Source organism: Alosa alosa, chromosome 10 (genome assembly GCF_017589495.1).
Source record: "Alosa alosa isolate M-15738 ecotype Scorff River chromosome 10, AALO_Geno_1.1, whole genome shotgun sequence".
NCBI classification, from domain to species: Eukaryota; Metazoa; Chordata; class Actinopteri; order Clupeiformes; family Clupeidae; genus Alosa; species Alosa alosa.
This window is the reverse complement of record NC_063198.1, coordinates 21759754-21831842: the sequence shown is the minus strand read 5'-3', so window position 1 is coordinate 21831842 and position 72089 is coordinate 21759754. Positions and strand designations below refer to the sequence as shown.

The following is a 72089-nucleotide window of genomic DNA, read 5'->3' as shown; positions in this document are numbered from 1 at the left end:
TGTACAAAAGGTAAAGAGATCAGTGATGTGTAAAGCATGGGATGGACCCAATTACACATGCTGACCTTAGACAAAATAGCAGAGAGAGGAACAGAGAAATAAACCCATATAAACAAAAGGGAAAAATATTAAATTGACAACAGTAAATGGTAGCTATCCTGAGGACAATCAAATTGCTTTAAATCCACATTGAAGCAACTTGTTCATAATGAAAAGCAATTAGAACCACTCCAATAATGGATCCAAACTTGTTGACCAAATACACACACACAAACACACACGAACATGCACACACACACACACACACACACACACACACACACACACACACACACACACACACACACACAAATACTGTTGACCAAAACTACATTCGGTTATCAGAGACCCCTGTCCCCATTTAGGTGGATTCTTGCTGTTGAACGTTTATCAACCGCTGCAGCTGCTCTGTTCGTTCCTCTTTCATCCTCTCCTGTAAATCAGCAGCAGAAATATCCACCAAAGTCCTCACCAAAACTCACACACAAATCAAAGGCCAGCTCACACACGCACGCACGCAGAGTCATAAATATAGCCAGCGCTGTGGGGGCTGTACGCATCCAGCTTTGAAAGAAACCATCGGCCCTCATACAGCAGAGCCTTCACATTCATACAGATGCATATATGCAGTTAATGTACAGTCAGTGCATACAGTCAGATGAGGTATATGCATATACATTGCTGTATTACACATAATAAAACCCATATTTCCATAACACTGATAATGCAATGATAATGTCCATAGAGTGGGTAAACATACATGATACATGGTATACATCAAATGCATCCATTTGATTATACAGTTATACATACATATATACATACATTTACAAAATACATTCACTCTGTACTGCATGGTACCTAAACATGTAAAATCCATGACAAATTGGTGATGATGAATGCCTTTCAATATCAGAAAGTGAATCTGTTCATAATGAAAGCTGTTAAACATCATGAAGAGATAGTAATGTTTAGTTGCAATGAAGGGAATTCAAATCCTCCTTTAATTAGATGAGGTGTAAGACAGCCTTTAATGAGTCTCCTATGCAGGTGTTGAGAGTGTGTCAATGCATTCAGCACTTACACACCACCACTCCTCGTGCAGAAGGCCTGTGCTCCACACATGGACCAAGCTGGACTGAGTCCTGCTCTCACATTCCCCGACTTAGAGAGCTGTTTGAAGTGTGCAATGCAGACGAGGTGCATGAGTGGCCGGAACTGAAACGGGTGGTGGTGCTGAGGATAGGATGTGTGTGTGTGTGTGTGTGTGTGTGTGTGTGTGTGGTGGCTTGGTCTCGCTTCGTAAGACCACAGCTGTCAGCCCCATAACCCAGAGCATCTGGCTCTCTGAAATACGTCAATCTGGGCTCCTTTTCAAGGACTGCAGAAAGAAGTGACACTCAACATGGCCCACATAGGAAAAGCAGAGCAGTGCAATAGAAGAAAGAGAGAGAGATGGAGAGAGAGAGAGAGAGAGAGAGAGAGAGAGAGATATGAAAAGACAGACAGACAGACTGACAGACAAAGACAGTGTGTGTAAATAGGAGAGTGAGAGATGAAAGAGTGAGAGATGAAAGAGTGAGAGAGTGCTTTTGACATATTTATGTTGAGAGAACCTGACCCTATAATAAGATTTGAACTAGATCAACAGTGCACTCCAAAATACAATTGGTAACTGTCAACAAACTTAAACTTAAAAGGGCTAACCTTTTAAAGGTCAAAGGTAGTGCCTGTTATGCTATTACAGTTACTCAGCAAAATCCTCCTTGAGCTAAGCAGCTTGTATGAAACAGAATTGAGAAACCCAGATGTAGCTGGCCTGAACCACAACTTGTGGGAGTATACTGTATGTGTGTAATGCACCTGAATTTGAATTACGAATTGAACGTCCGGAGGCCACAGGTCTTCACAGTTGACTAGCCACATTTGGATCATGTGTTCTCTGACTCATCAGACTCCATTTCTGGGGCTAAGTGCCAGACGTGTCGCTCCACTGCTCTCTTGATTTACTGCATCCCTCCCTCATCACTCTCCCCTCCCTCCATCTTTCCTTCTCTCTCTCTCAGTTCAACTCAATTCAAAAAGCTCTATTGGCATGACAATTCATAAAGAAAGTGTCGCCAAAGCATACAGTACAATATCCTTATTTTTCTTTCTCTCCACCGCACTAAATCTTTTTTTCCAATATCTCTCGCTCTAATCGCGCTTTCTCTAAACATGTCAATATAACTGAGTCAATCTCCATCTCTCTCTGTCTCCCTCTCTGTATCTCCCTCGTTCCACCCAATCTTCCTTCATCTCAAACACATGCATGTTCTCTTTCTCTCTCTCTCTTTTTCTCTCACAGCCTCCCTCTCATCCCCTCATTTTCTTGCCAATTACTCTATCAGCTCAACACAATGGGCTCTGATGACATCTCCATAATGGTGCCGTGGCTCAGACACTCTCGCGGGCAGAAAAGAACAACATCAGGAGCCTGAGGGAGGGAGAGAGAGAGGGAGGGAGAGAGAGAATGGTGCATGGTGTTTTGTCTCTGTTCTTCTTCTGCTTCCATGAAATCTGTGTGACTGCAGTCCACATGTGTGTTTAACGGTCCCTGAACTGGGGAGACAACTGTCCGTGTGACTCAGAGGAGGGCTCTGTTCACATAGTAAAAAGGTCTTCAGTTGCCCCTTGGCAGATGTGTGTCTGCTCTTGTGTGTGTGTGTTTGTTAGTATATTGGGATTTTTTTCATTACATTTGTGTTTTCTGTGTGTTTTCGGATCTGTCTGTGTGTGTGTGCTTGTAGGTGTTTGTCCACGCAAGTGTCTGGGATTTTTGATTTATCTGTGTTTCTGGGGTGCAGCTGTCCGAGTATATGTGTGCTCAGAAGTGTGAATTTTTTATTAAACTTGTGTATGGATGTGGGTCTGTGTGAGCACTTTCTGCTTGAATGCACACATTTTGAATGCACACATCTGTTTATGGGTTTTCGATTGTGTTTGTCTTAGAGTGAATTTTTGTTTATCTCTGGTCCTTCTGTAACTGGATCTATATGTGTGTTTTTTATTATATTGTGTGTGTGTGTGTGTGTGTGTACGTGTGTGTGTCTGACTGAGTGAATATCCCTTTGCGATGATCATCTCCAATTATAGCACTAGCATAGCACCGTATGGCTCTGAAATCTATGGCACACGGATGAATTCTCCACACATTAGCATAAAAGACTTCACTCACTCTCCCCTCTGAAGTCTGCAGCAGCAGGAAGAGTGCAGCAGCAGGGTGTGGTGCGATCAGCGGTTAATCATCACCATTAATCACCTCACTTCCACACACGCTTCTCTCTGACGCTTCTCGGTCAGGACCAAAGAGAAAAGCCCTCACGGGAACTTGACATAGGAAAAAAACCCTGCTGTAATGGCCGATAATTAAACCAGCTCTCGTTGAAGAGCCTGCTTAACCCACCGGGCTACAATTAAGCAATCGAGTTGCCAAAGAGGGAGAGCGTGAGGAAGAAGAGAGCGGATGGAAAAATGACACCCCACCACACCACACAATGGAGGGGATGATGTGGAGATCTGAAACACAATCAGTGCTAATTTTTACCCCCCATGCCACGGGCCCAACTGTGGAGCCAATCAGCTCTGATAGTCTGTCTCAACGTGCCACCCGTCTGCTCCTCCCTGGGCAGTCTGACACACAACCACACAGTGTCACACAGGCTGCACAGGCTTGTAGACAGGGTAGTGGGGCTGCGGATAGGCTACACAAGCCAGCAATATCTGGTGATGATACAGAGCATGATGCAGGGGCTACAATTCCATATATTGCAATATATTGTCATACTGTAAGCAAGTTGATATATTGTGATTTTTTAAATATAATTTATAATTTAATATAATTGAATTTTGGCCTCTCTATGACACGGGAAGTAGTCTAACTCTCAGAGTCAGTCAGTGGTAACATTACCAGTCAGCTAGGTTTGCTAATGCTAACATTAGCGATGCACCTATATACACTTCTTAAGGCGTATAATTGCTTCAGTGATATTCAGCTTTGGCATGGTTGTCTGTCTCTGATACAGTCTGAATGTGCATAATTAGCTGGTGGGTGTGATGTGATAGAGAGGAGGAAGGTCTGGAGACGTGTCCCTGTTTAAAGGAGGAAGGTTTGGAGATGTGTCCTTGTTTAAAGGAGGAAGGTCTGGAGACGTGTCCTTGTTTAAAGGAGGAAGGTTTGGAGATATGTCCTTGTTTAATGGAGGAAGGTCTGGAGATGTGTCCTTGTTTAAAGGAGAAAGGTTTGGAGATGTGTCCTTGTTTAAAGGAGGAAGGTCTGGAGGTGTGTCCTTGTTTAATAGAATAGAATAGAATAGAATAGAATAGAATAGAATAGAATAGAATGTACTTTATTGTCATGCCTGCATGAAAATGATCTTTGGTCTCACTGATAGGAATATCATAAAAACACATAGGAAACATAGAATAGACACATTCATTCCATTACACACAGACATATATCCATATATATCCATCTTCCCATCTTTCCCTAAACTCTCTCTCCATCCCTCTCTCTACCACCCCCACCCCCCTGCAAAATGTATCTGCCCCTTCTGGCCCATGTGCAGTCGTCGCCCTCTGCCCTCTCTCTCACTCCCTTTTCCACTATTTCACTCTTTCTTTTCCTCTCTCTCTCCTACTCTAGTGTCCAATTTCCCAACAGAGAAAATGACCATCATTGTTGTATTCGGCACCCACAACTCTTTACACATGTGAGTGGATAAGGGCAGCATGCATCTCCCTCCCTCCCTCTCTCTGTCGCTGTCTACCTGTCTGTGTATCGTCCACTCATCAGTCAGTGCAGTCCTCCTGACTGTCTGCATGGCTCTATTTGTCTCATGCTATTGATTCCTCTCTCTATAACTCAGTGAGTCAGGTAGACAGATAGTCTTTCTGTCTGACAATCTGTCTGTCTTTCTTTCAGTCAATCTATCTATCAATCTATATATCAATTTATATATCTATATCTATATATATCTATCTATCCTGTCTATTACATGTAATACTTTCATATCTATTCTTTTCAATGCATTGAGCTTGCTCCCTCCACCCCCGCACTTCACTCTTCCACACTCTGCCTATTTTCCTTTAGTGCTTTAGGAGCCCAAATTGAGCCTGCGATCACAATGGAATCTATGCTGCACCCACTCTCCCCTACCCCCGCTTGCATCTCCTCTCCATCCCTCGTAGAGAGCGCAGGCTGGCTGGCTGGGTGGGTGACTGGGTGGCTGGGTGGGGGGAGCTTCATACCACAGGCATACGTAATCTCTGGCCACGCTCAGTTCTCTTCTCCTTCTAAGCTCACTCCTTCCTTGATTACTTTCCCCTCCAAATCCAGATCAGTGTGTCTCTTTTTCTTTTGTTATGGTTGTTATTGTGTTGTTCTGTCAATCTTTCCCCCCACTTCCCTGTGTCCTCCAGCCACAGTCAGGCGGTGTTCTTGCAGATGATGTGTTGGTTAGTCTGAATGAGGGCTTTTCATTTGGATCCAGGTGCTGGCAGGCCAGTTCTCTGTGAGAGTCCCTGGACACACGCAGGAGGTTATAGTCCGAAGCCTGGGGGAGGTAAATTGGATCTCCCTCTCGCCGAGGAGATGGAAAAAATTAATCTGCGTTGTGGATAACAAGGCCATGGAGCACCCAGCGGGGGCGACGGTCTCCTAAGTGGCTGTGAGTGTGTAAGCGCTTTCAGATATAACCTCCGGAGTATATGCGGAGGTTTGTCAAACGGAGGTCCTACCCTTCGGAAGATTCAGATATGATGCTAACCTGCGGACCTTATACTGACCTAATACGGATGTATGTGTGAACGACATACACGCACATTACAGAATCTCCGTGTGGTTGTCGAGTGAGGGGTGGGGACTTGTAAAGTTCACAAGATGCAAGATATGACGCAGAATATATGCGGCCGCTGCCTGTCACAGCTGCTTTTTGTTTACAAAGCATACCTGTCAACATTTAGCTTTCCAAAAACGGGAGATTTTTTTTCGGGGGGATGGGGGTTGCGCAGTTGGCACCCGCTTCCTTATTTGGGTTTTGGGTTGCTAGGTTTTAGCCTATGACAAAACGGTTGAAATTGAAACTAAGTGATCGTGTATGTGTAGGGTGTATTTCATACACAATCTGGCAACCTGAATACATCAATGATTTTAAAATGAAGTTTGATGGCCATGCAAATTACGGAGTTTTCCGGGAGAAATAACAAAACGGGAGGGTGCTGGGAGATGACCTTGAAATACGGGAAAAACGGGAGTGTTGACAGGTATGTTACAAAGTGTTAGCCTGGGTGTTCCCATGCTGCCTTGCGCGCGATTTGATTCACGCTGCTAAGGCAGCCTGGAGACCATGGAGCAAATTTTCGCCTGAGATAGGGGACCAATCACAGAACAAGGGGGAAAGCAAGACGATGATGAGCTATGCACAGACGCATTTGATAGACATCCGTGGCACCCAATAAATGGATTTGGGCATTTTTTTCAAATATGAGAAAATTAACGTTTGGTTCCCAGACCACGTCTCATTGAGAAGTGGTGGCGCTAGCCAGGCTAACAAAGTATAGCCTATGCATTATGTAGGCTAAAGAAGAGAAATCTATTGTCCGTAGGCTAATACTTGAAGTAGGCTAGTCACGTAAGTGCCCACTTGAAATTGACCTACAGTATTTGTATGTGTGGTTCGACTAAATACATTTATCTGTTTTCAACGTTATGTACCAGAATTAATTGGCTATTGAACCCCAAATCTGGTTTGCGTTGGAGAGAGAGCATGCACAAACTTTATAGTAGGCTACCAGCCAATTCAGTAGGCTAACTCAAGTCTTCAAGGCCATCATACAAGGTTTTTAAGCAACAAACAAAATACTAACATCACAGTGAAGTTGTTCGTTTTTTCATGGTTTATTTTTTCCAAAAGCATCCTCTCATGTATCTATTGCATTTACGTAAGGAGCTTGGAACAAAGTTGCGTTTTCTTCGTTTTCATTTTCTCTAGCCATATTGCTCAACAAATATCCGCGAGCTCAGCTGTGAGGTCATGAGAAGGCTATCAATGAACAGAAAACCATGTTGGCTAACAATTTATTAAATACTCCTGTTATTGTCGTCAATGACGTCGCTGTAGGCTACTGCCTTTTCACTTCTGCTCTGTCTTTTGAATTCGTTTGGCCTCGCAATGCAGTTGTAGGCTACAACGTGCCGTTCCCTTCATGTGTTCTATCAAAATGTTGTATGCCCTCATGGACAGTAGCTCCGTGATATCTGCATCTTTCCAGGTCGGAGATTTTCTGGACAGCACTATGCCACTCCATCATAACACTGGCATTTAAGTCAGATCTAACCACATGGACGCATCTAAAGAAACGTCACCAACAGCCTCTCACTAGGTGTGAATTTTAACCGCATGTTCTATGCCTTGTTCAGACACAGCACATTTACATAATGTCCGGAGGAAATACTAGGGGGGGGAGTAGTAGAACAACCGGCTAAATTCGGACTTCCATATGACCGATTATGTCGTTCAGATATAGCCTACGGCCCCACCGTTTAACATCGGCAGAACCTCCGGTCTTACACTTATGTCTGAAAGCGCTTTGTGTGTGTGTGTGTGTGTGTCTGTCTGTCTGTGTGAGTAAGTGTGTGTGTGTGTGTGTGTGTATATATGTGCGTGTGTGTGTCTGTCTGACTGTGTGAGTAAGTGTGTGCGTGTGTGTGTCTGTCTGACTGTCTGTGTGAGTAAGTGTGTGTGTGTGTGTGTGTGTGTGTGTGTGTGTGTGTTTGTATGTGTGTGTCTTTGTGTGTGCATGCGTGTGTACATTGTGCATGTATATGTGTGCATCTGTGTGGTGGAGAGGAGAAAATTTGTCTATGCACATGCACAGTTGCACTGATGTACTAACTAAAGTATTTTTTATATTTCACTCACTGGGGTACTATGTAGACACTCAGCAACAGCATATTGTTAAGTCCACATGTCTCTTTTTATTCTTCTCCCAAACTACATGTCTCTCAGTGAACTCCTGCATGTAACTTCATACTACTGCACCCTAGAGGCGGCTCCATAAATGCAGGATACAACAGTGCTGTTTTTTCAAAGTGATGACAAGTGACAAGTTACAAGAGAAGATTATATAGAGTTTCAACAAGCAGTTTTGAGAATTTCAGTTTTTATCTGAGAAATGTATCAAAGCGACTGACAAAAACTGCAATAGACAGAAGATACAGTATGTGACCTGACAGGCAGGAATGTCAGATTCTATAAAGTTTTACTAATACAGTATATCTGGCTTTGCTCTGGCCAAGGGGTGTTTTACTGTATTTGTCATTTTCCCTTTGCACAGTGCTGTAAAAGCCTTTGTTTTCTTTGTACTCAATGTCTGTCAACAGTAAAACTTTGAAACATATCCACTTTCTGCAATCAAAATACTTGCTTTTGCGACATAGACTAAGCATTTTGAGCCAGATACACTCTTTTGCAGGCAACACACTATGTGGTGCAATTTGCACAAATTGTTTTGAGAAATGCACTAACTGTTATACAAATTTGAGAAAAGCACCAAAGCAACTGAGAAAAACTTCAGACTTATTCATCTACAAACACAGCAAAGCAATTACACACAGTGTGACGCAATGAACTGGGAGACACATTCTGAGTAACATCTAGCAAAGCAAGCATACTGTATACTGCAAATATGCATTTACAATTTCTGCAACATTACTAAGAGTGAGAGCCACTTATTATAATAATGATATATTAATTTGATTACAGGTCACTGCCAAAATTATCATTATCATGCATCACAGTGAATACTATGGAGTACTATTACTGTAGCTAAATGTTTTACAATGATCAGTTGTCAGTATACGCCCACCTTACATATCTTCAGTAATACAAATGCAAACCTAGGCAAAAGCGCATTTGGTATATAAGACCGCTGTACTCACCGGTACAGTTCTACTAAGTCAGTGACAAGACCACCATTACTTTGAAAATATATTGAAACCGAAGGAACTATTGAAACAGTATTAATAATTTCCTCTGTCACCAGCGAGCATTGCTGCCAGGGAGCATTGAAAAAGACCTCTTCAGTTTGTCATGATCTGAATAAGTATGAAAGGAATGTACTGTAAATCAAATAGAGGCGGATCACCACCAAGTGATACCTGCTTCAGCTGAGAACACAAAAGTGGAGAGCCAGTAAGAACATGATGAGAGTGCCACAGAATTAACTAGGATACTGTCTTTGTCTTTCTCTCCCTCTCTCTCTCTCTCTCTCTCTCTCTCTCTCACACACACACACACAGTACACTCATCAGTCTCACTCAACACATGCAGACACAAACAAACAGACACACAAACACAATGACACAGACACACTGACACGCACGCACGCACGCACATTTAAAGGTGTTGATGAGGAGTTGCATGTCAGCCAGCAGGAAATGGGAGAGTGTGCAGTTAGTGAGAACAAGAAGAAAGTGCTTCGTCAATCATTCAGTCATTGAGTCATGGGCCAACATACTCTGTCAACCACTGTCAACTCTTTCTCACTTAGAAAGTCACTCAGTTCATTGCTAGGCACACACCCACATGCACACATGCACACACAAACACACCCACACGCACGCACGCACGCATGCATGCATTCCCTAACCAGAAACCCTGGATGAACAGAGAAGTTTGCCTTCTCCTCAAGGCTAGAGATGCAGCCTTCAGGTCGGGAGACCAAGAGGCCAGCCAGATCCTACCTGGGGAAAGGAATATCTAGGGCCAAACACACCTACAAGAAAAGGATTGAAGAGCACGGCCTACATAAAATCACCTACAAATCCCCATGCAACTCTTCCCTACCCTCCTCTACTTCCTTCCCAGACGAGCTGAACCACTTCTATGCTCGATTTGACCGGGAAAACAAGGACAGACTCAGACTGAAGGCAATAGGCAGCAAACTCGCTCAGTATTTATACAATTGCATGAACTCCACCAACACTGTGGCAATACTACTAACATGAGGATACTGAAAACTAATGTGAGTCTGCACACGAGGGCATGTTAGGCAACCACACCCTCAACAAAATAAGAGTCTTTCATACATGCACACATGCACACACACACACACTGTGTCTCCATAATGTCATGCACTCAGCCTCAGGGCAGTTTAAACCCTCACCCACTTTCAGTGTGGAAGTGATAGGAAACTCTCATGTGCTGATTGAAGCCATGCAGGTAAGACAGGTAGATGTAGGGGATGGGGTCTGGCGGAAAACACTGCCTCAGGGAAACTCCTGCACACACACACACACACACACACACACACAGACACACATAGACACACACACACACATGCATGTACACCCCCTCCCTCCAACCAGCACATGAGCACATGACATGACAGTACATGCACACTGATAATCTCCTCTACACCACTTTAGGAGCCAGCAAAGAAAAAACAAGAGGAACAGAATGTGAGTTCTCACTAGTGTGAAAAAGAGAGAGAGGAAGCGAAAGAGAGAGAGGGAGAGAGAGAGAGAGAGAGAGGGAGAGAGAGAGAGAGAGAGGGAGAGAGAGAATGCTGGTTTAACAAAAGGCGTGTTGAAGAGGAAGTGAGATGAAGAAAGGCAAAGGAGAAAGGAGAGGTTTGAAGGTGCTAGAATAAATATATGTGACTGTTTAAAAGCAAACAAAGGCGGGGAACAGCTGCTTCCTTGTCATCGTAGGATCACCAGAGGCACATCTTGCATTCCTCACTCTCTGTCACATCTGGAGACAGGAACAGGTGTGACTTGTCTTCTGATCTCTCTCTCTCTCATCCTCTCTCACTCTGTCTTTCCTTCTTCCTTTTGCTTATGTACAAACAGGCCGCAATGATGTAAAAGCGCAAACTGCCTGTCGGAAGCTGAAAGTGGCAGATTGCGTTTGTCATGTCATGCATACCGGTATGCATTCATGGGAGGATCCAGGGGAAAGTGGGAGTTTAGCGTAAAAAGATGGGAGGGGAAGAGTAAAGAGCACCTAATTGTGTATTCCGCGGTATGTACAAAGACTGCTCCTGAAAGCGCACGTCTATTCTGCGCCTAAATACTTCCGCCTTGTAAAAGCAGGTGTTAATCCAAATTGCAGTTCAATGCACAACAGAATAGCTATTTAGAGCACCATTTTTTGTGGTGAAAGTATTTGTACTACCAAAAGCAACCTTAACTTTTGTTGGCCTTTCGAATGTCTTACTTTCACTTTCGCGTCATTCACTTAAACTTTCCTACTTGCTAGATTTGACCAATCATCCATAGCCTACGTGCACAAGTAGTTTGAGTAGAACTACTGATATTCATTATCTCTCTGCTTGTTTACATCTTATAAATGTATGGTATTATTTCATGATCGCTAAACATTTGATTCTTTTTAATGTTGTCATCAGTTAACTTCATTCAACTGCACTTGTATGTAGGCGCTGCCATTCAGTTGAGGACGTTAGTAAATTGCGTTTATGGGCGGAGAAAGGCAGAGAAAGGCACAGTTTACACTAAGCGTTGAACGATTGATAAATACGACGGAAACTTGGGTCCGACAGCGTTCGCAATCTGCGGTGTGTCCATGACGCTGATAACGCTACGTTCGCAAATGTACATCTGGCCCTATGTGTGCATAAGATAAATTGCTGATATCCTCATAGGGGCAGCCGTGGCCTACTGGTTAGCACTTCGGACTTGTAACCGGAGGGTTGCCAGTTCGAACCCCGACTAGTAGGAACGGCTGAAGTGGCACCTAACACCTAGTAGTAGGCACCTAACCTCTCACTGCTCCCTGAGCGCCGCTGTTGTTGCAGGCAACTCACTGCGCTGGGATTAGTGTGTGCTTCACCTCACTGTATGTTTCACTAATTCACGGATTGGGATAAATGCAGAGACCAAATTTCCCTCACAGGATCAAAAGAGTATATATACTTATACTTACACTTATACTTACTTATTAGGCATGGGCCAAATGATTCTATTCCGGGAATCAGTTCTTTCAGTTCACTTCACCTTCACAAATCGTTCGTTTGATTCGTTCTTTCAGTTCTTTCAGTTCCTTAAGTCAAAATATGCTTTAGAGCACCGTCTTGGTTGTCTTAAGTCAAATATCCTTTAAAACGCCGTCTCATTTGGTGTGTTACATCATTTATGTAAATATCAAGCTTAATATTAAGCACAAAAGTGCCTTTTTTCATAAATATACTGAATAGAATTCAGTAAGAATCATATGGCGTTTTTCCAAGTTCTAGCGCTGGCAGGCAGGCACGTAAGTAAAGCCAGGCCTATCGTTTGTTTACCCATAGCAACGCGGTTGCTACCTGCTGTAGTACTCTCATTCACGTTTTAGACTCAATCGCGATATACGGTCGAGGGAGATGAAGCTCTGTTCGTTTGTATCTTTTATTAGGTGACCATATTTTTGTATGTTAAAAAAGAACCAGTTCTCTTGTTTTGGGAATCAGTTCTCGTCGTTCACCTTCGGGATTCGTTCTTTCTGACCGAATCAGTCGCGAACTGCCCATGCCTACTACTTATCCTCATAATGAACCTTATCACATTCCCCTTCTTGCTTCGCTCTTTCTGCCACCTCCTAAATAATGAGAAAAAACTTTTCCGCCGTGTCTAGATTCTCTCACTGCCACCCAGACTCGCTAGAGCCTTGTTTATACCTCAGGCGCTGTACGTAATTGCCAGCAAAAGCCTCTGCCCAGGAGAGACTTGGCAAATCCCATGCAATTGCATGCTCAGGCAGCTCTCAGGAAAACAGGAAAAACGTAGAGACATACAAGTATGAGTACATAAATAGAGTACATTCTGAGGGGTGATATACAGTACCCTCCAGAATTATTGGCACCTCTGCTAAAGTTGATTAAAAACAGGTATACAAAATAATCTGTTGGTGATTTATTGTAATCTCACAATGAAAAAAATAGGAAAAATCCAACCTTGAAGGGAAGCAAATTTAGTTTGAGAAAAAGGAAAATCTCATAAAGAAATAAATATTTTTTAAAAAAACACATTACTCATAATTATTGGCACCCCTGCTTATAATACCTTCTTAAGTTCCCTTTGCCAATAGAACAGCTTGTAATATTCCTATGACACCCCATAAAGTTGGAGAATACAAAGCAAGAGATTTAAGACTGTTCGTCTTTACAAAATCTCCCCAGGTCGTCCACATTCCTAGGTCCACACTTGTGCATTCTCCTCTTTAACTCACCCCACTTTTTATTCTATGGAGTTTAGAACAGGGGACTGAGATGGCAATGGCTGAAGCTTGATTTTATGTTCAGTAAACCATATTTGTTTCGATCTGGACGATAGTTTTGGTTCATTGACCTGATGAATGATCCAATCATGACCAACTTTTAGTGTCTTGTCAGAGATTGACAGATTTTCATTTGAAAATGTTCAGGTTTTTCTTGTTGTTCAGGATACCATGCACCTTAATTAGATTCCCAGGGCCTTTGGGAATAAAAACAGTCCCACAATAGCACAGCGCCTCCACCATAATTCTCATTGGGTATGGGATTCTTTTCAGTATAGTCATTCTTCTATACATGCCAAACACACCCAACGTGTTTCTAGCCAAAGAGCGCAATTTTCATTTCATCTGACAATAGACCACACTTCAAGACAAAGTCACTGTACCATTTAGTAACTCCTGCCCTTTACATTGGTAATTAAATGACTGCACAGGCTGTTATCTATGTGAAGAAATTGCAAGGGTCCAGGAGAAGGACCTTGATACACTCCATGTAATGATCTATGCTCTATTTATGTATCTTTTCAATTCTGTTGACGTTATTAGTGCATTTTTATATAAATATGTATCAGTACATTTTCCTATAAATATGGTTTGTGGTAAATGCCAATGAACGTTGAACTTAAAGCACTAAAATGATGGAGGTTTTCCCAATTTAGTGGGTCTAGGGATTATTGACAACCTTGTGTGTGAACAGGTCAAAACTGAAACCATGTATCAACTAGGATACAGTTGAAAGTGGAAACAGCCACTGAAATTAGATTTGATTATATTTGATTAGGTTAGATTAGATTAGATTAGATTAGATTAGATTAGATTAGGTTAGATTCAACTTTATTGTCATTGTGCAGAGTACAAGTACAAAGACAACGAGAAGTGCAAAAAAGCAGAAAAGTGCAATGTGATATACAAAGTATAAACAGGTGGTCCATACAAGACAAGAAATAGGGGGGTGGGGGCTTAGTTGGTTGGTTGTCACCGAATCTCATAAATAATGTCAAAATGTAACAATAAACCAAGTAAATCTCTTGAATAATGTATCAATTAGTGCTGCATGAACATTAATGCATGTTAGCCCAGATTAAATGTAGGTGTAGCAACAAAGCCTCGGCAAGTCCCAATAATTGGGGTTGTTATGGGCAGGCATTCAAACTACACCTCAACCAAAAAAAACAAACAAAGGACTACTCATTCCGAGCATATCTCTACACTATTAAAATTATATGGAATCTTTATCTTTTCATGTGCAATGAATATGGCAGAGCATCAGGAACATTCCAGAATTAGGACGTACCCTGAGGGGTGCTGAAATTATGTAAACGTGATAACGACTCTGGATTTTATCACAAATATTGGACAATATGAATATTGTTTTGGCTGCTCTCGGGGGATGCTGTCAATTTTTGAGGACAAGGGTTGTTTTATGAGGGATGAAATCACCTGTCTCCACTTTCAGGTTAAGGGGAAGGATCAGCAGGTAACTCAGAGGCCTCAGCTGTCCTTACTCTGCTTCCACAAGTGTTATTTAAATACACAGACATGCACACACTTGTGACAGTTTGACACACACACACACACACACACAAAGATACAGAAGGACCAGCCCAGACAGATCCATAAAGAAAAACAAACCACACTGCAGACATCTCGTGCCTCTGTCCTGTGGATTGTCAAAACCTTTGCATAGCAACGTTCTCTGCTCATCTTAAGTGGAAAAAGCTCTTTTCTCATTCAGACTGCAGGCCTGGCAAGACTGACCTACTCCACTGCTGCAGGAAGAACTGAAGTGTTTTGTGAAGCACACAAAGGAGACAGGGAGGCAGTGAGGCTTGGGTCAGATGCAGGGGGTCTTTCAGTGGTTTTGTGTCTGACAGTGTGTTTATCAGGTGTCATCCAGAAAAAGGGATAACTCAACTGAATGTTCCACGGGTATGGCTAGACCTGGTTCCCCCTGTTACAGTTGGATGGCTTTGGATACAGATGGGGGGATTTGTGGAGGGATGCTGCTACAGATGTGCTCTGCATGCGCTGGTCTCCTGGCATTCCTGAACCGAATTTATTGGTCTACGGAGGGATGTATGCTAGAGCGAATTATACAGTGTGACAAAAATACCAAGGCAACAATGAATTTTAACAAGCTTTTATTTTTGCCTCAAAAATCTCTACAGGTCCCAGGCCTGCTCTGTTGTGTTTCCTATTCTGGCTGCCTATCTTCCCCATGTGATACTGACTATTATACAACCAACTCACCAGACATTTAGCACTGTACATCAGAACAATGTGATTCAGACAGAATTCTATATAATTATACCACAAACCTCTAGTTTGTCCCTGCCATGGAAATGTCTTTATCCTGTTTCAGATGTTAAAAAACACTTCTGACCTGTGTGCCAAACTGTTGCGATGAATCGGAAACAAATTTCAAATGAATCAGATGAAGGTGCCAATTTCTGGCGATGAGCGACAATTAAAAAGATAGTGACCGCTGGCTTGGTGTGTCAGAGCCTGAGCTGCCAGAGCTCCACACCGCGGTCCCGCTCGTCGGTGACTACCATTTGATGTCTGAAGCTTTGAGCTCAATTAATTACCACCTTTCCACCCGCTCAGGAATCCCCTGCGGCCCTGCTCATTTTTACACGTTTTTTTACAGATGAAAGACCCTGTGATGGGGATGTATGAATTGTGTGTGTGTGTGTGTGTGTGTGTGGGTGGGTGGCTGTGTGTATGTGTGTGTAAGGCCCTCCAGGAGCTCCCGAGCTGCAACAGTAGCTTTGTTGTCAACTAACTGTCGACTAACTGTCCAAGGACTCGGTAGATTCCTCTCTTCTCAGTTGCTCAGTCTTAGTTAAAGTAGACCTTCCCTCTGTGGTTTCAAAACATTAGTCACTATACTGCCCAGGCAGAGTCTATTTATAAAGCACAGATGAAGCACGTCTGCTGAGCAAAGTGATGTTTAAATGAATGAAATAAATAAAACACATAAATGAAGCAGAGAATTAGAGTAAACTAGGACACAAAAACATCTGAGAAAAAAGTACATTTCAGACTGCTATGTCAGAGTTGGCTAGTTACTTTATTGTCCCTGTAGAGAAACTGTATCTCAGTGAGTACAACATTGTAGTGTCCACAGTACCCCAGTGTGACACAGAGATCCTATACATTTAGTTGTTACCAGTTCCTATGGCGACTCAGGAAGGGACGAAGAATGAATCCTGACCACCACCCAAGAGTTATAAACGACTTGATTTGTCAACTTGATTGTAATTGACCATAAACTGTCAGGTCAGTTTTTCCGCAGTCATTATGCAGTAACTATAAAGGCACGGTCGCCATTTAACAGGGGTCTTGCACTGGGCAGGAGTGAATCTAACTGAAGATCTTCAGTGACCTATATCGTTGTGCTCCCCCTGACACAAGCATGTGCGTAATGAGAAAGCCAAATTCCATCTCTCATTATTCCCTCATACCGTAGCGGTTAGCTCTACACATAGGGGACAAAGAGAGCTGTGGGGGAGAGTGCGTGTGTTTCAGGACATCGCTTTTTGGCATGGAGCCTGTGCATTCTTCCCCACATTCTCTGTCCGCCTCAAAGGGCCTTGAATCCTCCTAACGACTGGACAGCCGACGGATGTTTGCTAACTCTGGCTCTGGTGATTTGTCGTCTGATTTTTATTTATTTTGTGGTCAGGATTGTGTAAATGCTCCAGTGAGGATCCTCATGGCCTTCCCTCCACCCTCACCCTCCTCTTCACCTCTCCTCACAGGTGACAGGATATACAAGTGGTTTATTTTGGCATCGGTTCCAGTGCTGTAGATCACCAGAGGAACATATAAACAGGCTAGCGGGGCAGTCCATCAAGGACCTGTGAGGTGTCCAGACGAGGGTTGGCGCGCATGATTGTTTGCTGTTGGCCATCTGGCTGGCTGGGATGAGTGTGCCTCTCCTCTTCCTCACTCTTCATCTCGCCCTTTTGCTGCCATCGCCGACACCGCTGATGATAACATAATCACTGCTCCTAATGGGATTAGTGTGAAATGTGCTCAGACAGATTAATCTCTCACCCATATACATATGTTCTCACACAGTCATATTCACATTCACATCAGCAGACAAGTGCTGTTATCACGTTCACCCCACCACACAAACACCACCACCACCTATTCTTTCTTTCTTTCTCTCTTATTCACACACACACACAGGCAGACAGACAGAGAGAGAGAGAGAGAAAGAGAGAGACACACACAGTCAAACACACACACCACACCCATACACACACACACACACACACACACACACACACTCACATCACCATGATTCACACACACACACAGTTTCACACTCATATGCTCTCTATTGCTCTCACTCTCATACAGGCTCTCATACGTGCCCACTGCACACAATGATTTGTGAACCGTCGGTGACTCAACACCGTGTGTAATCTCAGCTAATTTCATGGTTGTTTCCTTTCCGCTTTGATTCACGCTCACGACATTGTAACAATCTCGGCTGACAAAGAGAAACCAGAAAAAGACCTTCCAATCAGGATTAAAAGGTTTATAATGGTTGGGCTAGTTTATTTTTCCCCCTGGCTAAAGAATGCTCTCTACTCTGCTCTCCTCTTCTTTCCTGCTCTGGTATTTCCAGTTTCCACATGGCCTGACTCTGCTTCTTTCCAGGTTGTGTCATAGCGAATCAGCCCTGGCATTTTCCTTCCTTGGTTCCTCTCCCTTTCTCTCCATCTCCACAGGACTCTGCCCTTTACAAAAACACCCAGACACTTCCCTCTCTCTCTCTGCGCACCCTTCCCAAGCAGCACACTCGCTCAAGGATGGAAAAATCTAAATTATTTCCATAAAGTTCCATCACATTTATTTCTTGTAACTGTACTTTTTCAAGCAGGCGTCATTGTAAACGCTCCCAAATAATCATTTGATCACGACAGTCCAATAATTGCAGAATGGTTTGAATGATTCCCGCTGCCTGACATCAGCAGGAAGAGAGACGGGTCACAAGTTCACTCCGATGTCATTTGACAGACATTATATTGGGGGAGAACAAGAGCCATCCCTTCTAATTGAAAAGGCCTGGATGTGAAGGACTGGCCTGAATTAGTAAGATCATCATTGGTTTCAATTAAGACTTCCTTCCCCAATCAGAGGTTAACTCAGAACAGATTCTGACATGGCTCCTTTTGTCTCAGCGCCACTGGGGGGCCTTTTCAGCACGAGAGATTGACAGGCAAATCGAACGACATCAGACATCTGACATTTAGACGTTGGTGAATTTGCGACTCTGTCAGCCTCAATGAGGGCTTTGTCACACCAGGCGCCACTTCCATTCGCTCACTCAGCTGGGCATCCAATGCAGCTCTGCTGTGGCCGGCAATGGCACAAACCCACTCTCTATTGGCAGCACACGGCGCGCAAATGCCAACCTCCGGTATGATGACATAATTACTGCAGTGGCATTAAGGGCAACAACTGCAGCCATGCTCGGCCGTCATTCCGCGCCTTGCTCTTTGTGAATAATCACAATCACTGATGAGAAAGTGGGACGCTCCACAGAGCGTCTTGTTTGTGTGTCACAAGCGTTTTGCACAGTTGCTGCTGAATGTGCCCTGTGTGCACTACTGTGTGACTGTCAACAAGAGAGGAATCAAGAGAGGAATCAGTTTCGCTGGGTTCCCATACATTTGGTGTTGTATATACAAGCGCACACTCTTTCATGAAGCTTAGATAGCAGATAGCCATCTCTCTCCTAGAATGCACTGAGATTGTGCTGTGCTAGTGAATCACTGCCTCGAACGAGGTTTCCTCTGAATGAAACGTTTTAGTGAACTAACCGCACTGCGGGTTGACAGATATGTATACGTACATAACATTAAAAACCACACATGTGTAAAGAACACGCTGCCAATTTGTTGTGCAAACAAGTGCAGAACCTCAGCTACATAAGGGGATTTCCAAACACCTTGGCTGGTATGAGTTCTTCAGGAAGCGCTGGGTAGGAGTGAGGGGACCAGCAGGTCCAAACAGATACCTGCGCAGGGGAGGCGTGGAAAATGACAGCGGCAGAAAAAGAAAGTTTCCGTCATCCCTCGTGGCCTTTAGTTAATTCGGCCCCTGTAATGTGCCCCCAACCAGCCATGTAGGGCTCCCAGTATACCTGTGATGTTCCTGTCAGGCCGCTCCCTGGCTTTACGGCACCGCGCAGGAATGTGCCCCATAGAGCTGTCAAATTGGTAGAACTTTCCACCATCTAGAAATGTGTGTGTGTGTGTGTGTGTGTGTGTGTGTGTGCATATGTGGGGTATATTGAAAAGTGTGTGTGTGTGTATGGGGTGTGTGTGTGTGTTACAAAATAAAATAAGCAGAGGTGAAAATCAGAGCCGGACAGTAACGGAGTACATTTACTTGAGTACTTTTGAGGGATCTGTACTTTACTCGAGTATCATTTTTGGGGAGTACTCATGACTTTACTCAAGTACATTTGAGAGGCAAATATTGTACTCTTTACTCCGCTACATTTCTATCCATAACCATGAGTACCCGTTACTTCTTCTAAAAAAAAGGAAAGAAAAATCTCGGAAACCCTTAATTTGTTGTTTCACTTTCAAAAGTGATTGGATTGTGCAGGCGACACTGATTGGGACAGCCTATTAGCAATCACCTTCTGCTTTCCGCCAAAGTCAACTCCATGGTCAGATTTAGATAAGAGACGAAACCATGGACGAAACAATGGATGAAGATGCAGCAGGAATGTGCCAACCCGTGGCCCCACCTCGCCAGAGTATTTCAATTTTCTGAACAAGTTAATGATAGTTTTCGCTTCAAGTGTTTCAATTACAAAATAGTATTTTGTATTTTAAATACATGTATTAGAAATAGGCTACTGCCTATCCCTGGCAACATGGTAAAAAGATGAAAATAACTTGATTTTACTTTCAATTCCTTTTACATTCTCCAGGGTATTAACATTAACATTTTTCATAACTCCATGTAGGACATTTCTGTACATAAATGTAAGCACTGTGGCAGTAGTAATGCAATATTTAGAAAATGTAGGCTACTCTTGTTCTCTTGATACTCAAGTACTTTTAAAAACAAGTACTTCATGACTTTTACTTAAGTAGACATCTGACTGTTTACTTTTACTTGTACTTGAGTAAAATTTAGCAAAGGGTATCTGTACTTTTACTCAAGTAATGAAGCCGTGTACTCTGTCTGCCTCTGGTGAAAATGACATCAACCACTGCAGTGATATGCAAAACATCATCAGCCAATATGCAAAGGCAGTACAAATGTACAAACCTGCACAGCCCTTAAATGTCAGAGCACCAAAAATGTATGAACAGCCTATTGTGTCTCAGCCATGAAGTGCTGTGCAGTGCAATATTTCCAGAAACATCAGGTCCTTGATTCACCATTACAGTTGTCCAATTGCAAACAGACTGAACGTATGCATACAGATCTATGGTCTAGAAGTAGTACGATGCTTTAACACATTCTCATGTCAACTTTTTGTTTTTCAAACACTTAGAAATTTGCATGGAGAAAAGGTGTGCACTCTTTCTGAAGTTCATCTTTCGTGCTGAACATTTAGTCAAAACCATCTGTTTACAGTAATAATTCATCACTTTGCTCCCTCCAAATTAACAGCAGCCTGACCCAACACCACCCCGACCATGACTTCCCCCATTAAGTGGAGACACAACAGTAAGAGGCTGGTATTTTATCTGCTTGTGCCATCAGTGGAGGAAGGAAACTTGAGAGAGATTGGATGGATCCCTTAACAGGAATATGCGGTGGCCTCCTCAACAGATTGAGTGATGGAGAGTGTGTGTGTGTGTGTGTGTGTGTTTTATGTACACCAATGTCCAGATCGATGGATCCCTCTGTCGTTTCAATTGCTATGACAGAGTGACCCATGAAAAGGTGAAAACTGTGGGTGGCTCCCTTCTGTTCAATTACAAAAATAGAAACAAAACAAAACAAAATGAAAACACGCCCAAGGGGTACCGGAACTCTCACCTCCCAGACCAAACATTCAGCAATGGCAGTTCACTGTGTTTGAATAGTCATGGCAATCAGAGAACCACGATTGCATTATCACAAGCCTTTTCTGACTGTTTGTAGTCTGGCCAGCTTATCTCTGTGAGCTCAACCACAACATAGCCCACTCATGCATGAACTCTCTTCACACACACACGTACGTGCTCACAGAAAGCTTAAAGAATGTGAATTTTCTTATGAACTCTCCTTAGGGACAAGCAAACTATATGTTATTTTTGTGCCATATTGTGTACAGTAAGGAACAGTGCTTCAGAAACTGTTTTAACGTCTGGTTATTTATCAGGCCAGTGAACTCCCATCTATAGTCTTTATGGATGGAGACCTTAACCTCTGCTTCTCTGATAAATCATCATTCCTGTTGCGTATTTTTGGCACTCTCTTACGGGCACGCGCACACACACACACACAGACTCAGGGGATGAGAAAACGCTAAACAATGGCTTGGTGTACAGATTACAAACACACACACACACACACACACACACACACACACACACACACACACACACACACACATACACACACACACACACAAGCATCCATAAACCCCATTGTATGCTAATGAAACTTTTTGTTTTATCTTGCATTACTGAGGAAAAAATATCCCTATCTTGCAGTTTTACAGGGATATATGGATCAACCTGGGTGAGCTGTTATCCAAGGTTACATTTTCCTCACTTCGCTTTATCATAGGCCTATGCATGCACATGCAGGTAAAGTGTCACTGAAAATCCTGGACCTGTCAGGATACAAAGACACGGTTACAGCTGAAAGATGGATGTGATGCCAACTCTTCTACATTTTCACTGCCACCCAAGGACATGAATTTGATAGAACTATTTGATCTCTCTCTCTCTCTCTCTCTCTCTCTCTCTCTCTCTCTCTCTCTCTCTCTCACACACACACACACATTCAGAAACACACACATTCAGAAACACACAGAGACAGAGCAGAGACAGACAGACACACACACACACACACACCTGTCTCTGCTTCACATTTCACAGTGTATCACAGTGTATCTCTTCTTCTAGATAGTGTATCTATCTTCTAGTATTTATCAGAGAATGAGGGGGAAGAACTGGTGAATAGCTTTCCACTTGACACTTGTTATAACACACACACACACATACATTGTAGAAACATGGATAATTGCCCATCACGTTCTAACATGCAACAAAGTCTTCTTTGTTTGGATGAATTTACAGTTTCAGAGGTGGAGAAAAGAGAGACAGATACGTTTCATATTAGTTTATTTAATCACCTGACCTCTCCATGTGAAAACTCCCTTGTATGGTTGTTAACTGCTAACAAAAGGGCCAGTTCCAATAATGGTGACGCATTAACTCGTTGACTGAGGAAGGGAGTAGGCACGAGGCCAAGAAGACAATCAAGGAGGGGAGCAAAACGTCGTAGTCGTCGGTAGCCGTCCGGAGTGCTCAGGGGGAGAGGAGACGCTTGGATCATTTTGCTCTCACGGAAGGAGGGTTTATAATTCAGTAATTGACAGAGAGGGTTGGCCCAGACTTTCAATGAAGGTATGCCAGACTGGCAAGTTGCGCGCAACTTTTGTTAACCTGTTGGAGGAAGAGTTTGCATTCCAATCGGTCAGGATATGCAGGTGGCCGAACCGCGGCAAGAGTTTCGACGCAAATTCTTGGGATTTGTTGTCATAACATGTGTCAATTTTGATCGCAAAAGAGGCTTGAAATCGATGTAATGTAATATAGGTTAGTTTCGAGACTGATATGTCCGTGTTGGGCGAAATCCTTGAAATGAGGGACGAACTGCGCAGCATCTTTGTCAAAGAATTAATCGGACGACGTCCTAAAGAAATTCGGCAGTAGAACTGGTCTCTTCGCCTTGTTAGTACATTGTTAGTGAGCACGTCAAGATGCGCTGGACAACGATAGCCCTCCTGATCGCTGGAGTTTTCCTTCGGCCCTCAGAAACGCAAGACACCGTACCTGTCACAGGTGAGTGTAGGCTAAATGAAGAGATGGTCAGTTTAGTTACTCATTGCCCACATGGTTATTAAGGGAACTGTTCAAAAGCAAAATCACTTAATTTGAAGATCATTAACTAACTAGAGTTCAATACTGAAGTATGCAGAGGTGCAGGACTTCCAGAAGGTAAACCGTCAAGTAGGCTAAGGCACTAAAACTGTTTTGTCCAAAGTGTCCAAACCTGTACAGCCTGCGTACACACACACACACACACACACACACACACACAAATATGCACACACCGAAACTGTTTGTTATACTTATACAATATCTACCCTTGGCAAGGTTAAAGAACATTTGTGATCCACTGACTTGGTGTCATCAGATTTGAGACTAATGCATGCATAAAGAAAGGGCACAGCTGTGAACTGAATTAGAGGGATAGCCTAATCTCAAGTGTGTTTGTGGTGGTCTATGTATGTGTGAACTGATACAACCCAGCATCACAGTTAATCTGTCTTTCTCTGTGTGTGCATGTGTGTATGTGTGTGTGTGTGTGTCCAGGTCCAGCAAAAAGACAGTTTTTCTTCACTATTATTTCAATCACAGAATCCTCAATGGCTCGCTTGCCAAAAACTATTGGCTGTAAATCAAAGCCATTTTTGTTACTATTAAATGTTAATTTGGAAGGCAGATAAGAAAGGTTACACCAGATGCACATAAATATACATGGCTCTGAAGTCTTAATCAAAAAGCAAACATGTGGCTTGCAGGTACAGGGCAGCACTCTGTTTGAACTAAGTGCCGAGAGGCTGTGGTTGTCCAAATGAAAGCTCTCAAAAACACATCCAAATACAGTATCCGTGTCACAGGGGACTTTTTTCCCATTGGAATGCAGGGAAGGCACATTCTTTTGATCCTCCATGTATAAGTTGCCAACACTAATCCAGTCCTTCACCCTTCTTCTGTCATTTCGGTATCCCTCTCCCTTTCTCTCTCTCTCTCTCCCTCCCTCTGTTTTATCCGTCATTGAATTCCAATGGCTCTCCTCAATTTTATGCCTTCTGCACTATTTATTGTATTTCTTCATATTGCTATTTTCATCCACTACTTTTAGCTGTTAATATCACTAGGCTGTTTGACACTGGAGTGAGAGGGAAGCATTACATAACATTGCCTCTTTCTCTCACACACTTTCTGTGTCTTCTGGTCTTTCCTGCCTCTTCTGGTCTTTCCTGCCTCTCATTTGTTCTTGAGCACTTCATAAAACTTTAATGGCCACCGGCTCTTCTTTTCAAGTAGTCTTCACCCCAAGATGAAAGAATAAAAGCAATACACGGGCTCAAAGAGAGACAAAAGAATGGAGAGGCAATGCCATTATGTTCACAAGCATGCTAAGAGCATTCATCATAAGATTCTAATTATTGAGTATTGATTTAGTGGGGGAATGTGTGTGTGTGTGTGTGTGTGTGGTGCATGTGAGCATACCTCGGCAGGTGTGGGCTAGCACCATTGTTCTGCGGTCTACCTTTGCACTATTTCACACAGGGCTCCGGGTTGGGCCAGTAAAAGCGTCCCCACATCTCTACTCCCGGGTGCTATCATGTTGCTGCTTCATTAAATGCACTCAGTCTCACACAATGCCCCTCAGGAGTCTATGTGTTTTTCTCACAACACAGAGCCAGGGGTGTGAGTGTGTGAATGTGAGTGTGTGAATGTGAGTGTGTGTGATTGTGTGAGTGAGTGAGTGTGTGTGAGAGTGAGTGTGTGTGACAGTGTGATTGTGTGAGTGAGTGAGTGTGTGTGACAGTGTGATTGTGTGTGAGAGTGTGTGTGAGAGTGTGATTGTGTGTGAGAGTGTTTGAGTGTGTGAGTGAAGCTAGAGGTGTGTTCTCTTCTCATTTTCTCTTCATCTCTTATTTTCCTCATCTCTTTCTCTTCCTCAGGAATAGGGTTCGCTTTGCTATCTGGCCACATTAAGTGGATTTAAAAAAAGAGAGATAGAAAACAAATATGTGACGTTTATGTTGCTTGAGTAAAAACAAACACCTGTGGTGAATAATACCATTAGCAAACAAAGCTCTCGGTGGGTGTGAAATGGAGTTCATTATAACAAGCCTGATTGTTCTCTAAGACCCCCAGCCTGTGGAGGTAAACAGTATCTGAGCTGGTGTATAGGCCACAAGTACAAGGTTGGCTGCTGTTGTCTCCATGCAAATTTAAGCTGCCATGCATAACACACCATAACCATGTATTTTCCAAAAGGTATAGCAAAGAGATTCTCTTCTATGAATGTCGGTTATTTGTTTCATTTATCGAGGCAAAAGAAAATGAATAGGATCTTTAAAAAAAAGTACATATTACACTTTTGTGAGCAAACAAGCACTGTCAGGGGGTGGGGGGATTTCCACTGTTTGCTATAATGACAACATTGTGACTGTGTTTGCCTTTCTCTCTCTCTCTCTCTCTCTCTCTCTCTCTTTCCTGTATATCTCCTCCTGTCCTGGTGTGTGGTCCCCTCTCCCCCTACTCCGTTTCAAGTGTTTAACTGCTGCGAGGGGGACATTGTCATCGTCCTGGATGCCTCGAGCAGCGTGGCCGCCTATGAATTCACCCACATGGTCCACTTCCTGTCCGACCTGCTCCGACCCTTCCAGCTGGGCCGCGGCCACGTCCGGGTGGGGCTCCTGCAGGTGGGCACCGAGCCTCGGATTGAGTTCGTCCTGGACGGCCACACGGCCCAGAGCGGGCTGCAGTGGGCGATACGCAACACCCAGCAGCTCCAGGGCGACACCAACACGGTCGAGGCCCTGCGTCTGGCCCAGAGGCTGCTGGGAGTCCGTCCCGGGGACAAGAGAAGGGACGGCCCCCCCAAGGTGCTCCTGTGGCTGACGGACGGGGTGGAGCCAGGGCCGGTGGAAGAGCCAATGGGAGAGCTCCGGCGAGCAGGCGTGGCAGTTCTGGCGGTCTCCACGGGTTCAAGCAACTACCAGGTGCTCCGTCGCACAGTGTCTCCACCTGTGGAAGACCACTTGCACTTTGTGGACGTAGATGACATTAGCATCATCACAGAGGACCTCAGAGATGCCATCATTGGTAAGAGAAAAAGAGAGAGAGAGAGAGAGAGAGAGAGAGAGAGAGAGAGAGAGAGACAGACACAGACACACAGACAGACAGACAGACGAATGATATTGAGATAAAAATATTGAGAGAGAGAAATGTAGAGGTCAAAACCAAAGGAGTAAGTGATTGAGACAGATTGTATAAAGAGAGAAAAAGTCATTTGGGAAAAAAATTAGATGAAAGATAATAGATGGTCGGGTGAGCTATATTGAGGCGCTGTCCGAGCGATGGTGCAGCTGGGCCCAGAGATGACAACGTGCGGACAGTAAGCGCGGCTAATTTAGTTTCATGAGATGACTGATTTGGAGCTCAAAGCGAATTACGAGGAGATGGAGAAAACTCACAGGCTCGTCAGAGAAAAGAGCAGTGTCCAAAAAAGACACCCTGGAACAATCCCCATCCCCACGTGTGCCTATTCAGTTTAATGTAACAGCGTTCACAATCGACAAATAATGAATCTTTTCAGATTCGCACGTGGCAAAACATCTCAGCTGTGCGGGGTGGGTGGCTTCTCAGGAGCACAGTGAGAGGGAGGCGAGGAGACGAGGGACGAGAGCTTCCTGACAGCGGCTTATGCAGCCCTCCTCCACTGCTCCACTCTTTGACTCGTTAAATGCTCCTAATGAACCCTGGCTTGTCTCCTTTCATTTCTCTCCTGCTTTTCTGTAACACACTTTCTCTTCCTCTCTCTCTATTTCTTTCTCTCCAACTTTCTCTCAGCCCCTTTCTTTCACACTCACTCACACACAGACACTCACACTCACAGGCTGTATCAGATCAATCTAGTTTTTTGCCACCCGAAGGGTTGTACGGATTAAAACGATCGTACCGCACCCTTCTGTCTATTAACAGTCTCATCTACACCATCAAAAACAGAATGGAGGCTTTTAGTGCCCACTAGGCTGAAATGTAATTTTCACTCTTGCTTGAGTGGTGAATAAAAATGAATCCTTTTAGAATTACGAGTGGACACTGCCTCATAATGCCTTCTATTGCTAAAACCCCATTTGCAACTTTGCTTCAGCAGAGAATATCAATCTGTTTTACAGTTGTGGTTTATGGTTGATGAGAGCAATCTGTGTGGCTGCAGCTCCTCATACCAGACCGGCTCAGAAGTGTTTTGACTGCAGTTGATGAGATGAGTGGAATCAGTTGCCTGCCATACAGTTGTAGTGTAGTGGAGGTTTCTTCAGTCATGATGCTTTTTGATGAAGTATATTTTTTATGTGGATATAGGACAGTTGAGAGAGACAGGAAGTGTGTGGGAGAAAGAGTCAAGGGGGGTGGGATTGGGAAATGATCAAACCAAGGTCTTTATGGACATGTGCGGCTACGGCTGTCACCCTACTGAACTCTAGCTCTGCATCCTGGTGACAACCAACCAACTAAGCCCCCCCCCACCCCCACCCGATGCCTCCTTGCCTGTGCCTGTTGAGGTGTCCACGACAACAAGGAGGCGGACTTTTTTGCCCATCATCAGCCCCCTCTCCCCCAGACAATTGCCTGTTAAGGTGTCCACGGCCATGGCAACCTTGACAGAGACAACAAGGAGGCGGACAGTTTGCCCATCAAAAGCCCTCAAACTGTATTTCGTTGACTTTGTACTTACACTCTGCACAATGACAATAAAGCTGAATCCATCCATCCATCCATCCATCCATCCAATGATAGTTTTTCTTTATTTGTACCATTTGTTCTCCTCCTTGTGTCAGAGATCATCCGTGCAGATCGACTCCAGGTGCGTGATGTTACTTCCAGGAGTGCCATCCTGCAGTGGAGGCCTGTTTTGACTGCACACACTGGGACCTACGAGCTGAACTACGGGCCCTCGGCCGACGGGGTACCGACGGGAGGGCATGTCAGGGGCCCAGGGACCAGCACCAGCTCCAACCAGTGGTCGTACGTCAGACAGACCCTGCCGGGAGACCACAGTACGTGGCAGCTGACCAATCTGAGGCCGGGTACCACTTACACGGCATCGCTCAGACCTGAGTCCAACCAGCAGCTGCTCAAAACTCTCAGTGTGAGCTTCACCACACTATCAGGTGAGAGACAGAGCAGGGAGGGTTGGAGTAAGAAAAGGAGATAATGAAGGAGAAGAAAAGGAGAGAATGACTGAGAAGGAGAGAGAGAGATAGGGAATAAGAGAAAAGAGAAGCAAAAGAGAAGGAGACAAAGAGAGATATGGAGAGTTGGAAGATGGAAAAGACAGAAGGCTTAACACACATTATTAAAACAATATTGGGTATTTAAATACTACAAAATAGAATCATTGACAGAAGGAAGAGAGGAAGACATGTAGAGAGACTGATGAAGAAAGAAAGAAGAGGGTGGGCATATAGACCCCCCACACACACACCCACCTCCACCTTCCACCTGTTCAGCCTGAAGCTACTAGACATTAGCTGCAGCACACCACCTGCTGAGACAGAATGGAGGGGTGGGGGCGATGAGAAAGGGAGAAAAAGATGACCTGAGGAAGTGAGAGAGAAAGTGATACAGAGAAGGAGAGGGAGAAATAGATACAAAGAACTATAGGAGGGCTGTGCAGATGGATGAGATGATCTGAAACTGTCAGTGAAACTAATTCCTGAAATATGAAGGAATAAAAGTCAGTGATTGTAGAATTAAAGAATTAAATGATGCAGCAATCATCAATTGGATTTTTTTTTCTGCACCACAGTGCAGTAGCCGGAAATTTATGGAGTCAAGAAGTAGCTCACTTCACTGGGTACATTAGCTCATTTCTTTCTTTATCTCCCTGCCATATAGAAAAAGGGTTGGATTGAAGGTTAATGTTCTCTAATGGTTTATGGTTATAAAATATAATAGAAAATGGCTCAAATGGTTCTACAAAGCATGTTAGAGGAACCCATGTGTTTTGCTTAAAGCCATAGACTGGATAAATAAGGCTGAAGACTGTTCTATTTTAATGTTTCTGAAGGACAAATTCAAAATCAGAAGTCTGCCAAAAGGCTTGACTGGATGTGTTCTCACTTATTTCAAAGCAAATACATGTCTTGCTACTTTTTCAGATGTTCCAGAAATTCTAAGTCCAACCACGGTCTCTATTTCTGAGTCGGGCCCAGACAACGTGCGTGTGAGCTGGGGCCCGCTGCAGCCCAGTCGGGTTCGGCGGTACCAGGTGGAGTATGCGGTACTACCCTCTGGAGTGGTACGAACAGTCACCCTCCAGAGTCACGAAAACTCCACCTTGCTGACCCAACTGCAGCCAGATTCGCAGTACCTGGTCACAGTCACCGCGCTGCACTTCAACGGCCAGGAGAGGACGATGTCGGTCAAAGCCTGCACTCAGGAGGGTAAGACAGGATCCTTTGTGTTTGCATCTACAAATGGACAAGACAGGGAAACGATTTATTGCACTGCCACAATCCATGACAATCCATCCTTTTTTAATAAACAGAATATTATGTAGTCAGACTTATTTGGCTTGCACTCTGAAGAACCCATAAGATAAACACAGAGCGCACTTACTGCCCAAATAGAATACACCACGATGGGAATAGTACACAAATCCCAAGAACAGACTTTGACATTTGTTTTCATAGTCTCCAAAATCCTGAGAAATGAATGTCATTACTGAAGAGAAAGCATTATTCTCTTAAAAGACTGGTCTATATGTTGGATCTAGCCTGGCATCACCATACCACAAATGTCTCTTCAGTCACTTAAAGTAAGTCATTGAAAGTATGGTAATCCATTAAGATTTGTTAGTGGAAGACACTTTACTCGTGGGCACAGAACAATAAAAATCATTGAATCAGCTTGTGCTGTATTGTGCTTTAAAGAGCTTGTGAGGGGCATTCTGAGATGTGAGAGGCATTCAGAGTTAAAGTCTATACTCAGGTTTCAGCCAGTGTATTCACATCACTTCAGATAAAATGAATCCACTTGCTGCAGGGATGATGATAACCACTATCACATTGTTGCAGCAGGTTTCTCAAATCATTGTTTTATATTATCAAAAACACTCTGCAAAGCTTGCTGACCTCTCCAGAGGAAATGTGCTCAGTCTATTTCTGCTCTGGGACAGTATCTCAGAGCAAAAAGTGAGCGAGTCAGATTCAGATTGGCAGTGCCATGCTAGACTGGGGTCATTTATCACTATGACTACCTTTCTGAGAACTACACTGTGTAGCTGACTTGAAAACAAATAAACCAAGAAGGGCTCATTAAGTCACAGAAATAGTTTCATTCACTATGCCTGTTCACATACTTTCTGTCAAGTACTTTATTTTGACGGTAAAAATGACGGCTTGGTTCTTGATTGGCCACTGCGTGAAATCCCCCACCTGTACATGTACATGTTATCCAGCTTGTCAGGTTTAGGCATGAGGTGGGTTGTAACTGCATGTTCAGATCCAGCCATGATGCCAGTGTTTGTTTTGATATTTCTCTGCTGACACAGATGTGATATACCCCTAACCCTGACAAGCAAATACATCACTGCCTTCTGTTGGTGTGCACAACAGAGTCAGGGATGAATATTTCCAGTGCTGTAGACCTATCCAAATCTTATGACACATTCATTTGGCTACTTCCTACTTGTAGTGGATGCTTTCACCACATGCTTAGTGTAGTTGACCTCGAGAGATTTATATTTCATCATTGCCTGTGCAGTTAAGAGTGATGAACGACAAGGATATAGCCAGAGGATTATCTCTAAAGGTCAGCGCCTTTTTTAGGGAGGGCTGCCACCCCGACATTCCTGAAGCTGTTATGAATAATTTACAAAGTCAAAAAACGTCTGTCTTCTAGAGAAGAGACTCAGCCTCTTTAGTAACCTGGTGATGCTCCAGACCTGATGACCTTGACACAGCTATATTACTTTTTAAGATGTTTTTTACCTTCAGAGGAGGGGGAGAGCAACTTGGGGGTGGGGGCGGGCAACCTCTGGTCTCTGGCCCCTGACCCAGATGTGGCCCAGATCTGATGCAGATACTTAACCTGGTTGAACTCTGAGAGCTGCCACTGTCAGCTGTACTCTCAGACTAAATCGTGTCTATTCTTATCTCATCACTTGTCACTCTCCCTATCTCCCCCTCCATCTTCCCCCATGCTTCTCACTTCATGTCAACCTCTATCTAATCCCCCCCTTTCATCTGCATTTCACCATTTCCCTCTTAATCTCTCCACCTCCAACTTGCACTCCTTTTCTACTCTCATCTACTCTCATACCTGCTGTTTTTTCTCCCTTTCATCTCATTTTCTTTATAATTTTCCTCTCACATTTTGTCCTACTCTCTCTCTATCTTCACGCTTCCTGTCTCTCTTTGCCCTCTTTGTCTCTCTCCTCACCCCTTTACCTCCCTTGCTCCTATTGCATCTCCCTTCTCCTCAATTCCCACTTCTGTATCTCATCTTCATTCTTTATCTCTTACCCCCCTCTCTATCTCTTTACTCCTCTCTCTCCTCCTCCATTTCCTCTCTATCCACCTATCTCAGTGCTGCCACCTCTGGAGGACCTGCAGCTGAGGCCCATGGGCCGGAACTCTGTGCAGGTGGAGTGGAGAGGTCGCACAGGTGGACCACAGGGCTACTGGGTGAGCTGGGACGGGGCCAGACCTTCGTCCTCCCGCTCGCCATCCTCATCCTCATCCCTCTACCTGCCGTCTAGCTCCGTGTCTACCTTCCTCACCAACCTGGCGCCTAACAGCCGGGTGTGTGTGTCGCCTGTGTACAAGACAGCACGGGGACAAGGCCTGTGTTGTACACACAAACATTCAGGTTTGCATGTTTCTACACCTATGTTGTAAAATAACAATGAGATATTAATAGTAAAATAACAACGAGATATTAATGCACGTTATGAATAACGTAAAATAACATATGTTATCGATATGTTCATATTTAGCATGTGAAAAAGAACATTAGCATTGGCTAAGAAAAAAGCACTGAGCAAAACTTGAATGTTGACTCCTCAGAAAGGAACTCCCTTGCTCAAATTTTGTTTTTTAACTATAGCTCATCTGAATGTAATCATCTGAAGCGATCCAAATAATGCCTCTCTAATTTGTTGTCTAATTTAACACCCGAGTTCCTGCATTTAGGCTCTTATCAATAGACCTCTGTTTTGTCAGTGAAATATGCTCTAAACCCTGAAGTGCATAAGCACTGTAACAGCCTCTCTGGAATTTAAATATACAGTCGTCTTCAGTAGATCCATACGGAGATACTCTCCACCATGTGTTTATCTAACTACATTTTCCCTTTCCTCTCCCCATCTCATTTTCCCTGGCTGATCCTCTTACCCTTGCCTGCAGACTTTTGGCAGTAGATGTCCAATTCTTTGAATCCACTTGGAAACCAAGAGCTAATACTGTAGGCACTCTGCTGGAAAACAAGGCCTTATCATCTCTGCTCTGCAAACCCCATCAAGTTCCATTGTTGCTTCTCAGTGTACAATTATAGCCTGCAAATGGGCAAATTAATGTCTTGTTTATGGTTAGAGTTTGAATGAAATTGGGCAGTGGATGCCATGAATGATAGTAACTGTAGATCAGAGGACCAAAAGCCAGCCCAGAGACAAACAATGGATGAAAAGGATAGGAAGAGGCAAATGCATTTAAAAATCAGACAGATGGACATTTTACATAATTTCAGCAGAAGACGTTGCCTAGCACTGTGCTACTGACGACTGAACTTTTGTTGCTGTCATCTTCACTGGGACACACACACACACACACACACACACACACACACACACACACACACACCATACCCTACCCTATCATACAAACACACACAGATAACACAGACAGAGCAGATGCAAAGACATAACATCACATACAGCTGCCCTTAACTAACAAATATTCAGCATTTTTTATGTTACAAACATTTCTGCTGTAAGGCTTGAAAATATGCCATAGGCATACATTTAGTATGATCATCTCACTAGCTCATCTAGAGTCTAGTGTACTTAGTGTTTGTGTGTGAACAGTGACACTCAGTGGTCATTTGATCAAATTACACCTGACTGTCAATACATTTGTTATCAAACTATCTAAGTAATTGCTTCAATTATAGTATAATGTATGAACGTCTAATGTTTAATCTAATTAATGTATTTGAAATGAAGATGTATAGCCTATATCTTGTCTGCTTTGAGATGTAAAAAATGATTTTAATATGTATTGTAAAGAATTAAGACATTTGGTGCTTTTACATTGGTTTGACTATTAAAACATGCAGTTGTTTCATTGTTTTAGACCATGAATTTTGCATAACATGTTTCATTGCATAACATGAAAATACACTTTTTATGTAAAATCATATTTAAGTAAATATCTGTCACTTCTAAAAGTCATTGATATGTTGTGATGTAAACCAGATTAAAGGAATCAATGTAAAGACTGTCATCTGTCAGTGACTGTCTTCTCATTGCAAGATGTGTAAGAAGTGAAAATAAGAAGACGTCACAGTGAAGCTCACCTGGTTCGACCTCTCACCTCCTCCTCTAAGCGCCCTCACAATGTCTTCACTCCTTCAACAGACTGCCACACTGTTCACACATTCTACTCACACCACACACTGCCTTTGAAATCTCCCACACAAAAGCTATATTGTCAGCTGAACTCCACTACTACAAGCAATTCCTGCATTCCTGTTCTATGTTAGGCTACTGTTCACTTTCATCATGCATGAGTCTGAATCTGAATTTGCACAGAAGACAGAGGAAGAATAATCCATAATCCATTTATCAAGTTGGTTAACTCTGGCCTTTCATGAGATAGAAAGGCCTGTTAAACCCTGTCAAGGGATGCTGACACACACTGATTCTGAGGACAAATTGCATCATCTGATTAAACACTGGCAGGAATTCGGTCATGATAGCTAAACATGCCCCGTTCTTTTCTCAAAAGAATTAGATTGCATAAAATAGAAGTAGGCCTAACCTAGCTGTGTGTTTGAATAACACGTGCATGCACTCATGGGCGGATTATGAACTTTTGGGCCCCTGGGCCCAGATGTATTAAGGGCCCCCCACTAATTGCCGTATATGTGGGAGGGGGGGTTTGGGGGTCCTCCCCCAGAATTTTTTTTAAATTTGTTTGATGTGATTTCCTGTATTCTGGTGCATTTTGGGGATTGCCAATACTAAATTCAATCAGATTCATAGCCTACATCCTGATTTGTTGATATTGAGGCAATGATTCCATGCAAAGGCTTGGGCTTCAGGGCCCCCTGACCCCTTGGGCCCCTGGGCCCGGTAGGCCCGTGCAGTAATCCATCCCTGCATGCACTTAGGCCGTTTTGTAGGCCAATCTAGCCTATATGTAATGTTAATTATGTGCATTTAAACTGATTAAACGGTCACTGTCTTTGCATGTTTAACTCACCTTCGATTTTAAAATAATCCAATAAAGTTTTAAGTCTTTCTATGAGAGCTATGTGAAAAAGTGTGTACGAAACGTGTGAAACCAAAGGAAAAAGTCTACATTTGTAAGCATGACTTCTGCAGTCCTAGGTGAAGATCAAGTGGATCAAGAAAACTGTGAATGGTCGGTCTAGGGCTAGGCTAGGCCTAGCCTACATATTCTGTTTTTATTTTTGTGGTGAAGTTTGTCCAGTCCACATCTGAATCCGACCAATCAGAGGCCACCAGGAAGTTACAGGTTTTGCTAAGCTTGTTGTGCCTTCGCTAGAGTTCCTGCCCCTGAGCCTCGGTCTCTCCTTGCTCCTGATGCCCTCCCTTGAGCACACAATGGCGGCGGGAGATATGAGGCTGCCCGGGGAGGGGTTACTAATTAAGGACAAATTGTATTCCGGAGTAATGCTCACACTAGAGAATTGTCTTTTACCAGCGGAGCAATTAAGTCAAACCCCGTCGGCTGAGCACGGGCTGTCGGGGGAGACGGAGGAGCAGTTACGAATCAGTGGCTGCGAAAGGATACAGGCCGCAGGGATACTACTTCGACTTCCACAGGTTGGCAATGATGGCTCTTAAGTCTTTATCAAATATTTAAACCATGCCCTGATGTGCAACTGTATGAAATAGCATAGCTAAATCGGCTTTATAAGGTGTTACACTTCTTGCTATTGCTACATTATTCTGTAGCCCAGGCAAGTTGTGATGTGTGCACGTGCCTTTTTTGCTGGCCCTTTCGTAACCTATTCTGTTTAGAGAGCCATTTGACGGATTTCCATTGCATATGATCTAATTTGAGCGCTTTTGCAGTTATAATTGTGTCTATCGTCGTAAATGGACCATCTTTGACAGACCAAAGCGATTCATCTCATATTGAACTCTGCAGGTTGCCATGGCCACTGGGCAGATACTATTCCAGAGGTTTTACTACTGCAAGTCATTTGTACGGCACTGTGCAGAGGTAATCTGTAAACATTCATCTTTGCAACTTTGGTCTAAGTGAGCCTAGTCCTTTGAGGAAAGGCAAAGGGTGTGGTGTAATTTTCATTTCAGCATCATGCTCTGTGAATCTATAGCTTCCATGCCTGGCCTACATATGCAACTTTTCTTCATTCTTGTCATGATTCCACATTATTATTCTGGATTATTTAATTTCACCTGTCCTAATCAGATATATAAATGTATAAACCTATATTTGTGTTTCCAGTAACCATTTGCTTCCTCGCATACTACCTTCACCTCACTGCTCTTAGACTGTTGCCATGGCGTGTGTGCACCTGGCCTCGAAGATTGAAGAAGAGCCAAGGAGGGTCCGTGATGTGCTGAATGTGTTCCACTTCCTGAAAGAGAGTAGAGGAGGCAAGTGAGTAAGCATGCTTATGCAGGTACACACAAATGAGCAAGCAAGCATGCATTGTCTTTCAAGAGCATGGATGCTCTCTCACACACACACACACACACACCTGGGTACTCTTTCATGTGCACAGTTGATTGCATGACATCATTCCTTTTTCCGACTCGATTTTATCTGCGGTTACCAGGATCAACAGTGGTCTGATAGAGTGACCTGTTAAATCTGAGCAACATTGACATTATCTGTACATGTCAGAGTTAGATGGGAGGTAAAGATGACGTGGATGGAAAAGATGACATTTGAATACTGTTGTCCTCAGTATTGATTGCAAAACGCAGTGAGTTGATCACTAAATTGGCCTTCAAATTTGTTCATTGCATCAAAATAATGTGAAAAGTAGTTGATGGATGTTGTGTCATATCTAAATGAAGTGCATATCCATCACAAGGATGTCATCTTGCTTCACCTTTTGGCTTAAAATGAATAATGCTAAAAATAGCTAAGAGTTCCTAATGGAATAGCCTAAGAAAACGTGCCTGAAATCTTGCATCCAAATGATTGTACTCGTATTTGATGGGACACGTGAGCCTCGAGCCTCAAGCTTTGAGCCTCTGCCTACGCTTGATCATCTTAAAACATGACCTAATTTATAGGGATGCACGATATATCGGCGGCCGATATATTATTAGCCGATAAGTGAAAAAATGAAAATATTATTATCGGTCCGATAACAGAATTCTGGCCGATAATTTGCACCGATATTTTTTAAAGTCCTAATTTAGGCCTAGGTAAGGTCCGTCTGGCTACACTGAGCTAGCCTACTTGACAGTGTTGTAGTCAAGTCACTATGCCTCGAGTCCGAGTCCAGGTTCGAGTCCCCAGTGTTCAAGTCCGAGTCAAGTCCAAGTCATAAAAAAAAAATTCCGAGTCGAGTCCACTACTCATCCGAGTCAAGTCCGAGTCGAGTCACTATTGATCCACGTCGAGTCCCTATTGATCAAGTCGAGTCCAAGTCCAGCACTAAAGTAAGCATAGGCTACATGTCGTTCCATTTTTTTCCATTGCAGATGAAATCCTTAAAAGCAAAACGGACAATCTTCTGTCTCCAAGCAGGGGTGCCATCACCCAATGTGTTGTATTTATTATATCGGAGAGAATACCATACTATAGCCATACCATAGCCTATAGGCCTACTCATAACAAATGAGCAATCCACATCCCAATCACACAGGCCATTAAGTCACATTATGCTGTTACTGACTGCTGACAATTGTATAGGCAGTGTTGTAGAAGTTCATACTTCACAAGAGCTAGATGGACGTTGGAGTAGGCCTATTTTGTAAGAGGTAGTGTGGATCATAAAAGGGCCTCCCCCGCGCATTCTTTTAAATTCTGGCTGTTAAATAGCCTACACAATTTTAGCGCAGTTTGGGAGGGACAGAAACAGAGCAGGGCCCGTCTTGGTGAACACTGGCTACCGGCAACTGCATAATTATGTTATCACTTCACTGACACTATGGAGACATATTTTACATCAACAATAGAGATGAAAACTAGCTTTCGGTTAACGGAGATGTAGATCATCTGCCTAATTAATTTCTTTGCGCAACAGGCCACATTCTACATTCATTTCAGCGAGATGAGTGAAATAAATGTTTTTTTTTAAGCTGCCATCGCCATGGGTTACTATTTGCTACGATATTCACCTGTTAGAAATAGAACACGTTGCTATTTCCTTTTTTTTCGTGCAGTGGATTAGGCTATCAAATCGCTTGTTTGAACAGTAACAGTAATCCAGTTCATTCGTGGTTTTAAATATAGTTGTTTCTGGCCTACCCACGAGAGAGTTTGTCAGTTTCACTTGGCGCGAACCGAGGGCCTACATTGACACTACATGGACACTCTACTAGGCAATTTACAGTAATGTTATGGTTCTATATTTTATGACACCAAAATTAAGAAGTATGCTATATCTTGATCGGGAAAACTTTTTAGTTTATTTTTCTTTCATCCGATAATAGCCTGCTGCAATTTAACAGACAGAAGCACGGCAGGGCACGCCCCGAATGAAAATGAATGAATGGAACCGCCGCTACCAGCGTCAGTCAGGGGAAAACACTGTTCACCAAGTCACGATGATCAGCTATCCAGCAGCAGTGTGTACTGTTTAGCCTAGGCTGAGTGTAATCTTAGGTAATGTTATGTCATGTATGAGAACTAATATACAATAACCTACTACATTGAAATAGCGGCGGCCATATCTCCAGGCATTTTGGTGTTAAAGTTAACGTTAGTTTGCTTTGCATATGAACATGATGTGACTTGCGATGTATGACACGAAGCAGTAGCCTAAAATTCCCTTGAACTAAAATTAGTATTACGAATAATTTAGATATTAAATGTATCATGTAGCAAATTATAGCCTAATGACATACTACAATTATAGCCTGATGATATATTACAAAAAAAGTCGAGGAGTCCTCGACGAAGTCACGTGAAAAGTAATGAATGATAGTCCGAGCCCAGTTAAGAAGTCATTAAGTGCTCAAGTCCAAGTCAAGTCACGAGTCTCTAAATTTAGCTAATGACTCGGACTCGAGTTCAAGTCTCGGACTCGAGTACTACAACACTGCTATTTGAGCTTGGTTGGCCATACTTTTTCCTCAATATAATGTCAGCGGTGTGAATGTATTTCACCACTCTAACAAAATCTGTGGATATGCGTTCATTTGGGAATCTGTGCATCTCAAAATCCTCTTATGAATGATCCGCCATTTAACCTTAACAGAGCGGAGCTCAGCCCTATCTAGAGCCATCTTGTGCTGGTGTGTTTGCACTTTACCAGCTGGTCGGGAAACAAATAAACAAACTCGTTAGTGGGACGAAAGTACATAAGTAGGCCTAGTTCTAAGTTGTGTTTTAGTATTATATTTGCATTACTTTAGCTTAGGTTTTGTATTATTACCTAGAAATATGCTAACCATTCGTGCTTCAGTTCCAGACAGGTCATCATAATAAGTTATTAAAACCTTCGGGGCTAACGCCTTTCATTTCTGCTGCAGCAGGTTGTACGCAACAGAGTAAACGGACATAAGATACAGTCTAAGGAGTTGCAGCTTTATTCAGTTACCCGCAGTTGAAACTAAACCTAAAAAAAATAAAGTTTCCCTCACAAACTCTGATTTGGTCGCTATACTGTAGCTTATTCCAAGCTGAGCCGTTTAGTCCTAAAACGATTCAAACTCTCTAGCCACTCACTCGCAATTCACTGACGTCAGGTTCACTAGGAGCCACACATACTGTAGGGCTAGGCTACTGTTATGTTGTTGACTGCCGTACTATTGAGGACTATAATGAGTTCTGTCCATCATTTGGTGGTAGGTAAAATTACTGCAATAAAATTATGCTTATTAAATGCTTTCCCCAAATGACTTTTCACAAATTTTTTTCAAGAGTAATATTATCGGTTATCGTACCGGTATCGGCCACAACAAACCAAAAAATATCGGTTATCGTTATCGGCCCTAAAATTCCATATTGGTGCATCTCTACTAATTTATCAAGTACTTTTAATCACCTGATGATCTCAAATGAGTTCGTTTCAAGCTGTGGGTTTACAGAGACAGCTGTAGTACTGCACTCATCACTATATTTCATGTTTTCGCTCCGCTCACTTTCTCTCTTTGTGCTCACCATTGCCTGGCATGTTTGTGAGCTGTGTGATGTCAGACGCATCACATCCTATGATTTGTGACATGAATGAATGAATGAACGAATGAATTCATTCATTCATTAATGAAGGATCGCCTTAAGCTGATCTTATTGGGCTGCTTATTGGGCTGGCTTTTCGCAAAAGTGATCTTCACTCAAGTTCTCTTTTAGTCCAGAACTAACTGGCCCATTTTGCATAAAGTATCACTAACCACATTCACGTCCTTGGTACAGTTGCATACCTTGTGTCCATGGAGAACACTCAGCAGGACATTTAAATTAGTTACTTACTTACTTATCCATTTGGCGGATGCTTATCCTGCTTGATGATGCTTAAAGCGACTTACCTACGTTAAGTATTACAAGAGCATGTCTCCCCAGTTGCCCTGCTTTGCTCAAGGGCACAACAGTGGCAGTCAGGAATTGAGCCCACAACTTTTCAGGCAGCTCTACCTCAAGTGATGGACCAATGTGCTAACAGCACCAATATCATGCCCGTGGAGAACACAGACTGCTGGGAAGAATGTGTTTGTGTGCATTATACTGCAAGTTGCACAGGCCCCAGCCGTTACTCAACTGGCTGGGGCACCTGCACCGCACGCCGATTCCAGCCCCGTGGTCCTTTCCGGATCTCACCCCGTCTCTCTCTCCAACTCTCTTCCTGTCGTTCTCAACAATCCTATCACATTAAAAATATAAAAAGTAAATTCAAATATACTTTAAAAAGTGTCCATTAACGTATATGTGTAATTGTTAATGATTTCCAAATCCCCTCTCCAGTAGAGGGTACTACCCCATGCCCTTGGATGGCAGTTACATCAACATGAAGAGTCAGGTGATCAAAGCGGAGAGAAGACTACTGAAGGAGCTGGGCTTCTGTGTGCATGTCAAACACCCACACAAGGCAAGTCCTGGTCACACACCATACACACACACGCACTAATATACGCGTATGCAGATGTGGCCCTGTCTGGCTATATTGGTTGAAATACTCCAACTTATTTTGATAAAAGCTATATGAGAGGATTTATGAAATTGTTGTTTTAAGGGAGTCCATTGAACAAAGCATGTCTCTGTATTCAGTGCAAAAGCTGCTAGTACTTTGAAAAAGCTCAATTAGAATTTGATATGAGGGATATTGTTATGGTTTGTGGTTTGATTTACTTTTTTGTTATTTTCCTTTTTTCATTTAAACAAATCACTACTTCCTGTTCTTGTGAAAGCCATTAGTAACAGTTAGTCTTTTTGTTTTTAGATCATTGTGATGTACCTGCAAGTTTTAGAATGTGAAAAGAATTCAGAACTAGTTCAGATGGCGTGGTAAGTGCTTGCGCCTCCTCCTCCTCCTCAGTTCTGCTGTGTTCGGTGCTCAAAATGAGCATTACATTTCAAGAAGGTAATAAATAAATCTCTGACTGCTCTCCTCATTTGCCTCCCATCTGTTTGCAGGAACTACATGAATGACAGTTTGAGGACAGACGTGTTTCTGAGGTTCAGAGCAGAGACTGTGGCCTGTGCCTGCATCTACCTGTCCACCAGATGCCTACAGGTCTCCCAGCTCTTACCATTTTTCCTGCTAGGCAAAAGCATGAAAATGCACTCAGTTTCTGAGAAAGTTTGTGCCTTCCACAAGTAATTGGTGACAAGTGCCCCTACTTGCAAATTGAGCAGATTTCCTTCTTTCAAACCTCCTGCTGGTAATTGTCATAGTCGGTTAAAGCTACCATGTGATTGTTTGCTCACGGTTAGTTGTGCCAGTTTATAGTTAGTATGTTGTTTTCTGTTTGCTTGTATTTACTTTGTTTGTGTCTGTTTAAACTCTTGGTCAGATCCCTCTACCAGATGAGCCCCCATGGTTCCTTTTATTTGGGGCGAGGGAGGAGGACTTACGAGATATCTGTGGAAGGATTCTGCACCTGTACACCCTCCCGAGTGTCCCTCTATCCACCCTCCTGAAGCAGGTAGAGGAGACGCGTCAGGCCCTGGATGCCCTCAGCAGCAAGGGGAAGCCCAGCATGGCGATGTCTGCTGCTGCCACCCCCAACTTGGAGCCATTCAGTAGCTTCTCCCCTGCCTCCAAAGCCGGTGAGGGTGCGGAGGTTGCCTGATTAATGTTGTACAACAATTGGGTTGGCTATGGAACTATTTGTTTCTGAATGGCCGAGAGACGTTCCATGAGTTGGAATATCCCTGGACTGCTTGAACAAGAATACACCTTTGCGTTCTACTCCAGGTTTTGTATACAAGCATAATGATTTTTGTGGTGGTTAGACAATGTAGTGTACACTGTCATGCACCTCAACTTATATAGGCTTTGCACGCTTTGCATGTCTGCCCATGGACAGTGAATTTCAATTAAATCTTAAAATTAATTAAAATCTTTGTTGTAAATTTGAAGTGATTGTTACAATGTTGGTTGAGTGTTTGTTTTTGCCTTCTTTGCATTACCTCCTCACAGCTTCCCCTGCGGATGGTCGGCCCAATCACGAGACTTCTCTCAACCAAGTGGCCCTGAAAAATGCCTGTCGGAAACTAGCCAATGGAGATGAGTAAGTACTCCCAATATTTGCCTGTGCATTGGTGTGACTTGGTCTCCCTGTGAAAAGTATTATAGAGGTTGGACCTAAAATCTGAGAAATTAATTTCACACTAGCCAGTTGTGGATACCTTTGCAGTGTAGATTGATATATTTGTCTACAAATTCAACATTAAATTGAATTTAGTTACATATTGTTATTACATTACATACATAAATATTTGTTTGTTAAATTGTAGGCAAGAGCGACTTAGTCGCAGTGAAGAGAGAAGAGAAACCAAAAGCACTTCTCCCCCGAGACGCAGGTATGGCAAGGAATTGTCTCTGCAGGAGTATATCTTAATTATAAGCACTAGTGTCTATTCCCTCTTCTTGCAAAGCACTCCCTTAAGCATTTCTTACTCTGTCTTTTGATTAGGGCTGTGCGATTTATCGAAATAATCAATTGTGATTATGACTTCTAATGATTATGAAAACAAAATGATGATTTTGCTACATTCAGTTTCAAGTTTTGAAACGTGGATGAGTTCCAAAATCACAGAGTAATCGTGTTTAATAATCGTGATCTCAATATTGGACAACATAATGGTGAATGGTGGAAAAAAAAGATTTTTGCCATAATCAAGCAGCCCTGCTTTCGGTCCCTGTCTTCTCCACAGGCGCAGTCGCAGTGTTGCCTCCCCCCATCACTCACTCTCTCCAGAGCGTCACAAAAAAGTCTCTCACAGAGAAAGGGATGGAGAGAAGGACCGGTGGAGGGATAGAGACAGAGATAAAGACCGGAGTAGGGAGAAGAGTAGGGAGAGGGAAAGAGAGAAGGACAGAGAGAGAGACCGACAGAGGAATCACCGAAGAGAGAGAGAAAGAGGGGAGAGAGAAGGACCCAGGAAGGAAGTTCGTTCGTCACACAGAAGATGACCCTTCAGATCAGAGGACCACATTCCAAGATGTATTATGGACCAAAAATCAAGTTGTAATTTTTTAAAACTTTAGACAAAAAGCTGTGACTTTCATAAACAGTTTTTGTAATAAAAAGTTGTCATATTTTATGTTTTCTTGGTCCATAAGTATCTTTGTGTGTGTGTGTCTACTCCACATCATTGTAAATGAGGGCTAAGCTCTCAATGATTCCTCAAGTTTAAATCAAATCAACAAAAATGAGAGAAAAAAATCTAAATAAAAAGATGTGTAGTGATAAATCTGACTTTTAAAAACACTTCATCTGTGTTGGAAAAGTGAGCCCAAAGATTGTGGTCGCCTCTCCACAACCTCCCCCAGGGCTGAGACAGATTTAATGAACAGAGGTAGCTGCCAACGGTGCACTCTTTGACATCACCATGCTGTTATTAATTACTGTCCTGTGTGCCTTCGAGACAGCTGTGTAATACTGCTTTACCTATAGGTTCAGTGCTAAATCAGAAAGAAAAGACTGTCAACAACTGAATTTACATATATTTTAAATGATGTTAGGATTTAGTTTAGACATCAAGAATGAAGTAACCTATAATAGTCAAGTCAAGTCAGATTTATTTGTATAGCGCATTTAACATGCACAGAGTGCAACCCAAAGCGCTCCACATACAAGAAAGACATTGTCATTGACACAGACTAACAAAGACAATAGATGCCGGACGGAGCGGCGTAGTCGCCAGCGTAGCCGCGACACCAAGACATACAACAAACAAATTAATAAATAAAAAAAATACAAATTAAAAATGAAATTAGTCCAATTTCCAACCGGCTGAAAATGTCCTGGCAAAGTTGACCGCGTGAAAACTGCGCACAGCTGTGTCTTCACAACCGACGCAACACCAACAAAGTTCTTTATAACTGACCAACCCGGAGAATTCACTGGCAGTCTGGAGAGCACTGGAAGAACAAGACAGTCCGAATTTGTGATGGGCGACCCTGCTGATTTTTAGATCGGTGGTCCTAGACAGTGACCGTTTGTTTGTTGTTTCATGGTTGACGCTGTCTTGAGTTTCTTAGCACTCAATCCAGACTCCAGGCACCGGTAGATGCTAGCATGGCAGCTAGCATGTCAGCCGCAGCTCGGTAGTCGTGGCAGCTGATCTTGCAGATTAACGTTAGGCACCCTTGCTGAGCAATCCCTCCGTCCAGACATTGGATGTGCAGCGTCACGGATGGATGAGGGACTTCAGAGACATAAGGCAGGCTAGCCAAGACTCTCATCAGCCCAATGGAAGCTGGTTAACGTTAACTTGACGTTGATGGTGTCAGCCGAGTTTGTTAATCAGAAAAAGGACTAAGAATAACACAAAAACGATCGAAAATAACATAAATAAAGAGTGATTACATTTAACTAGAAAAATAAATAAAATTACGAACATTAGCCTACATAAAAATAAACAAAAACATGATGCCAGATGGAGCGGCGTGTCTCCACGTGTCTAGTGTGACCATTAAAGGATTTTTGGTTGGAAAATGTTGCCTCAAATTATAATAATGGAAATAATGATATTGGGGTAAATCAGAACTGATTTGTATCAAGCATTGGTGTCCACAATTGTGCTTTCAGAATCAAATTGTGTGAGGATATGACTTATTTAACCCTTAGAAGCCTAAGCTGTTTTTAGGGCATTTTCACTACCTTTATTCATAAGGATTTATTCTGGTCATTGTAAGTGCCACACACACACACACACACACACACATTATATATTGTTTTTTTTTCAGCAGAGTCTATGCTATCCAGATCTCATTTCATGTATTAGTACTAGCATTGATTTTATTTTGATTTTTAAAGAATTAAAATACAAAAAGCTTATTATAAAAATTCTTATATTTTGACATGTATCTCACCACAACAAGCTCATAGCTCTACATGCATTTCATTTGTGTGTAGGGCAGACTGTCCTGAATCTGGCAATATCATTGCCATGGTGGAGGGATTCTCTGGGGTTGAGCAATTTACAGAAATATGTGGTGTGTGATTTACGGAAATAAATGCCATTTTTTATTTAGTGATGAAAAATGACCTTTCTGCGCTCCAGACACGAACTGATATGACCTGACTTGACCCGAGTTTGCGTGTTAGCCTGCGTGTATGCACTCATAATGATTCTCAACTTTTTACTGCATTGCCATAAACAAAGTAAAGGCAAAAAAGTTTTTCTTTGTTGAACAAATTGGGATGCAATGTGAGCCTTGAATTGGATGCCATGCAGGAATTTGGTAGGATCTCAAAACCGGATTATGAACATGCTTTGCCATAGAGAAACACACGATAGCGTTGGATTATAAACATGCTTTGCCACAAAAACAGAGAAAAACGTGGGGTAAGTCCAGCTATATGAAGTTATTATTTTGCTGTCACGTCGTCTGTTTTATAACCCAGAAGGATGTACTTGGTATCAAATGATAGCTCTGTGTCTCCTCTTTCATCTGACATGCGTGGCATATCTATCCGATCACGGGTCCGCGAGTAATTCAAACGAGAGTGATGGGTGTGCGGCATTGGTTTGTGTACATGACGTTATTATTTTGCAGTCACTTCGTCTGTTTTTATAAGCCAGAAGGATCGATATACATGATATCAATGAATAGCCCTGTGTCTCCTCTTTCATCTGATATGCTTGGCATATCTATGCGATCACGGGTTCGCGAGTAGTTCAAACGAGAGTGATGGGTGCGCAGGTGAACGCAGAGAAGTATAGGCTGTAAATATGATGCAATTTGATTTAATTTCAGGATTTTTTTTATTTTCATACTTGATCGTACAGACAAGTGCGTGGTCTTTTTGGAAAGCCCCACTTCTGCCCTGTCACGCTATAAAGGTTTCATCTCGCTGCGATGAACAGTTCCGGAGCAATGTAACAGAGAAGAAAGGGTGTGTTTTTTGACGCACTTTGCGTCAATCGGGTTCTAAGCAGGGATGGTTTACTGCACGAGCCAACCGGGCCCAGGCGGTGTAGAAGGACCCAGTGTTACTGTATTAATACCTGGTGTACATCATTAAGATGGAACTAGGTTACCCTCACCTGTCAGCAGACCAAGTTTAACTCGGGAAGTCAGATTGATCACCTGGGGGACATACAGCGGGGAAAATCAGTATTGAACACGTCAACATTTTTTTCAATAAGTTCAGATGCAAAACCCTCTAAATCCGTCTGACCACTTTTCTTTTAAATGAGCATTTAAATTCAGGCTCCTATAGGTTTTTGCCTAAATCGATATTTCAGACCAGGAAGAGAGTGGTATTTAGTGGGTTTAGAAGTTAACTAATTTGATTAATGTATACTATGTGTGGAGAGCATCCCCTCATCATCTTTATCTAATTTTTGACATAGGTGACTAGGTGATAGGTGATTTAGAGGCTTTTGCATCTGAACCCTTCAAGTATACTTCCAATGAGGCTATTTGCATGAAATTTTCACCAGACATTATTACTAACTTGGATAATCCACCCAAATAAAAAAAATCCAAACATTAAATTCCATAGGTAGAGTTATGTGTAATAAAGTGGAATGACACAGGAAAAAAGTATTGAACACGCCTGCTGAAATTTCTTAAATACTTTGTGGAAAAGCCTTTATTTGTAATGACAGCTTCAAGGCATTTCCTGTATGACGAAACTAATCACTCACAGTATTCTGGTGTGATTTTGGACCATTCTTTTAAACAGATAGTCCTTTAATATTGAAGATTCCAGGGCTCCTTCTTGTGAATCCTGATCTTTAATTAACTTCCAAAACTTTTCATTGGGTTGAAGTCAGACCCTTGATTTCCTTTCTCTGAAACCAATTGAGAGTTTCCTTTGCTGAATGGTTTGTATCATTGATCTGCTGGAAGGTCTAGCCATGTCTCATCCTCATCATCCTGGTGGATGTAAAGATTCTCCCGGAACAAAATGACTCCATTCATCATTCCTTCAACTGTATGAATGAAGTCTGCCAGTACCATGAGATGAAAAACAGGCCACACCATGATGCCACCATCTCCAAACCTCACTGTTGGTAGGGTATTTTTAGGGGGATGCACAGTGCCATTTCTCCTCCAAATATGGTGTGTAGTATGACATCCGAAAAGTTCAATTTTGCTCTCGCCTGACCAGAATACATTCTCTCAGTATTTCATAGGATTGTCTAAATGCTGTGTAGCAAACTTTCAACGAGCTTTGACATGTTTTTCTTCAGAAATAGAGTCATGTGGGATGAGTGTGCATAGGCCATGGCGGTGGAGTGCATTACCTATGATTTTCTCTTTAACAGTTGTACCTGCTGCCTCCAAGTCTTTCTGGAGCTTTCTCCGAGTGGTCCTTGGCTCTTGGGCTACTCTTCTGACTATCCCTCTGACTTCCTGGTCAGAAATCTTGCAAGGAGATCCTGTGCATGGCCAGTTGATGATGCAGTGATGTTCCTTCCACTTGCAGATAATGGCTCCAATAATGCTTGCTGGATGATTCTGAAGTTTTGAAGTGCATCTGTAACCAGTTCCATTGATATGTTTTGCAACAATAAGGTTGCAAAGGTCTTGGGAGAGCTCTTTGCTTTTACCCATCATGAAATGTTTCTTGTGTGACACCTTGGTAACAAAAAACCTTTTTATAGCCCACCAGTATATACTAACCCAGCTTATATCAATTTGCACAGATAGAAGGGATAATTTCTTATAGATACTTATAGATTCCAGTTTGTTCCTTGCCTTTGTGTACTGCTTTTTCTTAGCGTGTTCAATATTTTTTCCCTGTGCCATTCCACTTTTTTACTCATAACTTTACTTTTAGACATTAATGTTTGGATTTTTATAAATGTGTGGATTACCTAAGTTAATACTAATGTCCGGTGAAAATTTCATGCGAATAGCCTCACTGGAAATATACTTACTGAAAAAAATGTTGACGTGTTAATACTTTTTTTCCCCGCTGTATCTGCATCATGAGTCTCCTGGATGTGGTTGCCATGGTGATATGTTGCATCCTCTTATTAGGAGGAGGTTGCACCAGTTTATATGGCAGAAGACCTGGTTAGTGCACACGTTGCTTTTCTGGACTGACTTCAATGACATGGCAATAATTTTTATGGGATTGAGCAAGCAGGATACGCTGGGACAGGACTGAATGAACTTCACTTTCTTGGGCCTTAAGAGGAAACGGAGGTCCGGATGACCATTCTTGACCTCGATGTATAATAGATGATGTTATTCAGCCAATAGTCTTTCAAATTATACTATGAAACTATACCTATCTGAGTCTCAAAAAGAAGCCCCACCGGTTTGGGCCATGGAGGAAATACACGCGACCGCAAAGCCCATTGGTATGGGTCTCCGGATCCGGGTGTCAGACATTCAGACAACGTTCTACCTAATACTGGTTGTGATTGGGATCCTGGGAAATGCAATGATTGTTGGTGTGATTGGCAAGGGTGTTATCAGGGACCAAAGTGGAGGTCGCAGTTCGGACATGATCCTGGTGAACATGGCCTTCTCCAACCTCATGGTGTCCATCACGAGGAACACCCTGTTGGTCATATCAGATCTGGGAGTTGAGGTAGGTGGGATGAGGCTGATTGGTAAAAGTTATAAGTGCCTTTACTCAGAGCCAAGACATAGATTAATGATAGAATAATCATTGCATTTTTGTGTAGCGTGCCTTCTGACGTGGTGAACTGGGTAACAAAGGAGATGTGTGTTAGGGAAGATCACAGGGATGACATGATTTTCACTGCTCTGAGGTGGTTATTTTATAATGGCTCACTATTAGTTCATGAACTGACTGCCCTACTGACATCCCTGCCTCTGGGCCGTGGAGAAGATCAGTGAAATGGATGAGCGGGGGTGTCAGAACTACTTCTAAAGGGCTTGTGAGCCTGTTTCTTGCCTACTCGTGGGAAATTATTTAGTTTAAGTTGTAACAGAAGGGACACATGCTTAGATTATATGATACTTTTCAAAAGTAGGCCTGTTTCTTTAAAGATAATAAAGGATAACTTTGAGATTATGATGCATCATAAACTGATTAGATCCATTCTACAAATTTCAACAATCCTATCAATATTTCTTGGTGTTTTTAAGTCAGTCCCACCGATTGAACATATGCAATCTCATGGTCTGTATTATGTCACTGGATTATGAATGCAAATGCTTCTTGCTCTCTTTTCTTTTCTATTGATAAGATCTCTCTGGCCTCTCTCTTTCCTAATGATGCTAGCTGTACTCATCCAGAGAATGGTGCCAGTTCCTCATGGGCCTGTGGGTGTGGATGCGCTCCGTGAACGCGTGGTCCACCTTCTTCCTCAGCGCTTTCCATTTCCAGACTCTCCGGCGCATCACTCCCATCTCGGTCAACAGAGGCCTGTCCAAATTTGTGTTTGCTGTCTTTGTTATCATTTGGGTCATCAACCTGCTGTATGCCATCCCTGCATATATCTTCTCAACCAGTGGGGACAGGAACTCAACAGAGGTATGTGCCCAGTGTATATTGTGTCCCCCACACCCACACCACACACAGAGCTGAAGATGTGCAGTACAGGGCCAGAAGATGTGGTCTCTTAATCAGTAAAACATGAGTGCTTGTTTTGGTGATGGTCTTCCTGATGCAGGATGTACTTTTGCACTGAACCTAAAAGAATATGACAATAGAATATAATAGTATAGACTTTATTGTCATATCAGGCACAAATATTGCCTTTGGTCCCACCAATAAAATAGACAGTACATACAATATACAGTATAGACACAATTAAAAAAACACAACATATCCATGGGATAAATACCTCACAAAATAGATCTCGATTGCATATTCTCTCCCTCTCTCTCTCTCTCTCACACACACACACACACACACAGAGTGCTCCAGTCCCTCCATCTTCCTATAACGCTTCTTCCTCCAGACCCCCCCATCCTGCCTCCCCCTTCTTCTCCCAGACCTCCCATCCTGCCTCCCCCTTCTTCTCCCAGACCTAGCTGGGCACATATGCAGTACATAGCTAACCAAACTACACTCCAGTGTTTATTTTTCCATAGTTCATTAACCATAGTAATTGCATTTGGGATGAAAGAGCCCATGTTGATCTTTTTCTTTGCCATAGACTGTAGCGCAGCCCTGAGGGAAGTACCATGAACAGTACAATTAATTCTGATTCGATCACAATATCAATGCAGAAGGATTTGTTACAATAGAGTATGGAAAATGACATGTTATCAGCTATTGTACATTGTAAGTTTATGGTCTTGGGATGTTATACTGTATTTACCCATCTGAATGGGTACTAAACTGAAGAACAGTTAGGTCACGCTGTTAAGTATTCTAAATATCTGAACCATGACAAGTACTCCACAAAGGTTTTTTGGGTTCTTTAATGAGAGAAAGATTAATAATATTCCAATATTTCTCTATAAATAAAAGTAAACACCAAATAAACGTTTACCTCATGCTTCCAATCGCTTATAGACTTTAATGTTAGTGAGCAGCACCACACGCCCCCTGCTGGGCTGCGTGTGGAACTTCCCCAGCTCCTACAGTGGCCTGGCCTATGCGACAACCTCCATGGTGATCCATGAGAGCCTCCCCATCATCCTGATGAGCTTCACCAACCTGGGCTCGCTGCTGACGCTCTATGCCCACCAGAGCTCTATCCTTCACACGCAGAGGAGCCCAGATGCCCCCGTCATCAGGAGAGTGCCCGCCGAGAGACGCGCTGCAAAGGTAACATACAGAAACTGTCAGGTGCACTGGAAGCTGTTTTATATGAGGGGGGCTGATGGCTGGGTTGGAAAACACGTGACGTCATTATGCTGTGGGCTGTGGCTGACGTTTTCAACATAATATTGTATAGTGGGGCTGTTAAAGGAGAATTCCGGTGTGATATTGACCTAAAGTGTGTTGAAACATGATACCGAGTGTGAATGTATGTCTCATAGCCCATCTCGGCTTGTCACCTGCACTCCAAAATCTGGTGCTAGTTAGCCGATGCTACCAACAGCTTTTTCAATGGTGGTGCTTCGGCATCGGGCTAGCCATGCAAATAAATCACTGTTTTACACCATTTACGAGGCTCAATGTATCTCCACACTTCATTGGTAGACTTCCGAGGGCCCTGACATTTAAAACGAGACATTTTGAAAAAGCACTGGTAGTTTACTTACAAGACGATTTATACAGACAGTCTCTTCACGAAGTTTAACGTTTGCAGCCATCTTGAATTTAGTCATGATAAGTTCGTTTACGAAAGTAAGAATGAACAGGTATGATAAGGGATCAGATTCCAAAAATAATTCAGTGGAAATGCATGAATTCCAGTTTCTTCCAGTAGCAGCAACTGGAATCCATGCATTTCCACGGAATTATTTTCGTGGATATGGCCAAAATAAGCATATTTAAAGGTTATTGTGAGCTAGCATAACACCGTAACATACTGTATGGTCTGCAATGGCTAATCAATAATGCAATAAATTAGCTGTAACAGTCATACATTTGGACTTTTTTTGTTGATTTTATATGAAAACAGATGCTCTTTGTTTAACCCAGCAGTGTTTTGTGTTAAAATATGTTATAGGATTCACGATTTTAGCACTGTTAGATTCATTACGCTATACTGTTACAACTGTAGTGCTATCTCACTTTTTTATGGCTGCGTCAAGGTTGTAACAAAGGTACATGTCGCTGTTAAGTTAAATTATTGACAAACTATAACATATTTTTTAAATTCTGTTTCAACTTTCATGGAGTAGACATGTACGACTCTGTTCTAGTCAAATTTCACATCTCTCAAGTCTATCGTTAGGTAGGTCGCAGGTTAACTTGTGATATTTGCATAAAATCCGTGAATATTCAACAAGACCCTGCCTACTTGTTAACAACACTTTGCTATGCCTCCGCCCTTCCAGTGCTGGAGATTCACATTTTCACAAGCCTACTGTATGTGGCGACAGAATAATAAGCAAGATCTTGCCGAAAACACGCGGAAATCACCAGTTCATGTATAAGGCATGTCTGCTTAAGCATCCACACAAAATGTTGTGCAAACAGGAAATGTGTCAAAGTAAATCAGCGAAGGTTTTGTTGGGTTTTGAACATGAGTCTCACTGAGGCAAAATGTTCCAAGCAGCAAGCACTATCACCAATACGCCACAGAGAGCAACGCTTGTCATTAGTAGTCTACTAGTTTACTAGCTATCCTGATGTCCATGTTAACTGGTAATAGCCTATGACATGAGCAAACACAGCGAATGCATGCCTTGAATAATGCAGATGAATTTTGTCTCAGTAATTTTGCATCACAAACAGTAACAAACTGGCATGACCCCATCAGACATTGTTCGTTTTTTGTGCAGAAACACGCATTGTGCGCAAAAATCTCACTTGTGGGCCTCGAACTGCTCACTAAAATAGCAAGCTAGCAGTAATAGGCCACCCTGTTAACCTTACACCACTGGTCATTTTGTGTCTCTACATTGGCATGGTGTTCCAATTAAATTAATGTGTAGGTCTATGTTGTCTTGTGACAGCATATTTGTCAATCGATCAAGATATTCATTATAGCAAACATAGGCTACGTGAATGTTTTGCAACAGGCTGCTGAGCAGTAATAGGCTGCAGTAATAGGCTAAAATATGTCCTAATTTAGGCTACGTGGGAATCTGAAACAGCAACATCTGTCATCAAACTCTCAAGCTACATCGAAGTTGTCTAATCCATAAATATGCTACCATGATAACCATTTTGTGTCGTCAAATTAGGACCAACAAATTATAAGTCTAACTCTGAGAAAATAAGTTTCATATGTTTACTTCAAATCACTAGACAGCTCACTAACTTCACCGAGATAACACTAAGTTATGATAATTTTTGCACATGACTGACGTGTTTCATATTATTAACCCCCAAAACGGAATAAAGTGTTAGTGGGGACATGACAGTTTGTTGTAGCCTACATCAGTTAGGTTTTGGTATGTGAGGCAAAGATGAACCTACTTTGTTGTTTTGAGGCTTGCATATGCCCATGTTAAATTGTGATAGCACCAGTTAACATGGGCGTATATTTCTCACATATGTTAACCTGTGTTAACTTTGACTAAAAGTGCAATATATACATAGAAATCTGGCATCAATTTCAGCGGCTCGTAGTGTAGTGGGGTGGTTGACGTTTTAGGCTCAAAAAATTCTGATATTAGGCATGGAAATCACTTAGTCCTGTTGTACTGACCCTTCCATTCCCAAAAATATGTATGGTCTTTTAGATTTTGTGTTGAAATTCATATTTATTCCCTAATTAGTTGTGGTAGTGACTAAAATTGTCATATGGTGTAACATGAAATTTATTGTTTGTAAAATTATAATGGGGTATTTTGTTTTTAATGTGAGCAATGTATTATAATTTTCTATCATTACTTCATCAAGATCTAGCATTTCCTTGTGCAAATGTATTACATTTTACAGTATATTTCTTCATCAATACACAGAGTAAGGCATATGTCCTCAATCTTTCAATAAACGTCATATTCATTTTGACATACCTTGATATAAAAGAAAGAAAATGCTTGTGACTTTTGCTGACCCTATTTTCTATCTGTTCCATTGAGATTTGCATGATTTAGACCCCAAAAGCCTTTTTATTTTCATAATTTCTTGATGTCACACCAAATTATATGGTGTCACGCCATATGATAAATAACACCACAAAACAATCTGTTAATACAAAAAAGTGTATTATATGTATTTCACAAGCAACAAAAGACAGTTTAATACAGGTACATCATGTAAAGGTTCACTTTCAGAAATCACAACTGCAAAACAGAATGCCACCAAATATTGTATAGCTCCTGGGTTCCCTGAGTTTTTCTCAATGGTGGGCTTCAATCTGAATGTTTATAGTTCTCCCCTTTGAGTTTATTCTCTTTATATCTGTTAAAAGACAATTTCAACAATTTATTCAAATAATTAAAAAAAATGTCCTGCATTATAATCAGATTAAATTGTTGCAATTACTTATAGTTCTAAAGACAACGTTAATATTACTGTTTTCTTTAACCCCAGAATTTATTTTCTCAGACTACTATTGATATTTAGAATGTCAAATATGTATCTTTTGTATCCAAGGCTGTAGAGTGAGTGAGTGAGTGTGTGTGGGGGTGATTTCTGTGTTTTATGTGTGTGTGATTCGCAATACATGCAATAGTTGCACATCTTAAATAATACATGTTAAATCATGTTAAATATGTCAAAATATATTACACTTAATTATAAGTTAAACATATGTATGAAAAAACATTATTTATGCAGGAAAATGCAGTTTCTATCATACAGTGTGACAAATAAATCATATGGTGTGACGAGAAAACCCGGTCACACTATATGATATGGGGTCACACCATATGAGGTTTCATGTACTTAGCATGACATTAAGCAATGTGCTTTTATGCTAACATCCTAAAAACATGCTAACTGCAATATGACAATATAGTTTTAAAGGTAATATTGAGTGAAAAGTAATTTTATTTGGGCATTTTTGCGTAAAATGCGTCACACCAAAAGACAATGCAAAAGGGAACTGAAGCAGGAGTGCCGGATATACTTGATTTTTTTGAAAACATGAAGAGAGAAAACTCACCTTGTTCTTCTTCTTCTGTTTTTATTGGCGGTTGACAACTGCTTGGTGTATTACCGCCACCGCTGGACTGGAGTGTGGAACAGGAGTTGCTGATTACCTTTAAATTAGACTCTTTTTAAAAGTCCTGTATCCCTTTAAAAAGAAAACAAAAAAAGAAAAATATTTCCTGTATTTCTCTGTAAGATATTTCTCAGTTCAAAAACAACTTTATTGGCCTCTACCTGAGCAATAAATCTTTGCCTCTCTACAGCACATGTTCCACTGTTTCTAGACTGCGCCTTGTGCACTGCTCACATATACCATCTACATGTTTATTCATAAGAAACAGGGTGTTATTTAAGTAGGTGTGACCAAGCCTCAGCCTAGTCAGCACCACTTCTTCATGTCTGGATCTGTTAGCACTTATGCTCATGTCTTTCCTCACGTTAGGTTGGAGGTAATAAAGATGCCTCCCAGTGGTTCCATTCTCCCAGGTGTACTGCCATCTCTCATAGGACCTTACCTTAACTATGCTTTTAACCTCTGCCTTGCTGAGCTTGATCTCCACCTCCACACTGTCATTAGCTGCTGCTTTCTTAGCATATTTGTCAGCCAACTCATTCCCCTCCACCCCTTATGCTGGGACCCACAAGAAAGAAAACTTAAAACCTGCTTTTTTGCATTCCACTAGCCAGTTGTAATATTTCTAATAAAACGTCTTTCCTTGATGCTGAGTAAGCATACTGTAAGCTTAAAAGAGCAGAGCTGGAATCAGATGCTATAACTGCATGTCTGTTGCACCCACAGCTTTCTGCCCACTGCAGGGCAAACCATATAGCTATTAGTTCTCCTGTATAAACTGCCAAGCCATCTGTTAGCCTTTTAGCTACAGCCAAACCCAGTTCTGGTACCACATGTGCCACCCCCACCCTACTGTCAGTTCTTTTGGACGCATCTGTAAATATAATCCTACTCTCCCTATATTTTTCAGCAATATAACTGTGCACTCTCCATTTGTCTATCTCCTCTTCATGGTTTCCCTCAAGTAGTCCTAAATCCACTTTAAGTTCTTCAAATGTCCAGGGGGGGACTGCAGGTATAGCGCCACTGTGGGGCTGATACTCATAGAACTTAACCTCATATTCACTACCTTGTGGTTAATTGTCCATCCAAAACTTCTCCCTCCCTCATGCATACGCTCTTGACAATTCCTAAGGGCTGGCTGGGCAATATGGTCCTCACTATGTCCCTTAAGGTTAGCTCAGTATACTAGGGCAAGCTGATCTCTTCTCAACTGCAAAGGCATCTCTCCCATCTCCACCTGTATGGCTGCTAGTTGAGAAGTTTTCACTGCCCCACTACAGATCCTAAGGGCTTGATTATGCATAACATCCAATTTCTTTAGTACAGTTTTGGATGCAGACCCATAAACCACACTCCCATAGTCAAATACTGATCTCATTGGGCCAGTATAAATTGTTCTCAATGCTGACCCAGATGCACCCCACTCGACTCCACACAGGCACCTCATTACATTTAAAATTCTCTTACACTTCCCCACCATCTTCTGCACGTTGAATGCCCAAGTCAACCTCTTATCAAACCATACCCCCAAATATTTAAAAACCTCAACTCTTTCCAATTCCCTGCCTAACAAATTAATTTTAAATTCAGGACCAATGTTCCCCCTAGAGAAGAACATTACCTTTGTTTTTTCAACTGAAATCCTAAATCCCCACTGTATTGCCCATTTCTGGACTTCATTCACTGCATTCTGCATTTTTGATACAATAAACCCCAGATTCCTCCCCTTTTTCCATATGGTTCCATCGTCTGCAAGCAAGGCTACTCCATCAGGACCCTGCACATTTTTAAAAACCTGATCTATCATTATATCAAATAACAAGGGACTAACAATGCTTCCCTGAGGGGTTCCATTCTCCGCTGTATAGCTGGTACTAACCTCATTCTCAATTTTAACCCTTAACCTCCTATCAGACAAAAATGCTTTAATCCTCTGGAACATTCTACCCCCAACCCCCATCTGATTCAGTTTGATCATCAATCCCTTTGACCACAGCATGTCATATGCTTTTTCAATATCAAAAAAGACAGCAACCACTGATTCCTTATTTACTTGGGCTCTTCTTACAGCATCTGTCCAAACACATTATAGGATCCATAGTACCCCTTCCTCTTCTAAATCCACTCTGATAGCTCTGTAGCAGCTTTTCAACCACCCAATAAGTCAACCTGTCATTTATCATTTTCTCCATAGTCTTGCCCATCTGAGAAGTTAATGCTATTGGCCTATAGCTGCTTGGGCTATGGGGGTCCTTACCAGGTTTTCTAATTGGCACAATTAAAGATTCTTTCCATCCCTGGGGAATCACTCCCTCTATCCATATTTTATTGAAAAACATCAACAAAACACTCTTTCCCTTATCACTTAATCTATCTAACATGGCGTAACATATAGAGTCCCTCCCTGGCGTAGACTTTTTTAACTTCCTCAGTACACTATTTAGTTCTGCTCTAGAGAACAATGCATCCAAGCTGCCTCCTTCCTCATTCACTCTCACCTCTACCTCAGGATATCTTAACATAGTATCTTCCCTTCCTTTCTTTTCTTCCAGACTTAAATTATCAGAGCTATGTACCTTTGCTAATGTTCTAGCAATAACTTCAGCTTTTTCTTTGCTAGAAACTACCACATATTGTGGGGCAGCCGTGGCCCACTGGTTAGCACTCTGGACTTGTAACCGGAGGGTTACCAGTGGGCTGTGGCTGAAGTGCCCTTGAGCAAGGCACCTAACCCCTCACTGCTCCCCGAGCGCCGCCATTGTAGCAGGCAGCTCACTGCGCCGGGATTAGTGTGTGCTTCACCTCACTGTGTGTTCACTGTGTGCTGTTTGTGTTTCACTAATTCACTGATTGGGTTAAATGCAGAGACCAAATTTCCCTCACGGGATCAAAAAAGTATATATACTTATACATATACTATACATCATCACCTTCTAAAAGCATAGGATAGCCATATGTCCTTTCATGTTCTTAATCATTCCCCAAATCTTCTCTATAGGAGTAGTGCGACCCACAGTTACAACACTTTCTCCAGTACTCCTTTTTTGCCCTCCTAACCGCTCTCCTCACCAGAGCCTGGGCTCTCTTATAATCAGTCAACTGCTGAAAATTATGAGATTTCTTTAACTTCCTAAATGCTCTATGACACTCTCTTGACATTCCTTTGACCACCATGGCACTGTCCTACCTAAGAGCCTTGGCTTTGATTTAGGGATTGCCTCCTCTGCTGCCACCACTATACTTGAGCTAATTTCCCTGCATAACTCTTCAATACTCATTCTCTCATCAACAAAGGACAACCACTCTTCACTGAGTTCTGTATACTTATCCCAATCAGCTTTATCTAATAACCACCTCCCTCCTCTTATTTCACAGTCTTTTTCCACTTCTATCCCTACCTGAACCCTAATGGGGTAATGGTCACTCCCAATTGTATTCCCAGCCAGGACTTCCCACTCACATTTATCAGCTACATTCCTGGACACTATGGTCAAATCTATTGCTGATTCAGTCCCTCTTGAGATATCTATTCTGGTAGCAGAACCATCATTAAGACACACTAAACCCTCCTCACCCATGAACTCTTCTAGAACAGCCCCATTACTATCATCCCTATCTCCCCACAGTGAATTATGCGCATTAAAGTCCCCACACCAGATTATCTTCCCAGACAGATCCTCCCACACTCCTTCCATTTGTTTCATTTCTAACTGCCTACATGGATTATAAAAATTACTGATTAAAACTTTACCTTCCCCTTACCATACCTCAATAATAATAAATCTAAGTCATCTCCTTTCCTCACCTCTCTGAATTGGAGCCCACTCTGAATGAAGGTAATGACTCCTCCACCCCTACCAGTATCTCTGTCCCTTCTAACTGAACTATACCCTTTTATCACAAATTCTAGTCTAGAGATCAGCCAGGATTCTTGAACACATATTACATTTGGCCTCACTACAAGTTCTTCAACATACTTCTTAAATTCTTGTCCATTGGCAATCAAACTCCTTGCATTCCATTGAAGGATAGTTAATACCATTAATATATACCTGAACATGACTGAGATTGGGATGACTCCTCGACATTGCTAACCTCTGATACATTAAGCACATCTACAACATTTCCCCATTCCAACCCTTGCGCGTTCAAATACTTGAGTGTCCACCACTCTAGTTCATCCAAAACAAACCAGAAAAGGGCCTTAAAGTGCTAAAAACCGGAATTTTCCTTTAAACCTTTGAACTGGCTAGCTAGCTGATAGCACAAGCTGGATGCTACACTGCAGTAAAATGGTTAGCAAACCGTCCATGCCCCGTGAATATTTCACTGTTTCACGGACGAAATCAAGAGTGTCCAAAGGGGTGAAAACCACTTTAAATCGGGTCACATTATTGACTGTTGTGTGTCGAGGGTCAGCTTGTGGGTTTTGTAAGGGCCAGCATGAGGGACAAGACCTATCAAATCTACGAAGTTGTGTGGTGAGTTTTGCGGGGAGGTTGGTAATGCTAGTTAACATTAGCTAGGCTACTGTAGCCTTCATACTGTACGAGTCATATCATCAATTAACCTAGAAATACTTCTTCGTACATTTAATGAACATTTTGTGTAATAATTCACAGCAAGTTAATAAACTGAATATGGTGGTCCAAGAGCAGACCATGCACCGGTCCATGCATCAGGATGGCAGTCAGATACGAAGCACTGCACAATGTTGCTAACGTTAACGTTAACGTTAACCGCTTTCACACACACACACATGATATAAAATACAGGATGGTAAATATAACATTCAATACCAAAATACTATTATTTACACGATTACTCCTGAAATAACTGCTATTAACTATATAAAAATCACTGTTTGGAGGAAAGGGTTCGCGTGCAGTCGCCGGTTGGAAAGCATTTCGCGCGCTGGTTCGTGCTGCTTATATATTTTTCAGTGACAGTACAGTAGTTCCTTCGCTCGGAAATGAAAATATGTACACAGTCTTGTACCTTTTTTTGGAATTTCTCTTCGTTTTTTCACTCGAAATGATATGTTGTATGCTTATGAGTTACGCCGTAGCTGATTAGCCTAAGACATGCTCTAAAACTCTTTAGATACGGATTTTTCCAAAACGTCAATGGGAGAAATGAATGGGAAATTTACTTCCGGAAACTAAGCTCTCTCGGAGGAGGGGCGGTACTGTGATGCTCTATGTCACTATGTATGTGCATTAGCGCCAGATGTGTCAACCTCTTCTAGCTTGTGGTAGGCTACTTCGGGTCCAGGTTTTCAGTCGCCTGCGTGCTGAGAATGATCTTTCTGATGGAGCAGCTGACACAGGTAGACATAAACAAAGCTCAACGAATGCCTCAACTTCTTTAAATAGCGCTGTAGTTTGGGGATGCAAGGATTAAATTAATTCAGCAACCCTTTTTCACTGCAACGAACCTTTCCTCCTTAGTTAGGTCACCCAGTAGAGTTAGTTGCATTTGTAGGCGTGATCGATTGAACTTTTTCGGGGGTTCCCATAACTATGTTTACTTTTCTTAACCGTGTTACTCGAAAAGTCAGAAATATGTTTATGCTGCCTATTGCTAGCCATGTCCAAATTAATGTAAGGTGACGGAAGCACTTCCTGAGGAGTAGCCTAGTCTTTTATCAACGAAATATTAAAATAATGAATCATTAGTTTATATCTTATAGGCCTACACAGCCTCTTTAAATATAATAAAATAATAATAAATAATTTCACGTTTTTAAAGCAACACCAAAGAACTTTTCCTCTGTCGCATGCACTAGCCTATTTGTTTATCCAGAACGGCTTTGCAAATAACAATGTCCACAGACAAGGTAGAATATGTTGCATGATTTTATGAAAGTACGATGTATTGCGACATCAGATGCAAGTCAAATTTGTAGTTTCTCATGTCTCATTCCATCGAACTACAGATCCGCTACCCTATCCGGCAAACTTAGCCTACATAGTGCGGTTATAGCCGATAGAGGGCCGCGAAGCGAATGCAGAAAGTGCCGTTCACCCTGTTACGAGTTGATGAACCACTGAAACGATTTTGTAAACATTATTTTAAGGTACAAAAAACTCTTTGGTGTTGCTTTAAGTACAATATTATGTTACTCCACAGCTGATGCTATGACGAGGGAGGCTGCAGCCCCCGCAGCACCCCCCTTCCCGTGTCTATGGAAACTGTGCTGGTATAGCCTGGATTTTAGGGAATAATTCAATTAGTACAGTTCTTTACTCAGTTGTATATATTTACATTAATTGTGTAAACACACTATGAAATGTAAATGGAAGTACATGTAGATGACAATTCCTTTCATTATAATAAGGTAATTTGGTCATTAACAGCTCTCGTTGTCCATCTCTGTCTCTCTCTCAGGTGATTCTGGCTCTGATCATGCTGTTCATCTCCTCCTGGGGTACCAGTATCATCTCCGTAAACTACTTCAATTACAACCGTGGCTCATCTACAGATTTTCTGTTGATCATTGCTCGCTTTGCCAATATCACCTTCATTGCACTGTCCCCTATTGTCCTTGCTTTTGGACACAGAAGATTACGAGCCTTTCTGAAGGCATTGATCACTTACTGAAGGCTAGACCCTCGCACACCAAAGAATTCCCATCACCAAAATGAAATGAAAACTACCCCTTCAAGAGCTTTCAGTGAACATTTTGAGCTTGTCTAGTTCTTGTCTTGTTCTCACCACTTACTCATACAACTATAAAAATCAAATGTATCACAAATGTGTGGAGAAATGCTGTAATTAAAATCAGTCACCAGTGTTGGACAAGTTACTTCAAAAGCGTAATGCATTATTTATTACTTGTCATTTCAAAGTAATTTGTTACATTACAATATTACTGTCTTTGAATTGTAAGGCATTACACTACATTTACATTACTTTTACCAAAATAACAGGAAATATGGATTTGGTGTTCTCAATAGATCTTCATGTGTTCAATGCAGCTCATTACACGGCAGGAGGTGATGTGGTATGGCACAATGACTGAGCTAGGCTTAAGGCTAACAAAAGAACAATATAATGGTTGCAGTTATGGCTCATGGGGCAATGTAGGCCCCAAAGGCCAAAGGTCACTCACAACTTAATATAGTAAAATTTAGCCATAGTGAAATTGTATGTTGACTTTAAATGGTTCTCATCATTGCTGGTTGCCTTTCCTTCCACTTACAGTGGTGTAGACTTAATGCAAATAGTTTGAGAATAATGGCTACGATCTTTGTCTGTAAAAGCAACATTTTAGTTATTCTCACTGCTTGAAGTGAGAAGTATAGCCTAACCATGTTAGATCTGTTGCATGAATGGCAGAGATAACTCAAATTCCCTTTCTACAGTCATCTAAACAAGGCAATCAAATTCCAGGACCAGCATAGATGACTTTTTTTAATTCTTGGAAAATCTTCTCTGGTGCCAATTGAGCATTTCTCAAGTTTGGATTAAAAAGCAAAGTAACTTCAGTTACTGAGAATTGTACCGAGTAAAATATTACTGAAATTGTATTGGTAATGCCTTACATTACTGCATTACAGCAAAAAGCAATGCATTACTGTAATTACATTACTTTTTTAATGCATTACTCCCAACACTATCAGTCACTATGTTTCACAATACTTTCTGATCATTAGAAGATATTTGTCTCTATTTCTGATCTCTTTCCGTTATTTTGTTTGCCTCATTAATCGGAATGCAAATAAGCAGGCTAGTTGGTCCTCTGTCTCTTATACACAGACATACACTCACATTCTTCACATTCCTTTCAAAACATTTATAATTTATTATATTTCTGTTGATGCTCATCGACTCAGAATTTGACATAAAGATTATGTGATTTGTATACTATCTTGCTTTAGTATGTCATGCCAGCATGGTCCTAACACAATCTGTCTCGCGTTCACAGGCTATAATTTGTACAAATACTTTTCCTGAACTGTTTATAATCAGACAGCAATCATGCAAACACTCCCCTGTACCGTATAACATCCTACTTAATGTTCTGGCTGTATTACTTCAGAAAACAGACAACTTCCAAAGACATGGCTATCTCTTAATGTTGTAGCTATAACACAAACTCACACTAATTGGCTAATAGTGACATTTCACACTAAGCAGCCTGCGAGGCCATGTCACACACACACACAAAAACACGAACACACACACCTGGGTAAATGCTCCCAGAAATGGCCGCAGGGGCGCAGCTACCCATTTTTTGAAGGGTATGCAACAACAATTGCCCCCCCCAAAAAAAAAAAAAAAACACAAACAACTAAAGCAAAACAAAAGGCCAATAATTTACACTATTACTGTGCATAGTGTGTATTGAATATGTTTTTAAAGAAATGCTGCCAATGTGATGTTTAACTTGATGTTATACTATGATTTTTCATAAAAATTGATTCCTTTTAATTAATTTCAACATATTATTGATTGCAATAGTCCATATTTCATTTCAATTTCACAATACAAAGAAATAGACTAAAAAATTTAGTCGGAGTGCCATTCTCAATTTCACAACATAACTCATTTGAACCAGACCACCGTCTCAGATAGGCTATCCTGTGTCAAACACAATAATGCATGTAGTCTTTAACTTATACACAGGGAAAATGCACTGGCAGAAATGAATAAAGCCATTGCAGCCAAACTATGTTCTAGTTTTATAGGCAAATGTACACATAGTGATATTAACACCTGGGTGTTCAGTCGTCTCATGTTAAACCGTGTAAATAAATAGAGGAACAATTTTGGAATTTGCAGTGAGATCTTGTCGGGTAGCCATTGAATATTCCGCCATCAGAGATTGCTAACAGGTGTTTCAAAATATCTGGGAACTTTCTGGAGCTCTGAATGGCAGAGGGGTCATTCCACGTCAGTTCAAACAGGGCCCACGCACTTAGGTCTCAAAAAATTCTGAAAAAATTACCAGGTGTACCTATGTTACCCAGGAGACACACTGTAAAATTACTCTTATATAAGATCAATACTTTCCAAGATACAGCCAGTTTTATAGGGGAGAGGATGCAATCTGCTCTGCCCTCCACCCAGCCCTCACCCACCTGGAAAAAAGAGACTCATATGTGAGATTGCTGTTTATAGACTTCAGTTCTGCATTCAACACCATAATACCACAACAACTCATCTGCAAACTTGACAAACTGGGACTCAGTACCTACCTCTGCAACTGGCTACTGGACTTCCTCTGTCAGAGGCCCCAAGTAGTACGTGTTGGCAACAATACCTCAAGCAGCATCACACTGAGCACAGGGGCCCCCCCAAGGCTGCGTGCTCAGTCCGCTGCTCTTCACCCTGCTGACGCATGACTGCACTGCAACCTACAGCAACAATCACATAGTGAAATTTGCTGACGACACAACTCTGGTGGGTCTCATCACCAAGGGCGAAGAGACTCAATACAGGTTGGAGGTCGACCATCTGACCACGTGGTGCAGGGATAACAACCTCCTGCTGAACGTCAGCAAGACCAAAGAGATTGTTGTTGACTTCGGAGGTCACACCCAACACCTGCCACTGACCATCGGCGGTGCTGTGGTGGGAAGCGAGCAGCACCAAATTCCTGGGGGTGCACATCAGTGAAACCTCTCCTGGACCACCAACACTGCATCACTGGCGAAGAGAGGCTCAGCGCCTGTACTTCCTGAAAACTCAGGCGAGCAAGTGCTCCACCAGCCATCATGACCACATTCTACCGAGGCACCATTGAGAGCATCCTATCCAGCTGTATGGCTGTGTGGGGGCGGAAGCTGCACTGAATACAACAGGAAAGCCCTGCAGCGCATAGTGAACACAGCTGGAAGGATCATTGGTGCTTCCTCCCCTCCCTGAAGGACATTTTACCACCCACCCACCACCCAAAGGCGACCAAAATTGTGAGTGATGCAAGTCACCCGCTCACAATCTGTTTGATCTACTGCCCTCTGGGAAGAGGTACAGAAGCCTCGCGCTCCGCACTACCAGACTCACCAACAGCTTCATACACCAAGCTGTAAGGATGCTGAACTCTCTCCCTCCTCTCCCCTCCACCCCAGCTACATAACATCCTGGACATTGGACCCACAATGGCCGCCTGCACTCTCCACCTGCACACTTGAACACTTGCACACTTACACTTTACTTTACAACTTGGTGTTGTTGTCCTGAAAACACAACACTTCTGCTGCTCTTGCATAACTTGCACCACTATGCCACTTTCTTTATTACTTAGGTCAAACAGTATTTTATAGTATTTTACAGTATTTGCACTAGTATTTTATTGACTGTCTATGCACAATTTCAAAAAAAAAAATTTTGCTGCTCTTATTTTTTCAATTATTATATGTGCCCTCTTATTCACTTATTTACTTACTTTTTTTTGTTTACTTGAATGTTATGTTGTCTGTGGACTTAAAATTGGTCAAATATGTCTTGTCTTCACCGTGGGATAGTGAGAAACGTAATTTCGATCTCTTTGTATGTCTGGAACATGTGAAGGAATTGACAATAAAGCTGACTTTGACTTTGACTTTGACTTTGACTTTGATTTTGCTCGGCCTCTTTTTTTTGTCAAAGTTCACAAGCCCACAGCGCAATAACTAAACCATGTAGGAGGCTCAAATTGTGCATGCTGGTACATAAATAGGAATAGTATGTAGCAAAATCGTCACGTTTGGTCTGTATAATCCTGCATGGTCATAGCTGTCCCTCAAATTTGATACAAATTTTATTGGAGTTTTTGGCTGGGCTCTGTTTAAGCCTTCAGAAGACATATTTTTACTCAACATAGGCTCTTGATTTATTTTTCTTACTGAGATAAGTAGAAACACTCTCACAAAAAACAATGAACAGAAAATAAATCCCTTCAGGGTCTGAACAGCAGACCTCACAAGTCTGAAAAATCATTTTGGTTATCATTTTCAGAGCACCCAAACACCTTGTGGGAATATACAAAGATTTTTTAAATAGGTTTTTCTTTATTCTCCATGATCCCTTCTTGAAAACACCAATTTGACTTGTCTTATGCAAATCTTTCTTTTTTATTTTCCACCCTGAACATGGGCAAAATGCCCCATTGACATCAATATGTTTTATATAGAGTCACCACACTGCCACCTGTGGTTGTATAGAGTAACCTGTGGTAGCTCTATACGAAACATATTGATGTCAAAGGTGCATTTTGTGTATGGTTATGGTAAGGGCCAGCTCACTATACCTGGCTCTAAGAGAGGGCCAGAGACTCGGAGTATATCAGTAATCATAAATAGCTTATACCTTAGTATACCTTAGTTGAATATTCCATTATGTAATCTATAGGCTATTCCAATTTAACACCATTGTTATCTGTGTTTATATTGCCATCATGCCATATCAGTGTAAAATGTAGCTCAAATGAAATAATAATAATAATAGCATTCTCAAAACTATAAGCAGGGAGTTCCAAAAGTATATTTTGAACTCTGAACTTTGCATAGGCTACACAGCTCAAGTTGTGAACAAGCAATATCCTACAAATAATTTAAAGTTCTCAAACGAGTTTTATGAAGTGGTGGCAGAAACATCTGAAATGACCACCATTCTAACTTTCACTCACCTGATGAGAACTTTGTGAACTCTGTATGAACATTTGAACGAGTGAATAAAAAATATAAATAATTATACCAGAAAGATCCAGAATTATGACTTGAATAGAAGTTAGTTAGTTATTAACAATTAATTGATACATTTTTAGAATACTTTGAGCACTGATGCAGTCAGCAGAGGCCTCTTACATTGTTTGCAGGTAGGCCTACTATACATTTCATTCCATTTTCGATGGCAAACGCGAAACAGCGTCAAAACAACCACCGGTGGACAAAAAGAGACATTTGTACTGTTAAGACCCGCCATAGAGAATGAATGGGGGAAATTATGGAGGTTATAGTTTGACGATGTCGTACTCCCGTGCGGGCCGGATCCTATATACCACGGACATGTTTTGGGGGGCCACCTAAAATGAGGTGGCGGGCCGTAGTTTGGGGACCACTGATTTAAAGGTTTGCTTATTCAGGCTATGTTTATACGGTGACGATGAAAAGAGAAGACGCAGAAGTGGCGTCTCGTCTTCAATTTTTTATTCGCGTTTAGACGAGCATTCTCAGGGGGAAATCTTTGTTTATATGAAGACGCAAGAGTATGTGATATTCGATTGGATATGCATTCCAGACCGCTGGGTGGTGGTGTGATAGAACCCCGGTACGTCACGCGCAGACATTCTAATTTGACAGTTTAGCCCATAGACTGTATATATAGAACAGGACAGTGTGGCTGGATCAAAGATCCTTGATTACTAGCAAGATAGAGCAACATAATTCGTTACTATGGGAGCAAAATGGGACAGTTCCGGTCTGCATAAGTGGGAGTGTCACCTTACGTCACTAAATAAACTTTCTCTCTTAATAGAGCTGGTAAGTCCCGCCCTTTCCGCTATCCCCGCTGGACCTCTAGATTGAAAAATCGTTAATGCAAGTGAATGTGAGAAAATAATTATTTTCTGGTCCCGTTTGAATTTTGCCATGAATGTGAACATATGTTGTCTGTGAATTTTTAATATAAATTTTCGTGTAAAGATTGCTACAATTGAGCGGGTAGAAGTTTGATGCGGTTAAACTTTGTGTGAGAGCACTTTGTGGACTACAACTTTCCGCTAGACGACAGCGAACTAGTTTCCCATAACAACCATCAGTTGGTCGAGATGTAGAGGGTTATTCAGATCGACTTTGAACACAGTGAAACATACAACTTTACAATCACACTGTATCATAGTGTTAATGTGTTGAGTGAAGCTAGACATGTTTCGAATATTTTTGTTACCATGTGTGTTTATTCCTGCCGTTACAAAAACTAGCATCTCAGTTAATGTTAGCGATTAGAGCTAGCTCACGTCACAGGCGACATGTAGTCTTTCTCGTTATGTCTTTTCCACAACTGATAGCCGAAGAATCATATAATATACTGTCAAACTCGTAACATGAAAAATTATATTAAAAATTCACAGACAACACATGTTCACATTCATGGCACAATTCAAACGGGACCAGAAAATAATTATTTTCTCACATTCACTTGCATTGACGATTTTTCAATCTAGAGGTCCACTTGGGGTTTAGCGGATGGGCGGGACTTACCAGCTCTATAGGCAATAAGAACAGATAAACATAATTGTGTTCACAATATCATTGTCTATAATCATATATGATACCAATGAATCATTCTTTAGGACATGATATAAATAATTTAATTAGTCATGTGTACTGAGCTAGCTAGCTAGCTAACGCTAGCTTAAAACGCCATACAAGTGGATGGGAGTAGCTATGGCAATACAGATATGCGCTAACAAGTGACTAGTAGTTGAAGGACTTCGCTTAAACTTAATATACTGTTCCAAATTCGCTTGAGTATAAACTATCCACTTTAACTAATGTCAGTAATGTTATTCAGCTAGTTGTCATTTCAAAGAAATTACACTTCTCCGTTTAAAATGTTACCTTAGCTAAGAGGCTAGCTAGCATGCTAACAACTGGACAGTAACTGGCAGCAGCATGGTCTGATATTAAGTTATTTTATTACAAATCCGAACACTAAAAAATTACACTTTTAGGCTTGAAATGATCCCAAACACTTACAGATTATGACAAAATGTTCCAAAAAACCCTCAACAAATCCAGAAAGACATAATGACCAATTTATTGGTAAAATTCCACAAGTCTCCATTGACATTAGTGCAGCGAGGGTTTACTCTGGTCTGCATAAAGGGAAATTGTCGAACGTTTGCGCCTCTCGCTCCGCTTTAACCCTCTCTGGCTGCATTCTGCAGTGTTCTATGGAATTGAAACCGCCGAGGCGACGCCATCTTGGAAAATTTGGAGCCAATTTGAAGTGCGGCTGCGCAGCAAAAGTTGAAGCATGCGCAGTGAAGAGGAGTCGCGGTCAGGCACGCCCACTCAGTTGCCACTCAGCGAGTTAAACACGCCCCTTGTCAAGTGAAACCCGCCCCCTTCTCCTTTCCACAACGCAGGTCGGCTGTGAGTTAGCTAAACAGTACAAACAGCAAACGGTTTGTTCTTGTCTAGTAAGTGTCAACTGAAAGGTTTTTTTTTGTCTATTGTTGTTCTTAAATACGTCTAAGAGAGCTTATTATGTTGATTATAGACTGTGACAATTTAGTATGGTGAATACTAATGAACTAACAACAGAAATACGGACAGCGAATTACATGCTAACGTTAGCAGCTACATTAACGTTACCGTCAACGGGAGGCTAAGTTAGTCGTTGAAGTGAAGATTAGCACACAGCTCCCGTAACAGTCGATGCATGATATACTTGGTTTTATTAGTTGTTGCTGTTTTCAAATATCTCAATCTTAATGTATGCCATCTCAACATGGAGTAACCATTGACTGTACATGGGGATTAATAACACTAGACAGTCAGTACAGTATATGATGTGATAATGCAACGGTATGATGTGATAAAGCAACGCAAGTTAACGTTAGCAGGCTAACTTAATGTGAAGCATGGACCTCATCAACCCGTCATGTTAATGTAACTACTAGCCAGTTTGCCAGCGTTGCATTTTTTTTAACGTTAACGACAGACAACTCTGTTAAAGCTACTTCTGTGATGGTAGGTCGGTAGCATAGACTGTAAAAAATAGATCAGTAGGTCGGTAGTTGTAGACCGCATAAGTGAATGATCGATAAATGAAACGCCTGCATTAAACACTACGCCAAGAACCAGTCACTTCCCAGGGATATCGGTGAACATTTGAGAAAGACCTTAGTTTGTCATCTAACGTCCATGATCAGTCATACTGATAACGTTATTTTTCACTCTGGCTCCCTTGTAATTCGAGCACTGACTTGATAAGTAAGGGATAATGTATTGTCTGCCGGTAATTATCAGAAAATAAGTCCCGACAGGGAGAAGCAAAACACCTCCGCTGCGCGTCGGGTTCTGTTCTCCCTGTCGGGACTTATTTTCTGATAATTACCGGCGGACAATACATTATCCCTTACTTAACATAGGCCCGAACGTTGGGAAGGCCTATTCATGTGAATGGAACTTTCTGCAGCACTCTGAAGAGCCGTGTAATAGAGTGGCAAAGTCCCGCCCCTTCTACTTCCGGTCCATGGGACCTATCTTTCAAAAAATTATGAACGGGAGTTAATGGAGAGATAACAATTATTTTTTGGTCCAGTTTGAATTGTGCCACGAATTTCACATATGATGTGTGTGAATTTAAAAAATAAATTTTCCCGTCAAGAAAGTACTGTTGTTCGATAGACTTCAAAAGTTATGTTGGTTTTGTGCGAATCCACTCAGTGGACTACATCTCTCGTCTCAAACGATGTACGTCACCAACGTAATGAAACGATAAGAGCTGTTATAGTTAAGGTTGCATCTTGCTGCCTGCTTGGTCACTTAACAGTATGTAATGTACAGTCTATGGACGAATACAACTTACCTGATGTGTTTAATCCTCTGACTCATGGTATTTTCTTCGGCAAGGAAAGCCCAATTAAGACCTGTTGCTGTCACCCAATTAAGAAATTGTGCATTGTCACTTTAAGAGAGCCTAAACGGTTCTCATAACGTCCTTTTGCCAGCTATTGTTCACAGGCTGATAGGCCTACTCTAGCCTTGTTTGTTTGCAATACATTGACAACACAGTTATTACAAGGAGCCTTCATTGTTAGGATATGGAAACATGTCATGAGTTGCTGCTAGCGTGACATTTCTGTTTGCAGTTGGCCATTAAAAGTGCAGTATGAGCATGGTAGCCACCTAGCTATCTGAATGGAATAGGCTATGTTTCAATCGGCATTATGCTTAACAAACGCTAGTTAGTCTGTTAACATTCATATTTGCAAGCCTCCAAGCACAGACGTCATCACTTTAAATCCTCCCTGTTGCCTTTCACCGTCCACTTATTTAACTGCTGTTGCATCCCTTGACATGCCATCTCCTTTTCCCTCTTTCTTTTTCTATTTTTAGCCACCAACAGGTTTTTTTGCTGTATCCATCTTTTTCCATAGACGGCCACTGACTACTCGTAGGCCTATCCGCATATAGCGCATACCCACTTTTTTTGCGCCACTGAATGGCCTAACAACACATCGGCCAGCTCGAATTCGTCCACACAAGCAAATCTATACAATTGCCACAATGTGCCTGTGCCACAAATCAGATCAACAAATATGAGAGAAAAAAATGTAAGTGAAAAGATGTGTAGAGATAAATCTGACTTTTAAAAACACTTCATCTCTGTTAGGAAAGTGAGCCCAAAGATTGTGGTCGCCTCTCCACAACCTCCCCCAGGGCTGAGACAGATTTAATGAATAGCGGTAGCTGCCAACGGTGCACTTTTTGACATCACCATGCTGTTATTAATTACTGTCCTGTGTGCCTTCGAGACAGCTGTGTAATACTGCTTACCTATAGGTTCAGTGCTAAATCAGAAAGAAAAGACTGTTGGTCAACAACTGAATTTACATATTTTAAATTATATTAGGATTTAGTTTAGACATCAAGAATGAAGTAACCTATAGTAGTGTGACCATTAAAGGATTTTTGGTTGGAAAATGTATTGCCTCAGATTATAATAATGAAAATAATGATATTGGGATAAGAATGGTGAAATCAGAGACTGATTTGTATCAAGCATTGTTGTCCACAATAGTGCTTTCAGAATCAAATTGTGTGAGGATATAACTTAATTAATATTAGTAGACCCACATCTTTAAATTTAGGATTATGAAAAACAAGAGAATGTAGGCTTGCAATCTTTAGTTTAAATCTATTGTAGAAGGACCCAGTGTTACTGTATTAATACCTGGTGTACATAATTAAGATGGCAACTGGGGTGTTGGGATAGACATGCCTGCTTAACTTTCACATGGCTAAAGTGACAGT

The 72089-nt window shown here is 41.9% G+C and overlaps 3 protein-coding genes across 3 annotated transcripts; all 3 read left to right on the top strand.

Moving 5' to 3' along the window:
• The first annotated feature begins 22819 nt into the window (after positions 1-22819).
• LOC125302037 (von Willebrand factor A domain-containing protein 1-like) lies at positions 22820-33873 on the top strand. The gene is made up of 6 exons (XM_048254984.1): positions 22820-23401; positions 25913-26467; positions 28207-28539; positions 29530-29814; positions 31961-32242; positions 32779-33873. Exons 1-6 carry the CDS (start codon positions 23320-23322, stop codon positions 32790-32792), a joined length of 1551 nt encoding a protein of 516 aa, XP_048110941.1. The 5' UTR covers positions 22820-23319; the 3' UTR covers positions 32793-33873.
• Positions 33874-35097: 1224 nt separating this feature from the next.
• Positions 35098-43537, top strand: LOC125301957 (cyclin-L2-like). Its single transcript, XM_048254850.1, has 10 exons — positions 35098-35441; positions 35770-35844; positions 36137-36246; positions 40732-40852; positions 41204-41268; positions 41398-41497; positions 41778-42033; positions 42407-42497; positions 42724-42789; positions 43144-43537. Exons 1-10 carry the CDS (start codon positions 35199-35201, stop codon positions 43400-43402), a joined length of 1386 nt encoding a protein of 461 aa, XP_048110807.1. The 5' UTR covers positions 35098-35198; the 3' UTR covers positions 43403-43537.
• A 5224-nt stretch (positions 43538-48761) lies between these two features.
• On the top strand, positions 48762-61876 carry LOC125302256 (olfactory receptor class A-like protein 4). Its single transcript, XM_048255364.1, has 4 exons — positions 48762-48992; positions 49653-49904; positions 50895-51149; positions 61507-61876. The coding sequence occupies exons 1-4, from the start codon at positions 48762-48764 to the stop codon at positions 61717-61719; spliced, it is 951 nt and encodes a 316-aa protein (XP_048111321.1). The 3' UTR covers positions 61720-61876.
• The last annotated feature ends 10213 nt before the right edge of the window (positions 61877-72089 follow it).

Coding starts and splice junctions, on each gene's coding strand:
- LOC125302037 (XM_048254984.1), top strand. CDS start 23,320: ATGCGCTGGACAACGATAGCCCTCCTGATCGCTGGAGTTTTCCTTCGG. Junction 23,402..25,912: donor AGACACCGTACCTGTCACAG/GTGAGTGTAGGC, acceptor CTCCGTTTCAAG/TGTTTAACTGCTGCGAGGGG. Junction 28,540..29,529: donor GAGCTTCACCACACTATCAG/GTGAGAGACAGA, acceptor CTACTTTTTCAG/ATGTTCCAGAAATTCTAAGT.
- LOC125301957 (XM_048254850.1), top strand. CDS start 35,199: ATGCCCTCCCTTGAGCACACAATGGCGGCGGGAGATATGAGGCTGCCC. Junction 40,853..41,203: donor ATGTCAAACACCCACACAAG/GCAAGTCCTGGT, acceptor TTTTGTTTTTAG/ATCATTGTGATGTACCTGCA. Junction 41,269..41,397: donor GAACTAGTTCAGATGGCGTG/GTAAGTGCTTGC, acceptor ATCTGTTTGCAG/GAACTACATGAATGACAGTT.
- LOC125302256 (XM_048255364.1), top strand. CDS start 48,762: ATGGGTCTCCGGATCCGGGTGTCAGACATTCAGACAACGTTCTACCTA. Junction 49,905..50,894: donor GGGACAGGAACTCAACAGAG/GTATGTGCCCAG, acceptor AATCGCTTATAG/ACTTTAATGTTAGTGAGCAG. Junction 51,150..61,506: donor CCGAGAGACGCGCTGCAAAG/GTAACATACAGA, acceptor TCTCTCTCTCAG/GTGATTCTGGCTCTGATCAT.